At 48.2% G+C, this 72,089-nt stretch overlaps 2 protein-coding genes across 5 annotated transcripts; both read left to right on the top strand.

Moving 5' to 3' along the window:
- Window positions 1-18,596: 18,596 nt before the first annotated feature.
- Window positions 18,597-23,592, top strand: LOC123407806 (homeobox-leucine zipper protein ROC7-like). The gene is made up of 5 exons (XM_045101029.1): window positions 18,597-19,105; window positions 20,266-20,730; window positions 20,851-22,299; window positions 22,396-22,792; window positions 22,885-23,592. The coding sequence occupies exons 1-4, from the start codon at window positions 19,001-19,003 to the stop codon at window positions 22,765-22,767; spliced, it is 2,391 nt and encodes a 796-aa protein (XP_044956964.1). The 5' UTR covers window positions 18,597-19,000; the 3' UTR covers window positions 22,768-22,792; window positions 22,885-23,592.
- Window positions 23,593-62,723: 39,131 nt separating this feature from the next.
- Window positions 62,724-68,866, top strand: LOC123413571. 4 transcript variants are annotated; one of them, XM_045106504.1, is made up of 4 exons: window positions 62,724-64,187; window positions 64,284-64,373; window positions 64,437-64,496; window positions 68,124-68,866. In XM_045106504.1, exons 1-4 carry the CDS (start codon window positions 64,089-64,091, stop codon window positions 68,427-68,429), a joined length of 555 nt encoding a protein of 184 aa, XP_044962439.1. In that variant the 5' UTR covers window positions 62,724-64,088; the 3' UTR covers window positions 68,430-68,866. The 4 variants fall into 4 exon arrangements, with proteins under 4 accessions (XP_044962439.1, XP_044962438.1, XP_044962440.1 ...); XM_045106503.1 differs by having other exon boundaries at window positions 62,724-64,373; XM_045106505.1 differs by having other exon boundaries at window positions 62,724-64,373; window positions 68,448-68,866.
- Window positions 68,867-72,089: the final 3,223 nt, after the last annotated feature.

The following is a 72,089-nucleotide window of genomic DNA, read 5'->3' on the forward strand; positions in this document are numbered from 1 at the left end:
CTATCTCCGCTGCCTTAGTCGCATCAGCACACACCGTCGCCTCCATCGTTTCAGGACACTCAGCCGGAGGAGGCCCCTCAACAGCAGACTCCTCATTGTCCATCTCTATCTTCGCTGCATCAGTCGTCTCTACCGCGTCAGCACACTCCATCGCCTCCGCCACACCAGCAAACTCAGCCAAAGGAGTCCCCTCAGCAGAATCCGTCAGATCAGCTGACTCCGCCTCCTCCGCCGCCTAAGCTTTGATGGAAGCCAGCTAGTAGTACAACAACGAAGAAATTAGAGCAAGTACCGTCAAGAAGTCTCCTACCAAGTTACCATACGAAATGACTATCGAGGAAAACAAAGAAATTATGGATGCCAAGGTGAAACGCCAATTTGCATCGAAGCTTCCAGATCCACAGGAGAAAATAGATCCGGAAAAAATGAACCTGTTTGAGAAATCTTTCAAAACCACCGTCGTGGCTGCTACGAGACTATGACCTCCAAATTGTAAAGTCATATAAAGATCCACAATAGCGGTCGGCGAACAGAAAATCCATTTGTGCCCCCCCCCCCCCGCTCAAGGTCTTCATCGATATGGCTAATGACCCTGGGGTAGCGGCCGCTGGTCCTGGTTTCACTCTTGGTGATTACTTGGGCGATGAGGTACAGTTCGAAATGGCTGAGGTAACCTATAGATTCGAGCACGGGATGCCTCTCATCAAACCTGAGGCGGTTGAGAATATACCAACGAAGATGCGAATATTGTACCAGTGGTACTTGAAAGCCTCAAAGCAAGGGTCCGACTATATCATTGTGGAGGTTAAAGATGAGCATTACTTCAAATTGAGACGAGGAGATTTTCGTTCATTTGAAAGAATTATTTCAGTTATACAATCAAGACACCATCGACAAATCTATCGTTAGTTTCTATTGCTTGTAAGTATCATTTATGCAATTAAGTCTCCAGCTCAGCTCGTTCATTGCATGTATAACTATCCTCATTATATATACTCCCTCCGTTTCCTAAATATAAGGTGTATTATGTTAGGGCATATATCTCCATATGTGGTTTTGGTAATTGATGACAATTCCTATGGACTAATGGTTGCCTTAAGTTATATTTATAGGATTTGTCCATAGGCACTTCTTGAAGTCCATCTGTTGGGTTCAAGGAGTTTATATGATGACCAAGATGGTATTCAAGGTACTATCCAAAGAATGGTCATAGAGACACAAGGTTGATCAAGATCGTCAGACAAAGAGTAAATCAAGATGATCAACACACAAAGTGTACAAGATGTACCGAGAGGGATCAAGTGATCCCATGGTATGGTAAGCATTGTCCAGTACGTATTTGTGTACTAACCCATGGTCTTTGTGAGAGTTCTATGTGGGGGTTAGGTGTGTTTCCATGGGCTTGCGTCTAGAGGAAGATCTCATACAACCCATGAAGGATGACGTCAAGTGGTGATCGTCATCAAGATTGCGGTGTGCAAGTTCAAAAGGATCAGCACGAATATATCGTGCTTGAAGCTTGCCGTCCATTGTGGTGGCAATGGACTTGTGAAGATATGCTGAAGAGTGGCTCACCCATAGTAAGTATGGGGGAGAAATCAACTAGTCTTCATCAAGCCAACGCAATCAAGAAAGGTGGTCCATCTTGAGGAAGCCAAGATCATCATCATCTAGCTCAAGAGGACGAGGTGCAAGGTATAGGTTTTCCCTTGATAGATTTTCTGTTTAGGATAGATTGTTGTACTATCAAGGGGGGATCTCAAGTGAGTAGCTTGATCGTATCGTTCGTTGAGAGCTCAAACCATTTGCATCCTTGCATCATACTTCTTGGTTCTTGTTTGGTGTTTCTCTTTGTGAGTTTTAGAGCTTATGGTCATCTTCGTGACAAGCTCGAGTTCATCGAAAACGGAGTCCATATGCATCTACTATGATGTTTTCGATGTTGGAGTTTTTGCCGGTTCTTCATTCATAGAGGACTCACATCTCTATATCATTGGCATTGTCATATCTGCATGGTCTTAAGATTTCTATGATGTTTTCGATGTTTGGATAGCTCTTGTCGTCCTGAATCCAACAAGCTTGGGTTTGCTCGATTCGGAACTCGTATACGAAAGTTATGGCTGTTTCAGTGGCGAGCGGTAGTACCGCTGGACCTAGCGGTAGTACCGCTAGAGTTGGTGGTAGTACCGCTGGCCCTAGAGGTAGTACCGCTAGAGCTGGTGGTAGTACCGCTGTCCCAACGGTAGTACCGCCCCTGGTCAGCGGTAGTACCGCTCCAAGATTTTAGTACCGTCATCCTTGCGGTTGTACTGTGTCGAACATTTTTGCGAAGACTTTCTTGGCAGTGGTTGGCCCGGTAGTATCTTTGCGCTGCCATAGGCTCAGCGGTAGTACCGCTGCAGCCAGCGGTAGTACCGCCGGAGGGTCAGCAGTAGTACTGCTGCAGCCAGCGGTAGTACCGCTGGGCTTGGGCTGTAAGTGGGGGTAACGGTCTGATTCCTTCCCCCACTATATAAAGGGGGTCTTCTTCCCCCTTGGTCAAATCCATCCATTGAGCTCTTGTTCTACCTCCATTGTTGACATTCTTAGAGCTTGCTTACTCTCAATCCCTCCAATGATTCTTGCTTGTTCTTGAGGGAAAAGAGAGAGGAGATCTAGATCCACATCTCCACCAATCACTTTCTCCTCTATGTGAGGGGAACCCCTTGGATCTAGAACTTGGAGTTCTTTGTGAGCTCCTTGTGCTTCCTCTCATATTTCTCCATAGCTTTCGTTGTTGTGGAGGGATTTGAGTGTGAGGGACTTGACCACTTCGTGTATTCTTGCCATTGCATTGGTTGCATCGGTTTGAGTTCTCCACGGTGATACGTGTAAGTGAAGTTTGAGAAGCTTATTACCTTTGGTACTTAGTACCCTAGATATTGTTCTTCGTGGATGCTTTGGCGTCCTAGAAGCTTGTTGGTGTCTCGGAGCTCAATCATTGTGGTGTGAAGCTCCGGGCAAGCGTCGGGGTCTCCAATTAGGTTGTGGAGATTGCCCCGAGCAATTTGTACGGGTACCGGTAACCGCCCCCAAGGGTTGCCACGTGTACAGGTTCGGTGACCGCCCCCAAGGTTTGCCATTAGTACGGGTTCGGTGACCGCCCTCAAGGGTCCCTTAGTGGAATCACGGCATCTTGCATTGTGCGAGGGCGTGAGGAGATTACGGTGGCCTTAGTGGCATCTTGGGGAGCATTGTGCCTCCACACCGCTCCAACGGAGATTAGCATCCGCAAGGGTGTGAACTTTGGGATACATCATCATCTCCGCGTGCCTCGGTTATCTCTTACCCGAACCCTTTACTTATGCACTTTACTTTCTGATAGCCATATTGTCTCTTGTCATATATCTTGCTATCACTTAGTTGTTTATCTTGCTTAGCATAAGTTGTTAGTGCACATAGGTGAGCCTAGTTGTTTGAGGTTTTGTGCTTGACATATTAAACGTTAGTTTTATTCCGCATTTGTTCAAGCCTAAACCTTAATTATTTTAAAGCGCCTATTCACCCCCCCCCCTCTAGGCGACATCCACGTCCTTTCATATTATTTTTTGAAAAAGTCAAACTTATCAAACTTTGACCAAGTTTATAGAAAAAAAATGTCAATATCTAGAATACAAAATCATTATCACTTGATTCACCTTGAAATATATTTTCATATTATATATATTTGATATTGTAAGTATTTATATATTTCGCTATAATGTTGGTCAAACATAGATAACGTTTGACTTTTTTCAAAACTAATACACCTTATATTTAGGAACGAAGGGAGTATTATGCAAAAAGAACATCCTCGAATGCAAAAGAGGAAAAATTTGGGACATTGGGTTCATTGACCCAAATACTATTCATGAAGCTACGGTAAAATGGAACACCAAGGATACAGAGAAGATCCCGCTAAGGGCGTTAAGTGAACAAAAAACCAAAAGGAAAATACTATTTCCTTACAACTTTGTGTGAGTGTTATACCGTCTTGTACACAACATTCTGTTTCCCTAATTACTCGATGTGAAGTGTAATTGATGAGCTATATAGCGTGCGCAGGTTTCACTTCATTCTACTAGTCATTCAGCTTGACCAAGGAAAAGTACTTGTCGTGAAGTCGTTATGTAAAGACTTGGAGATGTGGGCGGACCTGAGAAAAATGCTACAGAGGTAATTTCAATCATTATCGCACTATATCGACAACTTTCGTTCATCTCCTGATATCAAGTAATTAATAACTCCTTTATTCATTTTTTTGTCGGACAGGCTTTGAAAAGAGTTCACCAAGAAGGTTAGGGGTGAATGGGATGAGGAGCTGCGATTAAAGTGTTCGAGGCAGGGATCCAGGAGTAACTTATATGGATACTACGTTTGCTAGTTCATTCACTAGACATGCTGTGAGAAGGGCAGACTTTTCGAACAACTTGAAGTACGTAAATAATGTTGACACATTTATTTTATTACCATCAATTGTGTTGACTTTCATTCATACATATATATATTGACCCCCTTCTTTAAATCAGATTGAACGGAAACGGGACGCACTCCTACCAGAGGCTCGCATATGAGCAATTCAAGAGAAGTTGGCGGCATTCTTCCTTGAAGACGTCATAGCTGAAACCGGAGAATACCATCAACAATTGGTAGTGATTGTTGGTAATTAGATATTAGGGATCATAAGAGATGTTACATTAATTGTATATACGCATGAACATGTACTGATGGGGTTATAGTCCTAGGGTAGGGTCATAGGCCTGCCCTATAAGTCCTACCCAAGGACTACCCTTCATAGAGGACAAGGCCCTTAGACAGTTCCGACTGAACTAAGGACTCCACCCACCATCCAGTTGGTGACGAATACTCAGAGCGTATTTAACGTACCGACTGGATTCCACTCTGTACATCGTAACCTCCCAGGAGGGCAACGGTCATACGTTTTCCTACACCATTATAAGCATTTAAGGCATACGTTACCTGTAACGTAGGCATTTATCCGCCACTATTCCACCATGTCCACCGGGCCGTTGTGAAGGGCAGCGCACTCTATATAAGCCGCCCTTCCCCACTGGTGCAGGGGTTGGCATTTACTGTAATCCTATATTTCACTCGACACTAAGCTCCCAAGAGCACTGAGACGTAGGGCTTTTACCTCCACCGTAGAGGGGCTTGAACTCATACAACCTCGCCGTAGCTAAGGCCCTGCCCATCCTTTCGTACCCTACACATCTACTGTAAGACTTATACCCACGACAGTTGGCGCCCACCATGGGGCAGGCGTCTAAGCGACTTCCGGCGAGTTTGCAACTTCATCTTTTCATCATGTCGTCCGGCGGAGATTTGTGCATGGGTCATGAGATCCTCTTCGGCGCACTCTCCTTCATCGTCGACGATTCGGCATGGCTTCGGGATGTGCCTCTCGACGTCGAGGCGCTCCCCAGTCGCGGAGCTACGCACTTCCCTACCGGCGCCCGCGGCATCCTTCTTCTCCAGCAATCGGCCCCCGTGTCGATCTTCGCCCCCGTCACGCGCCACAACAAGCGGTCTAGCCGTCCGCGGCTCCAGCGTTGGGTGCGACACGCCCAGGCGCGACAGAACGCGTCCTCTCAAGTGGCGGTCCTCGAGTCGGTTGTGGTCGCGCCGCCGTCGCAGTGCTTGGACTCAGTTCCGACTAAGTTACCTTCCGAGTACTTGGGTCGCGGGCCTGCAGCCGAAGTTCTCATGGCCGATTCCCATGAAAGTCCCCACCGAACTGGGCGGAACGAGCATGACGCTGGTGAATCATCCGGCACTCGTCGTCAACATCACCGTTCTGTCAGTCGACGCACTCGTCAGAGCAACGTCGAGGTGTTCCGCACACCCGTCCTCAACCTGGCTGCCGCTGCCAAGATAGCTGATTCCCTCCAACCAACTGACTCAGAGGCTGGTAGAGGGACCGAGCAGATCCACGCCCTCTTGCATACGGCACAGCAGCAGAATTCGGCGGTCTCCCAGTCGCATAACAGGATCCACAACAGTTCTGTTCACGCGAACACGCATCGGTCGGTTTTCAGCCCCGACTCTCATCAGCGACGCAGAGGGGGCAGCCGTTCCATGAATCTTGAAGATCGTCGCCGTTCATGCACTCCTCCACGGGGTGGGCCTTACGGTCCCGGACATCACGATGATCGACGTTCAGTCGGTGACGCGTATGATCCAAGGCACGACGCAAGAGGGTACATCGCCCAGAGGAAGGTCGACAGGAGTCGAGCCCACCGTGATGGTCACGATAGAGATCGTCCGAGTGGAAGCAGGACCATCGTCTCTGGTCCCGAGTGCTTCAGTCGGGCCATCCGTTCAGCTGACATCCCTCCCAACTTCCGATTGGCGATGGGGATCAGCAAGTTCACAGGAGAATCCAAGCCAGAAACGTGGCTGGATGACTACCGAGTGGCGGTCCTGATCGGTGGCGGAGATGACCAGGTCGCCATGAAACATCTCCCCTAGATGCTCGACGGCTCGGCACGAGCATGGCTGAACCAGTTGGCCCCATCAAGCATCTACAGCTGGGCAGATCTGGCCCGAGTCTTCATCAGGACCTTCGAGGGCACGTGCAAACGCCCTGCTGGTCTCGTGGAGCTCCAGCACTGTGTTCAGAAGCAGAATGAACCCCTGCACGATTTCATGCAGCGCTGGACGACCCTCTACCACACGGTGGAGAATGTCACAGAGCACCAAGCAGTCTGCGCCTTCAAGGCAGGCGTGCGGTACAGAGATCTGTACCTGAAGTACGGTCGGACAGGCGACATCTCCATGAGCAAGATGATGGAGATAGCCGCACGCTATGCAAATGGCGAAGAAGAGGACCGCATACGTACGGCAAGCATAAGGTAGTCGCCGATGGAGATGGGAACAACAATCGGAAGCAGAAGCAGAAAGCTCTGTCCACTCCGCAGGCAGAGGCAGCAGCCGTTACCAATGCCAAGTTCAAGGGCAAGGGGAAAGCTCAGTACACCCCCAAGAAGAAGCAATTCGGAAACTCCATCCTGGATCACCCATGTCCAATCCACACAAAGATGGACGAAGAAGGCAACGCCATATTCCCGAAGCACACCACTCGGCAATGTCGCCTCCTGATCCAAGGGTTCGGCGAAGGGCAGCCGAGTGAAAAGGACAATGAACAGGATGATGAGGACAAGGAGGATCCGTTCCCCCAAGTCCATGCAACATTGATGATTTTTGCTGACGTGGAAAGCAAGAGTCGACTGAAGCTGGTGAACAGAGAGGTGAACATGGCAACCCCAACCAACCCCACGTTCCTCAAATGGTCTCAGACTGCGATCACCTTTGATCACTCGGACCATCCAGCACACGTGCCCACCCCAGGGAGGCAGGCTCTGGTCATCGACCCGATGGTGGAAGGAGTCCGACTGCGCAAAGTCCTCATGGACGGCGGCAGCGACTTGAACATCATGTACGCCGACACTCTCAAGGGGATGGGCATTCCGATGTCCAAACTTAGCGAGAGCAGCATGCAGTTCCACGGAGTCGTCCCTGGACGAAAGGCCAAGTCACTCGGCCAGATCGCATTGGACGTCGTTTTCGGCTCCGACAAGAACTTCCGCAAGGAAAAGCTGACATTCGAGGTGGTGGACTTCCAGAGTGCATACCATGCGATTCTGGGCCGTCTGACGTATGCGCGTTTCATGGCCCGTCCATGTTACGTGTATTTGAAGCTGAAGATGCCGGGTCCCAAAGGTATGATCACGGTCACAGGCAATCGGCAGCGAGCCGAGGAGTGTCTGCAGCAGGGGTCGAGGATTGCCGATCAGCAGATGGCTATCCTCGAGCTGGATGAGTACAAGAAGACAGCCGACCCCGCTGACTTGATGTGTTAGAAGAAGCCAGCTTCGGAGTCCGCATTCCAGTCGGCGGGAGACACGAAGAAAGTCAGCATCCACCCGACAGACGGCGTCGCTGCCCCGACGAACATCTCCACCACCCTTGATCCAAAATAGGAAGCCGAGCTCATCCAATTCCTCCGTGAGAACTGGGACATTTTCGCATGGAAGCCCGCTGACATGCCAGGTGTATCCTGCTGAGCACCGACTGCATGTGGATCATGCTGCTCGGCCCGTCCGAGAACGCCTGCATCGGTCCGCCGCGCACAAAAGGAAGGCAATCGGAGAGGAAGTGGCTAAACTTTTGGCAGCCAACTTCATTCGCAAGGTACACCACTCCGAGTGGCTCGCCAATTGTGTCATGGTGCCCAAGAAGGACAAGTCTCTCCGTATGTGCATCGACTTCAAGCATCTCAATAAGGTCTGCTCGAAAGATCATTTCCCGCTCCCCCGCATTGATCAAATTGTTGATTCGACTGCGGGTTGCGAGCGTTTATCATTCCTTGATGCCTACTCGGGCTATCATCAGATCCGTCTGTATGGTCTGGATGAATTAAAAACAGCCTTCATCACCCCATTCGGGTGCTTCTGCTACATCACTATGCCATTCGGTTTGAAGAATGCAGGAGCAACTTTTATGCGCATGATCCAACAATGCCTCCTTGACCAGATCGGTCGAAATGTGGAGGCATATATGGATGATATCGTAGTCAAGTCACGCAAAGGTTCCGACCTGCTGACTGACTTGGCAGCAACATTCGCCAACCTTCGTAGGTATGATATCAAGCTCAACCCTGCCAAGTGTTCATTCCGTGTTCCCAGTGGAAAGTTACTCAGTTTCTTCATTTCTGAACGACGGATCGATGTCAACCCCGAAAAGATCGGGACCATCGTCCGAATGGAGCGGCCGGTCAGAATACATGATGTTCAAAGGCTCACAGGTTGCCTAGCGGCTTTGAGCAGGTTTATCGCTCGACTCGGCGAGAAGGCGTTCCCTCTGTACCGACTCATGAAGAAATCAGATACTTTCGAGTGGACAGACGAAGCCCAAATTGCATTCGACCACAAAGCCCTGCTTTCCACCCAGCCGGTTCTTACTACCCCGCTTAGTAAAGAACCCCTTCTTATGTACATCGTGGCTACAAATCAAGTCATCAGCACTGTTCTCATAGTCGATTGCGAAGAAGAAGGCAAAGCATACAAGGTTCAGCGGCCAGTATATGATGTCTCTGAAGTCCTGACTCCTTCCAAGCAGAGGTATCCCCATTATCAAAAGCTTATTTGCAGGATCCACATGATTGCAAAGAAGGTGGCTCATTATTTCCAAGACCACTCGGTGTCTGTCATTTCTCATGCTCCGTTGTCGGAAATCCTCCACAATCGAGACGCATCAGGCCGAGTGGTGAAGTGGGCAATGGAGATGTTATACTACGCCATCAAGTTCGAAGCCAAGAAGGCTATAAAGTCTCAAGCTCTGGCTGACTTCATAGCAGAATGGGTAGAACAACAGCAACCGACTCACATCTACTCGGCTCATTGGACCATGTTCTTCGATGGGTCCAAGATGTTGAATGGCTCCGGCGCTGGCGTATTGATCATATCGCCAAAAGGTGATAAACTTAAGTATGTGTTGCAGATACATTTCGATTCTTCCAACAATGAGGCAGGCTACGAAGCTCTCTTTTATGGATTGCGCATGGCCATCACACTCGGCGTCCGTCGCCTGATGGTCTATCGCGATTCAGATCTGGTGGTTAATCAAGTAATGAAGGAGTGGGATGTAAGGAACCCCACCATGACTGCATGCTGCAACGCAGTAAGGAAGCTCGAGAAGAAGTTTGAAGGTATGTAACTTCACCATGTTCCGCGACTGAAAAACCAAGCAGCTGATGAATTGGCAAAACTTGGATCCACTCGGAGACCAGTCCCGAGTGATGTCTGCCTCGAGCACCTACATCTCCCCTCGGTGAAAGAAGATCCTTTTACAGAGGAACTAGTACAACCGAAGAGCTCAACAGATCCGACTGAAGTCGAGGTCCCTGCTGTGGTTGATTTGATCATGGAGATTCTTGCTCTCATCCCCGATTGGACTGTGCCGTTCATTGCGTACATCTTGAGGCAAGAATTACGAGAAGACGAAGTCCAAGCGAGGAAGATCGTCCATAGGTCGAAGTCCTTCACCGTTATTGATGGCAGTTGTACAAGGAAAGTGTTTCAGGCGTCCTTCAGCGGTGCATCTCCCCTGAGGAGGGACAGTTAATCCTGGAAGAAATTCATTCAGAAACTTGCGGCCATCATGCCTCCTCAAGAGCAATCGTCGCCAAAGCATTCAGGGCTGGTTTCTTCTGGTTGCAGGCGAATGAAATGGCAAAAGATATGGTCGGCCGATGCGAAGGCTATCAGTTCTATTCGAACAAGTCCCACAAGCCAACATCTGCGCTGAGGACAATCCCTCTTGTTTGGCAGTTCGCAGTGTGGGGATTAGATACAGTCGGACCATTCAGAACATGCCAAGGGAGATTCACTCATGTGTTGGTAGCAGTCGACAAGTTCACCAAGTGGATTGAAGCCAAGCCCATCAAGAAGCTCGACGCCCTTATGGCCATCAAGTTTGTCAGAGACATCATCGCCAGATTCGGGGTTCCACACAGCATAATCACCGACAATGGCACAAACTTTGACTCGGACAGATTCAAAGGTTTTTGCATGGGCCAAGGTATCCGAGTGGATTTTGCATCTGTGGCGCATCCCCAAACAAACGGGCAAGCATAGCGGGCGAATGGACTTATTCTTCAAGGGTTGAAGCGTCGACTCCTGCGAGAAGTTGGACATGTCACTGGCGCATGGGTCACCGAGCTGCCTTCGGTGTTGTGGGGCCTCCGCACAACTCCGAATAGATCTACAGGGCGATCCCCGTTCTTCCTCGTTTATGGAGTAGAGGCGGTCCTTCCGAGTGACTTGCTTCACAACTCTCCAAACTCTTCTCCGAAGCCGAAGCAGAGCAAGCCAGGCAAGACGGTGTGGATCTACTAGAAGAAGAGCGCGAGATGGCACTGACTCGCTCAACAATTTATCAACAAGATCTGCGGCGACTTCACGCGCGGCACATCAGGAGTCGCACATTCCAAGCAGTTGACCTGGTGCTCCGAGTGGACCAGCAGAGGCCTCACAAGTTGGCTCCCGCCTGGGAAGGACCCTTCATCATCTCTAAGGTGCTGAACAACGGAGCATATCGACTCTACAACCTCGACAGAGAAACGGACGAGCCGCGAGCATGGAACGGAGATCTCCTGAAGCGCTTCTACACGTGACCGCCGACGGGGGCAATGTAAAGAACAAGTATCATTGAAGTAATACAAAGCAGATTGATTTCTTGCAGGTTCAAAGCTGCGACCCAAAGTCGCCTAAGTAAAAACTCTCTCTCCCAGTGTGCACTAAAAGTCGCACTCGGGGACTTAGCTGCGACCCAGAGTCGCCTAAGTAGAAACACTATCTCCGAGTGTGCACTAAAAGTCGCACTCGGGGACTTAGCTGCGACCCAGAGTCGCCTAAGTAAAAACTCGCTCCGAGTGCGCACTAAAAGTCGCACTCGGGGACTTAGCTCCGACCCAGAATCGCCTAAGTAAAAACTCTCTCTCCGAGTGTGCACTAAAAGTCGCACTCGGGGACTTAGCTGCGACCCAGAGTCGCCTAAGTAAAAAACTCGCTCCGAATGCGCATTAAAAGTCGCACTCGGGGACTTAGCTGCGACCCAGAATCGCCTAAGTACAAACTCGCTCCGAGTGCGCACTAAAAGCCGCACTCGGGGACTTAGGTGCGACCCAGAGTCGCCTAAGTAAAAACTTTCTCTCCGAGTGTGCACTAAAAGACGTACTCGGGGACTTAGCTGCGACCCAGAATCGCCTAAGTACAAACTCGCTCCGAGTGCGCACTAAAAGCCGCACTCGGGGACTTAGTTGCGACCCAGAATCGCCTAAGTACAAACTCGCTCCGAGTGCGCACTAAAAGACGCACTCGGGGACTTAGCTGCGACCCAGAATCGCCTAAGTACAAACTCGCTCCGAGTGCGCACTAAAATCCGCACTCGGGGACTTAGCTGCGACCCAGAATCTCCTAAGTACAAACTCGCTCCGAGTGCGAGCTTACAGTCGTGCTCGGGGACTTAGCTGCGATCCAGAATCTCCTAAGTAAAAAAGCTTCCTTCGAGTGTATCCTAGAGATCCACTCGGAGGCTTAGCAGATCCTCATTGAGGCTCATGTGGATGTGAATACAACTGACAACTACATGAGTAACAACTTGCTCCGAGGGCGAGCTTACAGTCGCGCTCGGGGATTTAGCTGCGATCCTGAATCGCCCAAGTAAAAAAGCTTCCTTCGAGCGTATCCTAGAGATCCACTCGAAGGCTTAGCAGACCCTCATTGAGGCTCATGTGGATGTGAAGACAACTGACAACTACATGCTCCGCATGTTTGCCATTGGCTTCACCAAGAAACGCCAAACAAAAACCACGAGCCAAAATCGTGTCAAAAATTATTTTGGCGAAAGAAGAGCAAAATATTCGATTCAATTCAAAGTTGGATCTACGATAGTCAGCTCGGTGTGGATCAAGCTTATCCACACCGAACCACGAATGTGACGGCCAACAGCAGTGGCCAAAGTTTGATGCGGATACCACTCGGCATACCGAGGTAAAGTTTTTCAAGCGTCACCGGGACTGGCACCGGGACTGGCAGGCTCCACAAAGGTGTCAAGGTCGATCCCGTCTGCAATGCGAGTGGCTGTCTCGAGGAAAGTCTACATGAAATCTTCCAATCGAAGCTTCTTGGTGTTGGCGACCTGCAACGCCTTCAGCTTTTGTTCGCGAGCTTCCTTGCAGTGCACTTGGACCAGCGATAGCACCACGTCTGCACCACAACAAGCGGCAGACTTCTTCCATGCCTGCACTTTGTTCGGGGTGTCCTCCAACCGAGTCATCAACCCTTCTATTTCCCGCCGGGAATCGTCTTCGGGCCACAGCTCCTTGTCGATCCGGCCGATGATTTCTCTCAGGCGGCCAATGAAAGGCCCCACTCTGCCAAGGCGAATATGCGCTCGGAGCAAGTCCCGATTGGCTTCGTCGCCGAGTGGAATGTTTGGAACAACCGACCGCTCAATGTCAGCTGCTTCAGCCTCAGCGTCTAGACAAAAATCTGTAAAGAAAAGATGAGCAGAAAGTAAGCGCAGAATGAACTACACAGTCAAGAAGCACTCGGCAAAAAGCTTACCACCGAGCAGTGCAATCATCTTCCTTGCCTAGTCGCTGACGTACTTCTCCTGCGCCATGCACCGATTGTTCATCAACTTCAGCTGAGACATCCGTTCGGTTCTTTGACTCTTCAGTTTTTCAATTTCGGCTACCAATGCCTTGTTGGTCTCCCGGGACTCCTCCAAAGACTTCTCTCGGTCCGCAAGAGCCCCCTTCACACCAGTCAGGTCATTCACAGCCGCCTCCAAGTCCGCAGCAAGCTGAATCTTCTCAGCCTTCAGAGCATTGTACGCGGATCCCATTTCGCAAGTCTTCTGCCAAATAAGCGCAAAGGGAAGATCAGACACATTCAACAAGGAAAACAATAAAAGCTCAAAGTTCTTCAGGCCCCTGCCGACGCAAGCAGTCGACAGCGGTCTCGGGGACTACATCCAGTGGGTTCACTAAGAGTGACCCCACTGGCATAAAGCTCGAACAGGTCGGCCCTATTGAGCTACATGACAAACAGACAAGCCTATGAGACTACTATTACCTGACCTGAGTAACACTACTCTCGGGGACTACACCCAGTGGGTGCACTCGGAGTGCCCCCACTGGTACCATTCGGGCAGATCAACTCTGATCTGATCAGGTCACGGAAAATGCATATAAAGACAAATGTCGGTGCAAGCACTCGACAGAAGTCTCGGGGACTACACCCACTGGGTTCACTCGGAGTGAACCCACTGCAAAATAATCCTACCGTATCCGAGCATATCACTTAAACCCCCAGTGGGTAACAAGAGGAAAGTAAACACTTACTAGCGCACTTACTCGGATATCGTCCCGGAGTTCCAAGCTTCTCTTGTACAAAGACGTGATGGAGTCGTACGCTCCCTTGGCGTCACCCGCCATCAGCTCCACCTGCACCATGGCCTCCTTGGCGGCCCCCACTTGGTCTTCTGGGAGGTGTCGGGCGTCGTACTGGACGGTCGACGGACCCGGCACGACAGAAGACTCCTTGGGCATCCCAAGTTCCGCTTTAGTCGGTTCGCCGCGAGGGGCACCGTCTCAGTCGACGGCATCGTCTCGATCGGCGGCACGACCATGGTGGGAGCAGCAGCAGATGGGACAACCTCAAGGACAGGCGCCAAAGCTGGCCCTGACCCCCTTTGGTCGTCGTCCTCTAGGTGAATCACCTCCGAAGGAAGCCCGACTGAACAACATGAAATTGCAGAAAAAGGGAAGATTAAAGACAGCTGTCACGAAACAATAATACAAACTCTCGGAGTCGGGACAACGTACCTTGCTGGGATGTGGCAGCGTTATCTGTATCCATGGGATCATCGTCCTGACGCGGCAGAGAGATGGCGGAGGTGGTAGCTGTGTTGAGTAAAATCCACTCGATAGATAAGCACGAGTTCAACTAGATACTGAAAGAATATGGGAGAACAAGACACTTACGCTGAGGCGACTGGAACAACGATCCTCATCCGAGGCAAAGCTTTTCGAGGCTTGGGCCCGCTAGATTTGGCCACCTTGGACGGCTCGTCCGTGGGCTCGGCAGCAGCGTCCCTAGTCCTCTTCACGCTCCGAGCACTCAGAGCCACGGGAGAGGCTGGCGGAGCACTCGGAGCCGCTGGAGGAGCCGGCGGAGCCGCGGGTTCGTGACGGCGCTTAGTTCGTGGCTTTGATGGTGGAGGTGGCGAGCTCCGCTCCCCAACCTCCCCCTCCTCCTCTTCAGTCTCCTCCTCTGTCTCCCCACTGTCGGGGACGTACTCGGCGCTATCCACGCTGCCCTCCTGGCTGCCCTCCTCTTCCTCAGCTGGATTCCCGTTCGAGACGGGAGAATGCCAGTTGGTCCACTCCTGCACAAAATACAGTCAACAACGTTAGACGTTAGGCGGCGGTACAAGAAAATCGATAAACCTAAGAAGATTGAAAGCACTCGACAAGAGGTGCTCACCTCATTCGGAAGAGGATTATCGGCGCGGAAGGGCTTCACCCGCCGGGCTCCTCTGGGTTTGTCGCATGCGCCTGTGATGCCGCGGACCCACGCCGTCACAACCTCCCCGCTCACGCATTCTGGATGAGTCCGAGTGGAATCCTGAGGCCCCGCGTAGTGCCACATGGCGTGGTGTCGGGCTTGCAGCGGCTGGATGCGCCGACCCAGAAAAGTCTCCAACAAATCTGTGCCGGTGACTCCCTTGCGGACGACAGTTATCAGCAAGTCGACCAGAGGTTGGATCTGGATCTTTTCCACCTTTGAGAGCGCAAGCTGCCTGGGAGGGGCCGGACGGTCTAGGCTAAAGGGTGGCAACCCAGTTGCAGCATTCGGACAAGCGATGTCCTGGAAGTAGAACCAGGTCGACTACCAGTTCCTAACTGACTCGGACAACTGGAGAGGGGGGTAGCTACTCTTCGTTTTCTTCTGGAAGCCTAAGCCCCCGCAGAGCTGGAGGAGATGGGTTTTATCGTCCGACTGGCTAAGCTTTTTGACAGCCTCGGACCTAGCGGAGAAGATGTACTTAAAGAGCCCCCAATGGGGGGGACATCCGATAAAGCACTTGCAAAGGGTGACGAATGCGGCAAGATGGGCTATAGCGTTTGGAGGAAAATGATGGAGCTGCGCCCCGAAGTGATTCATAATACCTCTGAAGAAGGGGTGGGGAGGCAAAGAGAAGCCCCTAAACACGTGGCTGAGCAGCAGGACGTGCTCCCCCTCCTGCGGCGCCGGCTCCGTCTCGCCCTCCGCCGGCAGCCTCCACGACTTGTTGGCGATCATGTCGTGCTCCAGTAGCTCCAGCAAGTCGTCCGACGTCACCGTGGAGGGGAGGAAATCCCCCTGGATCCAACCCGCCGACAGAGCCCGTTGTCGCCGCTGAGCAGGGGCCGCCCCCTTCTTCTTCTTCTTCTGCGACTCGAGTTTGTTGGTCTGCCCCTTCGTCATGGTGAAGGCAGCAGAACCGGCGAGGAGGAGAGGAAGGAGGAGGCTTGGAGCGCGCAGGGAGCTACGGGAGGAGCGAGGTGAATGCGAGTAACAAGGGGCAGCGCAACAAGAAACCCCCGCCGGAGAGACTTAAATAAGCTTCCGACTGAGTCACTAACAGGTGGCCCCGAAATGTTATCCCCCGACCGGCTGCTGCGATGTTAGTGGAGAAGATAAAGGCGCGGTAATCGAGGCGGCAGAAACTACTCGATGGCGATGTCGTCATCCCCGCTGAGCGCGCGGCAACCGAAATTTGAGGATCCCAGAAAATCCGCTGCTCTCAGTTAACCGGTCACATTGAAAGATACCGCGAAAGCACTCGGTCCCTGACGGTTTGTTTCACTGGTATATTCACTCGGATCACTGGTTGAAAGGATAAAATGGATCGAGGCAAACAATGCCAAAGTCACATCCATACCAGTCGGATCCGTACTCCATGCATCACTTCGTCGTTCCAACCCCGATCCATTCGGGGACTAATGATGGGGTTATAGTCCTAGGGTAGGGTCATAGGCCTGCCCTATAGGTCCTACCCAAGGACTACCCTTCATAGAAGACAAGGCCCTTAGACAGTTCCGACTGAACTAAGGACTCCACCCACCATCCAGTCGGTGACGAACACTCGGAGCGTATTTAACGTACCGACTGGATTCCACTCTGTACATCGTAACCTCCCAGGAGGGCAACGGTCATACGTTTTCCTACACCATTATAAGCATTTAAGGCATACGTTACCTGTAACGTAGGCATTTATTCGCCACTATTCCAACCCTGTCCACCGGGCCGTTGTGAAGGGCAGCGCACTCTATATAAGCCGCCCTTCCCCACTGGTGCAGGGGTTGGCATTTACTGTAATCCTATATTTCACTCGACACTAAGCTCCCAAGAGCACTAAGACGTAGGGCTTTTACCTCCACCGTAGAGGGGCCTGAACTCATACAACCTCGCTGTAGCTAAGGCTCTGCCCATCCTTTCGTACCCTATACATCTACTGTCAGACTTATACCCACGACATGTACTATACGTAATAGCGTCGAATAGATATACGAAAAGTTATTGTTTCGACCAAGCGTGGAGAAACAGAGGTCATTTCTTTTTAGATTCATGACGATTTGTGTAATGGTTCCTTCATTGCTATATGAAACTCCTAAAACCTCCAAAACCACTCGTTTCCAAAAAAAATATCACAGCACTTGGCGGATGCTGACGCGTGGTTGCCTTTTAGTGCCGGTTTGTGTTACCAACCGGGGCTAAAGGTCTTTCTGCCTTGTCGCCCCACAGCGGCAACGTGGAGCTCCTTTAGTCCCGGTTCGTAACGCAACCAATATTAAAAGTTGAGGCCTTTTGTCCCGATTGATTAGTCCGGGTTACAGAACCGGGACTAAAGGTCCTTAAGAGCCGAGACCAAAGCTCTATTTTGTACTAGTGATACTCTCAGTATGATTGCTTGACTCGTTTTATAATTGCTATAGCAATCATGATTTATCTACTAGTTTTGTTAGCAAAATTATATGATAAATCGCTCATATTTCCAACAAAGTTGAGAAGTGGTTGAAACCACACATCACTAACTTACTCACTGCCAATCATTTCGAGTGAGTTGTACGTTCAGAAAAAAAATTGTTTTTTCTTTCGAAGATCAGACGATGGACTGACATCATATGTTTACTGCCGGAAGGAAAAAAAATATTTAGACAAGTTTTATAGCAATGAATATTGCGATGTATATAATGGTAGTGTCATTGCCCATTGCCACGGTTGGTGAGGCATGGTCAACAAGTCATGCATTTCGTTGCAAAAAAAAAAAAAAAACACAAGTCATGCATTCAACCGAATTAACCAAGCGAAAATGATCTATTCAGCAAATAAGAACTTCATTTGTTTTCCCTCCTTGATCTTCACAGCAGGAGTAGTGTATATACCTTCATCGATCAGTCTTCACAGCCCAATTAACCGGCCGGTATACTGCATTTTCCTCAGGCCCATAAAATACTTCATGGTCGATGGTGTGCATGCATGCATGTGCATGTGTAGTTCATGTACGCAATAACTTCTGGACCTAGACCGCCTCGCTCGGCCCAGCGTGTATAGTACTCGCCTTCCCAAGAATTTACGCGTAGAAAGTGGAAACATACGTACGCGCCTCCTGCATCCGAAGTTAATTACAAACTGATTTGGCGCTGTAAAGAAGAAGAAGAAGAAAGCAAAAGCATGATGCCATTTTAACGGAGGTAAAACATGATGGATGGATCGATGGATGCACACAAATCCGAGTACATACGTACTACGTGCGTACGTATACACATGATCTGTACCACCGCATCGCTCCCGCCACAGTCTCCCGCTACAGTCGAGTTTCTCTCTCTAACCCCGCAGGGCCGGGGTAGAGAGGAGAGGAGTGAGAGGCATGCTGCGCAATAACTCCACGCCATGGCCGCAATGAATGCCATTGCACCCTCCTCTCGCTAGCTACTCTCCGCAATAACTCCGCCCCATTCAATACGCGCACCCTCCACCCCTCCCTCTCCGGCCCCTTCCCCTCCGTCTCCATCCATCCTCCTCTTCCCCCCTTCCTCTCTTCCCCTTCCTCCCCGATCCATTCCAGCGCCGCCTCCCGGCCGCCAGAGCTTCGCCGGCCTGCTCGCTCGCTTGCTGTAGTGAATCGATCGACGAAACGCGTAGCTACCTGCTGCTTTGCTCCGTGGCGGCCGCAGAGGTATTACATAGATCTGAGCTCGGGTATCGCTCGACGGATCGACGAAGTGCGTAGCTAGCTAGGTAGCTTCGATCCACTAGCTGCTGCATGCGAGTCGCAGGAGCCGTTGCATGGTGCGGGTGGGTTCCTGCCTAGGGTTTCCGAATCGCTGAAGGAGATCAGAAGTAGCATGCCCGGTGGGATGATGATCCCAGGACGCAACATGATCGGCCGGAGTAACGGCGCCGGCGTCGCCTACGCCTCCTCCTCCTCCTCCGCGCTCTCCCTCGGCCAGGTCACTACATATTCTGCTGCACCTCTCTCTCTCTCTATATATATATCAAGTTCTTTCCATTTTAGATAATATGGAAGAGTTTTATCATTTCCTTTCCTTGTCGCTGCACCGCATCGAGTATCGCCAGGCCGGACGGCCTCTCCGCATTGTTCTTGTGCATGTTCATGCACAATTAAATCTGTACTTAATCACTTCATCGCACTTGCTATAGCTAGTATTTTCGAGGGGTACAAAATAGCTTAGTCAATTAATTCTGTGCATATACATGCATATTACATGCATGCCTGTGTTCATCAAGTGTGATGGGCCGCGCTGGGGAGTGTATCTGCTCTTCAGAAAAGAAGGCATGTGCAAACATTTAAGTTCTCGCAGAATTAAATACCAAAAGCCAAAACGGGATTCATGTCACTCATATCTCAAGGCTTAATTTGTTGCTTTCATATCTAACCGAAGAAATGAAACGAAAGATACATGTATGCACGCCTATGGTTGGTGCCTGCACTTGGATGTGGATACACAAGCATTAACTTGCTCCTTTATTTCTCAAGCTGGGTTGGGTTGTAGGGCTGCTATACCTCCATTCCCAGCCCACTCTATATGTTTTTCAGTAGTTATTGCTTTCCAAAATGTACCAAATTTCCCAACAGTGTTTCCTAGTCAGTACTCACTGGTACTCCATGTGCAATTAATATTTTGTTTCTATCATCTCCTCTAACTCGCTTGTGAACTCTTGCATTTCAAACAAGGTTTCCCCAATTTTATGTACACTTTAAATCAGTGTAGCAATTCCCAAGCCTCTAATTAATTTTTTTTGCGGAATAAGCCTCTAACTTTTCTTGTACCTCCCGAAAATGTTATCTGGGTCAGTGCTCAATGGTGCTCCATGGGCAATTTATACCGTATCTTGAATTTTTTGATTTCCTCATTTCATGTACACTTCAAATCAGAAGCAATTCTCAAGCCTTTATTAATTCAGTACCCAGGTTTCTGTTCAAAAAATACTGTAAAATGGCAGGTCAATATGAAGATGCAATGAATGTAGACTAGCTAGCTGCAGCATTTTAATTTCTCCAATTGCCTGCCACATTTAAATCATTGAATTATTTACTTTTATACACTTCATTTACTTAATAACAAAAAATTGCTTTGATGCAATGTAGAACTTGATGGATGGGATGCACCACCACCAGCTCCCAGCAATGCTGCAGCACCAGATGGTTGATCACCATCTTCTTCTTCCCCAGCATCATCACCATCCTCACCAGCAGGCAGCCACGAGCGACAGCGATGCCCGGGGCCCCCACGGAGGGGGCAACAACAACAGTAGCAACAACAATGAAGAGCTCGAGATGAGCAAGTCGGGTACCGGCAGCGATAACAACCTCGACGGCGAAGGCGGTGGGGGCGGCGGGGAGGACGACGAGCAAGAGGACCCGGCCGGGCAGCATCCCAGGAAGAAGAAGCGTTACCACCGTCACACCCAGCACCAGATCCAGGAGCTTGAGGCCTTCTTCAAGGAGTGCCCCCACCCCGACGACAAGCAGCGCAAGGAGCTTAGCCGCCAGCTCTCCCTCGAGCCCCTCCAGGTCAAGTTCTGGTTCCAGAACAAGCGCACCCAGATCAAGGTAGGTGACCATCCATGGCGATCCTCCATGCATGAATCATGATACATTCCATAGTTCATACTCCATACCATAAGTCAGTGCCTCGTAATTTACTTATGTGCATGCATCCATGTCGTGCAGACGCAGCACGAGAGGCAGGAGAACACGGCACTCAGGACGGAGAACGACAAGCTGAGGGCAGAGAACATGAGGTACAAGGAAGCGCTGGCCAACGCGTCGTGCCCAAACTGCGGCGGGCCCGCGGCCATCGGGGAGATGTCCTTCGATGAGCACCATCTGCGCATAGAGAACGCGCGCCTCCGCGACGAGATTGACAGGATCTCCGCCATCGCCGCCAAGTACGTAGGTGGCAAGCCTGGCTCCGGGGTGGCTGTGGCCTCCGCCGCCTACCCGCCACTGCCACCGCAGTCTTCCGGCCGCTCTGCGCTCGACCACCTAGGCATGCCCGGCATGTTTGGCGGTGCTGAGTTCGATAAGCCGATGGTGATCGAGCTGGCCGTGGCGGCCATGGAGGAGCTGGTCCGAATGGCGCAGCTCGGGGAGCCTCTCTGGGTGCCATCCCTCGACAGTGAGGCGCTCAGCGAGGAGGAGTATGCTCGCGCCTTCCCACGGGGTGCACTCGGCCCCAAGTCGCCGGAGCTCCGGTCCGAGGCGTCGAGGGAGACAGACGTTGTCATCATGAACCACGTCAGCCTCGTTGAGATGCTCATGGACGTGCGTCAGTGGTCGGCGCTCTTCTCGAGCATCGTGTCCCGGGCGGCCACGCTTGACGTTCTGTCCACCGGCGTCGCCGGCAATCACGACGGCGCCCTGCAGCTCATGTCGGCTGAATTTCAGATGCCGTCGCCCCTGGTGCCAACGCGAGACACCCAGTTCCTGCGCTACTGCAAGCAGCATCCTGGCGGTGCATGGGCCGTCGTCGATGTCTCCCTCGACGGTCTCCGTTCCGCTGCACGGGTGGGCGGGCACTTTCGCCGCCGCGCCTCCGGCTGCCTCATCCAGGAGATGCCGAACGGCTACTCTAAGGTGACGTGGGTGGAGCACGTCGAGGCAGGTGACGATGCAATGATGCACGATCTGTACAGACCCCTGGTGAACTCTGGGCTGGCATTCGGCGCGCGGCGGTGGACGTCGACATTGAAGCGTCAGTGCGAGCGTCTGGCGAGCGCCATGGCAACTGTGCCCTCCTCAGGCGGTGACGTGATTACGACGGCGGAGGGACGAAGGAGCATGCTGAAGCTGGCGGAGAGGATGACGGCGAGCTTCTGTGGCGGGGTGACTGCGTCGACGACACACCAGTGGACGACGCTCTCTGGTAGCGGGGCGGAGGACGTGCGTGTGATGACCCGCAAGAGCGTCGACGACCCCGGCCGCCCACCGGGTATCATCCTCAACGCTGCCACCTCCTTCTGGCTCCCCGTCCCTCCCTCCCGCGTCTTCGGCTTCCTGCGCGACGATTCCACCCGCAGCGAATGGGACATCCTCTCCAACGGCGGCGTCGTCCAGGAGATGGCCCACATCGCCAACGGCAGCCACCACGGCAACGCTGTCTCCCTCCTCCGCGTCAACGTGAGTACTTATATGCACATTACTCCATTACTCTACTTCATGTTTCAGGGCCATGGTTGACAACGACATGAACGGTGTTCCATCCATTCCATGCAGAACGCGAACTCGAACCAGAGCAACATGCTGATCCTGCAGGAATGCTGCACGGACGCGACGGGGTCGTATGTGGTGTACGCGCCGGTGGACGTGGTGGCCATGAACGTGGTGCTCAACGGCGGGGACCCGGACTACGTGGCGCTGCTGCCGTCCGGGTTCGCCATCCTTCCTGACGGGCCGGCCGGGTCCCCGGATGCTGGCGGGTCGCTCCTCACCGTCGCCTTCCAGATCCTCGTCGACTCCGTGCCTACAGCCAAGCTCTCGCTGGGATCCGTCGCCACCGTCAACAGTCTCATCGCATGCACCGTCGACCGCATCAAGGCTGCAGTTGTCGTCAGCGCCGGTGACAACGCTGGCGTCGCCGCCCGGTGACCGCCATCCATCATCGTGGGCAATGGTAAGTAGATCAAGAATGCATGCATGGAGTGATCTACTACTATAAAATATTGGAAATAAAGATTGGATTCCATTTTACTTGGCTTTGTGCAGGAGATCAAGAGGGACCAAGAGCGGGTCCGGAGGTTTAGCAATGTGGGAAGTCAAGAACGCACCGCAGACTCTCCTTGCCAAGTGTTGTTTGCATTGCATGCATAATCCCCTTTCTCTCTTCTTCCCATGCATAATCCCCTCTCTTCTTCCCATTCATAATCCATTCACCACCAGCACCACCACCACCACAACACCATCACAGCAAGATGAAGGGACCAACCATGGAGGAACACAACCTAGGTCCTATGATCATGGCTGCAGATAAATGCACGCATTGACATGTCATAGGCTCTGAGTTGTGTTTCTTAGTTAACTAATCCCAGCTCATCTACATATTTACATGTTTGTGTTTGCTTCATAGTAGAAGACAAGCACAAACCCTTTCTTCTTAATTAAATGATCATTTGCATGCCATGACACAAATTCAGAAGCAAGCAAGCAGGCAACACTTTGCAAGGGCGGTTGGTTCGGGTATTGACTTCTCTTTTAGTTTTCTGTCTCTGGGTTGCCAGTCCCTCTCCAGAATGATCATCCAGGATTAATGTGCCATCAGCTAGACTTTTTAGTTTGGTTAATTACATTGCCATGTGTTTTGTTGTGTAGTGCTCCGTCCATTTCTGCATGGAGGAGTCGTCCCTTTAAACTAGACTTTCGTAAGTTTGTGTATTATGTTTGGAACAGTTTAATTTGGAACTACCCTTTTGCATCCATCCATTCCAATCGGCTGAGTTGTTTGATTTTATTTCTCTTGTTCCATTTATATTCAGATGAAATGAAATAAGACCCCAGAGAAACTAGTATTTAATCTCTTTCTTCAGCTAACAAGTATTTAATCTCTGCAATTAACGACATATGCCTTGAGCGATTACATTCCCTTTCGCCAATCATTTTGACCGGTCCAACTCAACCATAATCAGTTTAGTGGTCCAAATTGGCCATTGTGTCGCTAGATGAATTCCTTCTGTGCGTACTTCAAGTTCAGCTTGAAGAGCTTTGTCGCATGTACGCAACTCTCTGCAGGCTGGAAAAAGTAATAACATTTTTTTTTTTGAAAAGGAGGAACCATGTCCCCGGCCTCTGCATCAATCGATGCATGCAGCCATATTATTAAGAAATTCAAAGGAACAACATAGGTCCAGAGAGGTTTGTAAGTGTGAAATAAAATTTGAAGATAATGAAATCTTAAAAAATTGCCACACCCGGCGTAACTAATATCAGACTACGATGCCTATACACCTAGTCTATTACTAGCACGCCATCCAAATCGGTTGAAGATAACCAGTGCGGCCATTTTTCATCGGTTGCACCCAGTATCCATAAGCTCCCTGGAGTCCACATGACTGAGTAATGACCATGTACGGATCCAAGAGGTTGCTCTGTATATGACCTGCAAAAAGTTATGAAATCTCTTGCCATTAAAAATGATGTCATTCCTGGTATTCCATATAGCCCAGAATAAAACAGATATCCCAATTCTAATAAGTTTTGCAATTTTAACGTCCACTCCATTGAGCCACGTTGTAAATATTGAGCCCATACAAGTAGGTGGGATCACATCAAAAGCTATATGAACAGTGCGCCAAAGTAGTTTTGCCAAAGGACATTCCAAGATCAAGTGTCTTATTGTTTCATTTTGATCACAATAACAACAATTAGATCTACCTCTCCAGCTACGTTTAATTAAGTTATCTTTGGTTAATACCACACCTTTGTGTAGAAACCACATAATTTTTTTAATCCATAGAGGTACTTTGATATTCCAGATATGTACTGATCTGGATACTGGTCCTATGTTGATCACATCCATGTACATGGACTTTACTGAGAATACACCAGTGACAGATAAAGTCCAACGAACACTATCTGGTTGATGAGATAATTGAACCTGCATATTTCTTCTAACCAGATGCAACCATGCCTCCCAGCGTACTCCTACTAAAGCTCGCCTGAATTGCATATTAAGAGGTATTGATTGTAAAACTGTGGACACATAGTCCTATTTACGTTGCGTAATATTATAGAGCATGGGATACTGTAATGCTAGCGGTGTGTCCCCCAGCCACGTATCTTCCCAAAATCTTGTTGAGGCACCATCCCCTACTATAAATTTCACCCTCTGGAAAAAAATATTCTTTATCTTCATTAACCCTTTCCAGAATGGTGAGTCATGTGGTCTAGTAGTAGCCTGGGCTAATGTTTGTGAAGTAAGGTATTTATTTTTAAGTATTTGAATCCACATTCCTTCTGTCTCTGTGGATAACCTATATAACCACTTGCTAAGCAAGCATTTGTTCTTTACTTGTAGATTTTCAATTCCCAATCCCCCTTGTCCTTGGGTCTGCATATAATATCCCAACGTGCTAATATGTATTTCTTCTTATCCTCTCTACTTTGCCAAAAAAGCGAGATCTATAAAAATCTAGTCTTTTCCGTACCCCTACCGGTATTTCAAAAAAAGACAATAGGAAAATGGGTAAGCTTGTTAACACAGAGTTTATTAATACAAGCCTCCCTCCATATGACATAAGCTTGCCCTTCCAGCAACTTAGTTTCTTTTCAAATCTCTCTTCAATACATTTCCATTCCTTAATTGTTAGTCTCCTATGATGAATAGGAATCCCAATATAGCTAAAAGGTAGTGATCCCATTTCACATCCAAATAGTTGTCTGTATGCATGTTGCTCCTCTTTTGCCTTCCCAAAGCACAAGAGTTCGCTTTTGTTAAAATTAATTTTCAACCCCGAAAGCTGTTCAAATAAGCATAGTAATAATTTCGTATTCCTCGCTTTAACCATATCATGTTCCATAAAGATAATTGTGTCATGTGCATATTGTAATACGGATACACCCCCATCTACGGGATTTGGTATTAGACCACTTATTTGGCCCTTTTCTTTTGCTCTGTCAATTAGTATTGTCAACATATCTGCTACTATATTGAACAACACTCGCGACATTGAATCCCCCTGTTTTAAACCCTTATGTGTTTGAAAAAAGTGACTAATGTCATCATTAACTTTAACCCCTACACTACCTTTATGAGTAAAAGTGTCCACCTCATCTCTCCATCTTTCATTGAATCCTTTCATACGTAAGGCCTGTTGAAGGAATGACCATTGTCGTGGGTATAAGTCTGACAGTAGATGTGTAGGGTACGAAAGGATGGGCAGAGCCTTAGCTATGGCGAGGTTGTATGAGTTCAGGACCCTCTCCGGTGGAGGTAAAAGCCCTACGTCTGAGTGCTCTTGGGAGCTTGATGTCGAGTGGAATATAGATTACAGTGAAAACCCAACCCCTGCACCAGTGGGGAAGGGTGGCTTATATAGAGTGTGCTGCCCTTCACAACGGTTTGGTGCGCAGGGGTGGAGTAGTGGCGAATAAATGCCTACGTTACAGGTAACGTATGTCTTAAATGCTAATAACGGCACATGAAAACGTATGACCGTTGCCCTCCAGGGGGGGGGGGTGTTACGACATACAGAGTGGAATCCACTCGGTAAGTTTGATACGCTCCGAATGCTCATGTCCGACTGGATGATGGAGGAATCGTCACCGACTGGATGATGGGAAGTCCTTAATTCAGTCGGAACTGACTAAGGGCCTTGTCCCTTATGAAGGGTAGTCCTTGGGTAGGACCTATAGGGCAGGCCTATGACCCTACCCTGGGACTATAACCCCATCATTAGTCCCCGAATGGATCGGGGTTGGAACGACGAAGCGATGCTTGGAGTACGGATCCGACTGGTATGGATGCGACTTTGGCATTGTTTGCCTCGATCCATTTTATCCTCTTAACCAGTGATCCGAGTGGATATATCTGTGAAACGAACCATCGGAGACCGAGTGCTTCCGCGGAATCTTTTGACGTGACCGGTCAACTGACAGCGGCGGATTTTCTGGGATCCTCAAATTTCGGTTGCCGCGCGCTCAGCGGGGATGACGACATCGTCATCGAGTAGTTTATGCCGCCTCGATTACCGCACCTTCATATCCTCCACTAATATCGCAGCAACCGGTCGGGGGATAAGATTTTGGGGCCACCTGCTAGTGACCCAGTCGGAACCTTATTTAAACCTCCCCAGCGAGGGTTTCTCGTTGTGCTCTCCTGATTACCCGCACTCGCCGCGCTTCTCCCGTAGCTCCCTGCGCACTCCACGCCTCCTCCTTCCTCTCCTCCCCTGCGGATCTGTAGCCTCCACCATGACGAAGGGGCAGACGAGCAAGCTCGAGTCGCAGAAGAAGAAGAAGAAGGCGGCGGCTCCTGCTCAGCGGCGACAGCGTGCTCTGCCGGCGGGTTGGATCCAGGGGGATTTCCTCCCCTCCACGGTGAGGAAGGATGACCTGCTGGAGCTGGTGGAGCAAGGTATGATCGAAAACAAGTCGTGGAGGCTGCCGGCGGAGGGCGAGACGGAGTCGGCGCCCCAGGAGGGGGAGCACGTCTTGCTGCTCAGTCACGTGTACCGAGGCTTCTCTGTGCCTCCTCATCCCTTGTTCAGAGGTATCATGAATCACTTCGGGGCGCAGCTCCACCATATTCCCCCCAACGCAATAGCTCATCTCTCTGCGTTCGTAGTGCTTTGCGAGTGCTTTATCGGTTGTCCTCCCCATTGGGGGCTCTTTAAGTACATCTTCTCCGCTAGATCCCAGACTGTCAAAAAGCTTAGCCAGTCGGATGATAAAACCCATCTCCTCCAGCTCTGCGGGGGCTTAGGCTTCCAAAAGAAAACGAAGAGTAGCTACCCCCCTCTCCAGTTGTCCGAGTCAGTTAGGAACTGGCAGTCGACCTAGTTCTACTGCCAGGACATAGCTTGTCCGAATGCTGCGACTGGGTTGCCGCCCTTTAGTCTAGACCGACCGGCTCCGCCCAGGCAGCTTGCGCTCACGAAGATGGAAAAGATCCCGATCCAACCTCTGGTCGAAGCGCTGATAGATGTCGTCCGCAAGGGAGTCACCGACACGGATCTGCTCGAGACTTTTCTGGGTCGGCGCATCCAGCCTCTGCAAGCTCGACACCACGCCATGGGGCACTACGCGGGGCCTGGGGACTCCACTCGGACTCATCCCGAATGCGTGACCGGGGAGGTTGTGACGGCGTGGGTCTACGGCATCACAGGCGCGTGCGATAACCCCAGAGGAGCCCGGTGAGTGAAGCCCTTCCGCGCTGACAACCCTCCTCCGAATGAGGTGAGCATATCTTGCCGAGTGCTTACAATTCCCTTAGATTTGCCGCTTTTTCTTGCATCACCGTCTGACGTCTGATGTTGTCGACTGTATCTCGTGCAAGCCTGGACCAACTGGTATTCTCCCGTCTCGAACGGGAACCCGGCTGAGGAAGAGGAAGGCAGCATGGACAACGTCGAGTACATCTCCGACAGTGGGGAGACAGAGGAGGAGTCCGAAGAGGAGGAGGGGGAAGATGGGGAGCAGAGCTCGCCACCCCCATCACCAGAGCCTCGAACTAAGCGCCGTCACGAACCCGTGACTCCGTCGGCTCCTCCAGCGGCCTCGAGTGCCCCGCCAGCTCCTCCCGTGGTTCCGAGTGCCTTGCCAGCTACTCCCGTGGCTCCGAGTGCTCAGAGCACAAAGAGGACCAGGGACGCTGCCGCTGATCCCGCGGGCCAACCTCCCAAGGTGGCTAAACCGAGTGGATCCAAGCCTCGGAAGGCTTTGCCTTGGATGAGGAACGCCATTCCCGTTGCCTCAGCGTAAGTGTCTTGTTCTCCTATCTTCTTTCAGTATTTGATTGAACTCATGCTTATTGGTCGACTGGATTTTACTCGACAGAGCTGCTACCTCCGCCACTTCTCCGCCACGCCAGGAAGACGATCCCATGGATACGGACAACGTTGCCACATCCCAGCAAGGTACGTCGTGAAGACTCCGAGAGCTTACATTATTGTTTCGTGAATTCTGTCTTTGATCTTGCCCTTTTTTCTATGGTCTCACGTCGTTTAGTCGGGCTTCCTTCAGAGGTGATCCATCTGGAGGAGGACGGCCAGAAGAGGTCCGAGCAAGCTTCGGTGCCTGTCCTTGAGGTTGTTCCATCTGCTACCGCTGCCGACATGGACGCACCGCCAACCGAGACGATGCCGTCGACTGAAATGGTGCTCATCGCGGCTGAACCGACTGGAGCAGGACTTGGGATGCCCAAGGAGTCTCTTGTCGCGCCAGGTCCATCGACCGTCCAGTACGACGCCCAATGTCTCCCGGAAGATCAAGTGGGAGCTGCCAAGGAGGCCATGGTGCAGGTGGAGTTGATGGTGGGTGATGCCAAGAGCGCGTACAACTCCATCGCATCTTTGTACAAGCGAAGCTTGGAACTCCGGGACGATATCCGAGTAAGTGCGCTAGTAAGTATTTGCTTTCCTCTTGTAACCCAGTGGGTGTTTAAGCGATAAACTCGGATACAGTAGGATTATTTTGCAGTGGGTTCACTCTGAGTGGACCCAGTGGGTGTAGTCCCCGAGACTTCTGTCGAGTGCTTGCACCGACAGTTGTCTTTATATACATTTTCTTTAACTTGAACGGATCAAAACTAATCTGTCCGAATGGTACCAGTGGGAGCACTCCGAGTGAACCTTTTGGAAGTAGTCCCCGATAGTAATTTTACTCAGGTCGGGTAGTAGTAGCCTCGTAGGCTTGTTTTTGTTATGTAGCTCAATAGGGCGGACCTGTTCGAGCTTCATGCCAGTGGGGTCACTCTTAGTGAACCAACTGGGTGTAGTCCCCGAGACCGCTGTCGACTGCTTGCGTCGGCAGGGGTTTGAAGAACTTTGAGCTTTTATTGTTTTCCTTGTTGAATGTGTCTGATCTTCTCTTCACGCTGATTTGCAGAAGACTTGCGAGATGGGATCAGCATACAATGGTCTGAAGGCTGAAAAGATTCAGCTTGCTGCGAACTGGAGGCAGTTGTGCATGACTTAGCTGGTGTGAAGGGTGCTCTTGCTGAACGAGAGAAGTCCTTGGAGGAGTCCCGTGAGGCAAACAAGGCATTGGTGGCCGAAATTGAGAAAATGGGGAAGCAAAGAACTGAGCTGATGGGTCAGATGAAGGTGATGAACAGTCGATGCATATCGCAGGAGAAGTACGTCAGTGACTGGGCTAGGAAGATGATTGCGCTGCTCGGTGGTAAGTTTATTCCGAGTGCTTGTTGACTTTGTATTTCATTCTGCGCTTACTTTCTGCTCGTCTTGTCTTTGTAGATTTTTGTATGGACGCTGAGGCTGAAGCAGCTGACGTTGAGCGGTCGGTTATTCCGTACGTTCCACTCGCCGATGAAGCCAATCGAGACATGCTCCGAGCGCACATTCGCCTTGGCAAAGTGGGACCTTTCATCGGTCGCTTGAGAGAGGTCGTCGGCCGAATCGACAAGGAGCTGTGGCCCGAAGACGATTCCCGGCGGGAGATAGAAGGGTTGATGACTCGGCTGGAGGACGTCCCGAACCAAGTGCAGGCGTGGAAGAAGTCTGCTGCTCGCTGTGGTGCGGATGTGGCGCTGTCGCTGGTCCGAGTGCACTGCAAGGAAGCTCGCGAAGAGAAGCTGAAGGCGTTGCAGGTCGCCAACACCAAGAAGCTTTGATTCGAAGATTTCATGGAGACCTTCCTTGAGAGCGCCACTCGCATCGCAGACGGGATCAACCTCGACACTTTCGTGGAGCCTGCCAGTCCCAGTGCCAGTCCTGACGACGCTTGAAAAACTTAACCTCGGTATGCCGAGTGGTATTTGTATCAAACTTTGGCCACTGCTGTTGGCCGTCACATTCGTGGTTCGGTGTGGATAAGCTTGATCTACACCGAACTGACTATCGTTGAACCAACATTGAATCCGAATCGAATATTTTGCTGTTCCTTCGCCAAGTTTATTTTCTGACATGATTTGAGCCCGTGGTTTTTGTTTGGAGTTTCTGACACCAAGAAGCTTTTTACTTAGGAGATTCTGGATCACAGCTAAGTCCCCGAGTGCGGCATCTTGTGTGCACTCGGAGCGAGTTAATACTCATGTAGTTGTCAGTTGTCTTGACATCCACATGAGTCTCGATGAGGGTCTGCTAAGCCTCCGAGTGGATCTCGAGGATACACTCGAAGGAAGCTTTTTTACTTAGGCGATTCTGGATCGCAGCTAAGTCCCCGAGTGCGGCATCTCGTGCGCACTGAGAGTGAGTTGATACTCATGTAGTTGTCAGTTGTCTTGACATCCACATGAGCCTCGATGAGGGTCTGCTAAGCCTCCGAGTGGATCTCGAGGATACACTCGAAGGAAGCTTTTTTACTTAGGCGATTCTAGGTCGCAGCTAAGTCCCCGAGTGCGACTTTTAGTGTACACTTGGAGAGAGTTTGTACTTAGGCGATTCTGGGTCGCAGCTAAGTCCCCGAGTGCGACTTTTAGTGCACACTGGGAGAGAGTTTGTACTTAGGCAATTCTGGATCGCAACTAAGTCCCCGAGTGCGACTTCTAGTGCACACTCGGAGAGAGTTTGTACTTAGGCGATTCTGGATCGCAGCTAAGTCCCTGAGTGTGACGTTTAGTGCACACTCGGAGAAAGTTTGTACTTAGGCGATTCTGGATCACAACTAAGTCCCCGAGTGTGACATTTAGTGCACACTCGGAGAAAGTTTGTACTTAGGCGATTCTGGATCGCAGCTAAGTCCCCGAGTGTGACGTTTAGTGCACACTCGGAGAAAGTTTGTACTTAGGCAATTCTGGATTGCAGCTAAGTCCTCGAGTGTGACGTTTAGTGCACACTCGGAGAAAGTTTGTACTTAGGCGATTCTGGATCGCAGCTAAGTCCCCGAGTGTGACGTTTAGTGCACACTCGGAGAAAGTTTGTACTTAGGTGATTCTGGATCGCAGCTAAGTCCCCGTGTGTGATGTTTAGTGCACACTCGGAGAAAGTTTGTACTTAGGCGATTCTGGATCGCAGCTAAGTCCCCGGGTGTGACGTTTAGTGCACACTCGGAGAAAGTTTGTACTTAGGCGATTCTGGATCGCAGCTAAGTCCCCGCGTGTGACGTTTAGTGCACACTCGGATAGAGTTTGTACTTAGGCAATTCTGGATCGCAGCTAAGGCCCCGAGTGTGACGTTTAGTGCACACTCGGAGAGAGTTTGTACTTAGGCGATTATGGATCGCAGCTAAGTCCCCGAGTGTGACGTTTAGTGCACACTCGGAGAAAGTTTGTACTTAGGCGATTCTGGATCGCAGCTAAGTCCCCGAGTGTGATGTTTAGTGCACACTCGGAGAAAGTTTGTACTTAGGCGATTCTGGATCGCAGCTAAGTCCCCGAGTGTGATGTTTAGTGCACACTTGGAGAGAGTTTGTACTTAGGCGATTCTGTATCGCAGCTAAGTCCCCGAGTGTGACGTTTAGTGCATACTCGAAGAGACTTTGTATTTAGGCGATTCTGGATCGCAGCTAAATCCCCGAGTGCGACGTTTAGTGCACACTCGGAGAAAGTTTGTACTTAGGCGATTCTGGACCGCAGCTAAGTCCCCGAGTGTGACGTTTAGTGCACACTCGGAGAAAGTTTGTACTTAGGCGATTCTGGATCGCAACTAAGTCCCCGAGTGTGACGTTTAGTGCACACTCGGAGAAAGTTTGTACTTAGGCGATTCTGGATCGCAGCTAAGTCCTCGAATGTGACGTTTAGTGCACACTCGGAGAATGTTTGTACTTAGGCGACTCTGGATAGCAGCTAAGTTTTTTTTAGACCGGAGTCTGCCAACGCGGAAGAATCTTGAATCTGCAAGAAATCAATCTGCTTTGTATTACTTCAATGATACTTGTTCTTTACATTGCCCCATTCGGCGGTCACATGTAGAAGCGCTTCAAGAGATCTGCATTCCATGCTCGCGGCTCATCCGTTTCCCTGTCGAGGTTGTAGAGTCGATATGCTCCGTTGTTCAGCACCTTGGAGATGATGAAGGGTCCTTCCCAAGCGGGAGCCAACTTGTGAGGTCTCTGCTGATCCACTCGGAGCACCAGGTCGCCTGCTTGGAATGTACGACTCCTGACGTGCTGCGCGTGAAATCGCCGCAGATCTTGTTGATAAATGGTTGAGCAATTCAGTGCCATCTCGCGCTCCTCTTCTAGAAGATCCACTCCGTCTTGCCGGGCTTGCTCTGCTTCGGCTTCGGAGAAGAGTTCGACTCGTGGAGCGTTGTGAAGCAACTCACTCGGAAGGACTGCCTCTGCTCCATAAACGAGGAAGAACGAGGATCGTCCTGTAGATCTATTTGGAGTTGTGCGGAGGCCCCACAATACCGAAGGCAGCTCGGTGACCCATGCGCCGGCACCATGTCCAACTTCCCGTAGGAGTCGAGGCTTCAACCCTTGAAGAATAAGTCCATTCGCCCGCTCTGCTTGCCTGTTTGTTTAGGGATGCGCCACAGATGCAAAATCCACTCGGATACCTTGGCCTGTACAGAAACCTTTGAATCTGTCTGAGTCAAAGTTTGTGCCATTTTCAGTGATTATGTTGTGCGGTACCCCAAATTTGGAGATGATGTCCCTGACAAACTTGATGGCCGTAAGGGCGTCGAGCTTCTTGATGGGCTTGGCTTCAATCCACTTTGTGAACTTGTCGACGGCCACCAACAGATGTCTGAATCCCCCTTGGCCTGTCCTGAATGGACCGACAGTATCCAATCCCCATACTGCAAACGGCCAGACAAGAGGGATTGTCTTCAGCGCGGATGTTGGCTTGTGAGACTTGTTCGAGTAGAATTGACAGCCTTCGCATCGGTCGACCATTTCCTTCGCCATTTCATTCGCCTGCAACCAGAAGAAACCAGCTCTGAATGCTTTGGCGACGATTGCTCTTGAGGAGGCATGATGACCACAGGTTCCGGAGTGAATTTCTTCCAGGATTAACTGTCCCTCCTCAGGGGAGATGCATCGTTGAAGGACGCCTGAAACACTTTCTTTGTACAACTAGCCATCAATGACGGTGAACGACTTCGACCTACGGACGATCTGCTTGGCTGGGACCTCATCTTCTGGTAATTCTTGCCTTAGGATGTACGCAATGAGTGGCACAGTCCACTCGGGGATGACATCGAGAATCTCCATGATCAGATCAACCACAGCGGGGACGTCGACTTCAGTCGGATCTGTCGAGCTCTTTGGTTGTACTGGTTCTTCTGTGAAGGGATCTTCTTTAACTGAGGGAAGGTGTAGGTGCTCGAGGCAGACATCACTCGGGACTGGTCTCCGAGTGGATCCAAGTTTCACTAATTCATCAGCTGCTTGGTTTTTCATTCGCGAAACATGGTTGAGTTCCAGACCTTCAAACTTTTTCTCGAGCTTCCTCACCGCGTTGCAGTATGTAGTCATGGTGGGGTTCCTTACGTCCTACTCCTTCATCACTTGATTAACCACCAAATCTGAATCACCATAGACCATCAGGCGACGGACGCCGAGTGCGATGGCCATGCGCAATCCATAAAGGAGAGCTTCATACTCTGCCTCGTAGTTGGAGGAATCGAAATGTATCTGCAACACATACTTGAGATTGTCACCCTTTGGCGATATGATCACAACGCCAGCGCCGGAGCCATTCAACATCTTGGACCCATCGAAGAACATTGTCCAATGAGCCGAGTAGATGTGAGTTGGTTGCTGTTGTTCTACCCATTCTGCTATGAAGTCAGCCAGAGCTTGAGACTTTATAGCTTTCTTGGCCTCGAACTTGATGTCGCAATATAACATCTCCATTGCCCACTTCGCCACTCGGCCTGATGCGTTCCGATTGTGGAGGATTTCCGACAACGGAGCATCAGAAACGACAGACACCGAGTGGTCTTGGAAATAATGAGCCACCTTCTTCGCAGTCATGTAAATCCCATAAATAAGTTTTTGATAGTGGGGATACATTTGCTTGGAAGGAGTCAGGACTTCGGAGACATAATACACCGGCCGCCGAACCTTGTATGCTTTGCGTTCTTCTTCGCGTTCGACTGTGAGAACAGTGCTGACGACTTGATTTACAGAAGAAGGGGTTCTTTACTGAGCGGAGCAGTAAGATCCGGCTGGGTGGAAAGTAGGACTTTGAGGTCGTCGAATGCGATTTGGGCTTCGTCTGTCCACTCGAAAGTATCTGATTTCTTCATGAGTCGGTACAGAGGTAGTGCCTTCTCGCCAAGTCGACTGATAAACCTGCTCAAAGCCGCTAGGCAACCTGTGAGCCTTTCAACATCGTGTATCCTGACCGGCTGCTCCATTCGGACTTGATCTTTTTGGGGTTGACATCGATCCCTCGTTCGGAAACGAAGAAACCGAGTAACTTTCCGCTGGGAACACCGAATGAACACTTGGCTGGGTTGAGCTTGATATCGTACCTACGAAGGTTGGCGAATGTTTCTGCCAAGTCAGTCAGCAGGTCGGAACCTTTGCGTGACTTGACTACGATATCATCCATATACGCCTCCACATTTGGACCTATCTGGTCAAGGAGGCATTTTTGGATCATGCGCATAAAAGTTGCTCCTACATTCTTCAAACCGAATGGCATAGTGATGTAGCAGAAGCACCCGAATGTGGTGATGAAGGCTGTTTTTAATTCATCGGGGCCATATAGACGGATCTGATGATAGCCCGAGTAGGCATCAAGAAATGACAAACGCTCGCAACCCGTAGTCGAATCTACAATTTGATCAATGCGGGGAAGCGGGAAATGGTCTTTCGGGCAGACCTTATTGAGATGCTTGAAGTCGATGCACATACGGAGAGACTTGTCCTTCTTGGGCACCATGACAACATTGGCGAGCCACTCGGAGTGGTGTACCTCGCGAATGAAGCTGGCTGCCAAAAGCTTAGCCACCTCTTCTCCGATTGCCTTCCTCTTGTGCGCGGCGGACCGACGCAGGTGTTCTCGGATAGGCCGGGCAGCAGGATCCACATGCAGTCGGTGCTCAGCCAACTCCCTGGGTACACCTCGCATGTCAGCGGGCTTCCATGCGAAAATGTCCCAGTTATCACGGAGGAATTGGATGAGCTCGGCTTCCTATTTTGGATCGAGGGTGGTGGAGATGTTCGTCGGGGCAGCGGTGTCGTCCGTCGGGTGGATGCTGACCTTCTTCGTTTCTCCCGCCGACTGGAATGCGGACTCCGAAGCTGGCTTCTTCGAACACATCAAGTCAGCGGGGTCGGCTGTCTTCTTGTACTCGTCGGGCTCGAGGACAACCATCTGCTGATCGGCGATCCTCGAACCCTGCTGCAGACACTCTTCGGCCCGCTGCCGATTGCCTGTGACAGTGATCACGCCTTTGGGACCTAGCATCTTCAGCTTCAGGTATATGTAACATGGACGGGCCATGAAACGTGCATACGCCGGACGGCCGAGAATCGCGTGGTATGCGCTCTGGAAGTCCACCACCTCGAATGTCAGCTTTTCCTTGCGGAAGTTCTTGTCGGAGCCGAAGATGACGTCCAACACGATTTGGCCGAGTGACTTGGCCTTTCGTCCAGGTGCGACTCCGTGGAACTGCATGCTGCTCTCGCTAAGTTTGGACATCGGAACGCCCATCCCCTTGAGAGTGTCGGCGTACATGATGTTCAAGCCGCTGCCGCCGTCCATGAGGATTTTGCGCAGTCAGACTCCTTCCACCACCGGGTCGACGACCAGAGCCTGCCTCCCTGGGGTGGGCACATGTGCTGGATGATATGACTGGTCAAAGGTGATCGCAGTCTGAGACCATTTGAGGAATGTGGGGTTGGTTGGGGTGGCCATGTTCACCTCCCTGTTCACCAGCTTCAGTCGACTCTTGCTTTCCACGTCAGCAAAAATCATCAATGTTGCATGGACTTGGGGGAATGAATCCCCCTTGTCCTCCTCATCCTGCTCATTGTCCTTTTCACTCGGCTGCCCTTCGCCAAACCCTTGGATCAGGAGGCGACATTGCCGAGTGGTATGCTTTGGAAATATGGCGTTGCCTTCTTCATCCATCTTCGTGTGGATTGGACATGGCTGATCCAGGATGTGGTTTCCGAACTGCTTCTTCTTGGGGGTGAACTGAGCCTTCCCCTTGCCCTTGAACTTGGCATTGGTAACGGCTGCGGCCTCTGCCTGCGGAGTGGACGGTGCTTTCTGCTTCTGCTTCCGAGTGCTGTTCCCATCTCCATCGGCGACTGCTTTGTGCTTGCCGCTACGAATGCGATCCTCTTCTTCGCCATTGGCATAGCGTGCTGCTATCTCCATCATCTTGCTCATGGAGATGTCGCCTGTCCGACCGAACTTCAGGTACAGATCCCTGTACCGCACGCCTGCCTTGAAAGCGCAGACTGCTTGGTGCTCTGTGACGTTCTCCACCGTGTGGTAGAGGGTTGTCCAACGCTGGATAAAGTCACGCAGGGGCTCATTCTGCTTCTGGACACAGTGCTGGAGCTCCACGAGACCAGCAGGGCATTTGCACGTCCCTTCGAAGATCCTGATGAAGACTCTGGCCAGATCTGCCCAACTGTAGATGCTTGAAGGGGCTAACTGGTTCAGCCACGCCCGTGCCGAGCCGTCGAGCATCAAGGGGAGATGTTTCATGGCGACCTGGTCATCTCCGCCACCGATCTGGACTGCCACTCGGTAGTCGTCCATCCACGTTTCTAGCTTGGATTCTCGTGTAAACTTGCTGATCCCCGTCGTCAATCGGAAGTTGGGAGGGATGTCAGCCGAACGGATGGCCCGACTGAAACACTCGGGACCACAGACGATGGTCCTGCTTCCACTCGGACGGTCTCTATCGTGACCATCACGGTGGGCTCGGCTCCTGCGGACCTTCCTCTTGCATCGGGCCTTGGATCATAATTGTCACCGACCGAACGCCGATCATCATGATGTCGGGGTCCATAGGGCCCACCCCGCGGAGGGGTGCATGAACGGCGACGATCTTCGGGATTCATGGAACGGCTGCCTCCTCTGTGTCGCTGATGAGAATCGGGGCTGAAAACTGACCGATGTGTGTTCGCGTGAACATAACCGTTGTGGATCCTGTTGTGCGACTGGGAGACCACCGAATTCTGCTGTTGCGCCGTGTGCAACAGGGCACGGATCTGCTCGATCCCTTTGCCAGCCTCTGAATCAGTCGGCTGGAGGGAATCGGCTATCTTGGCTGCGGCAGCCAGGTTGAGGAGGGGTGTGCGGAACACCTCCACGTTGCTGTGACGAGTGCGTTGACTGGCAGAACGGCGGGGCTGATGGCGAGTGCCGGATGACTCGCCGACCTTGTGCTCGTTCTGACCAGTTTGGCGGGGACTTTCATGGGAATTGGCCATGTGAACTTCGGCTGCAGGCCCGCGACCCAAGTACTCGAAAGGCAACTCAGTCGGAGCTGAGTCCGAGCGCTGGGACGGCGGCGCAACCACAACCGACTCGAGGACCATCACTTGAGAGGACGCGTTCTGGCGCGCCTGGGCGTGTCGCACCCAACGCTGGAGCCGCGGACGGCGAGACCGCTTGTTGCGACGCGTGACGAGGGCGAAGATCGACACCGGAGCCGACTGCTCGAGAAGAAGGATGCCGCGGGCGCCTGCACGGAAGTGCGTAGCCCCGCGCCTGGGGAGCGCCTCGACGTCGAGAGGGGCATCCCGAAGCCATGCCGAATCATCGACGATGAAGGAGAGTGCGCCGAAGAGGATCTCATGACCCAAGCACAAATCTCCACGGGATGACATGATGAAAAAGATGTAGTTGCAAATTCGCCGGAAGTCGCTTAGACGCCTGCCCCAAGGTGGGCACCAACTGTCGTGGGTATAAGTGTGACAGTAGATGTGTAGGGTACGAAAGGATGGGCAGAGCCTTAGCTACGGCGAGGTTGTATGAGTTCAGGCCCCTCTACGGTGGAGGTAAAAGCCCTACGTCTCAGTGCTCTTGGGAGCTTGATGTCGAGTGGAATATAGATTACACTGAAAACCCAACCCCTGCACCAGTGGGGAAGGGCGGCTTATATAGAGTGCGCTGCCCTTCACAATGGTATGGTGCGCAGGGGTGGAGTAGTGGCGAATAAATGCCTACGTTACAGGTAACGTATGTCTTAAATGCTAATAACGGCACATGAAAATGTATGACCGTTGCCTTCCAGGGGGGGGTTACGACATACAGAGTGGTCCAGTCGGTAAGTTTGATACGCTCCGAATGCTCATGTCCGACTAGATGATGGAGGAATCGTCACCAACTGGATGATGGGAAGTCCTTAATTCAGTCGGGACTGACTAAGGGCCTTGACCCTTATGAAGGGTAGTCCTTGGGTAGGAGCTATAGGGCAGGCCTATGACCCAACCCTGGGACTATAACCCCATCAACTATTTGACTTTATCATAAGCTTTTTCGAAATCCACTTTAAAGATAACCCCATCTAGTTTCTTTGTATGCATTTCGTGTAACGTTTCATGCAGGACAACCACACCCTCCAAGATATGTCTCCCAGGCATAAACACTGACTGCGTGGGCTGCACTACAGAATCAGTTATCTTCGTTAATCTATTAGTGGCAACCTTTGTAAAAAAATTTAAAGCTAACATTAAGTAGACAGATTGGTCTAAACTGCGGAATGCGCATAGCGTCCGCCTTTTTTGGCAACAACGTAATTGTTCCAAAGTTAAGGTGGAATAACTGTAACCGACCATTAAATAAATCTTGGAGCATAGGCATGAGATCTCCCTTGATGACATGCCAACATTTTTTATAGAATTATGCAGGAAACCCATCTGGTCCCGGTGCTTTATTCTGTTTCATTTGTGTTATTGAGTCATACACCTCTTTCTCTGTAAATTGTGCTGATAAAACCCCATTCTCCTGTGTCATCCCGAAGAATCATCCCTGCTCCAACACTACCATCCACCTCTAGGTAGGATCCATCGGAGCTTCATCCTTCCACAATGCGCCGGGTACCACCTCAGGTCTCAACACGATTAGACATCATATGTGAGGTGCTTGGCGCAGCTGAAGCCATGGGAGCCGTAATGACCATCTTCTCCTTCTCCTTGTCGTCGTGTGGGTGTTGTTGGATACAAAGGATAGAGGATATGTAGATGTCGAGGTAGCGCCGCTATGCTAAGGTGCCTTCTTCGCATGGGTCGCTTCGTTTTGAACGTGAACAACGTTCACAAGGTCATTAGTGTTGAGTAAATAGGCAATTTTCCGAGTATATTAATCCACGAGATAATAACTAGCATGGCATTGACTAGACTAATGACGTAGTGATCTTGAACTAACCTAGCACATACTACGCATATAGTTGATACATCTATGCATGCAAGTAGTACTGCTAGGATAAATACAAACATGAGGATAAACGAATCATACACTCCAATGGGCCAGTTGGCCGTAGCACCAGCGTTGGCGTTGGACGCGGCCGTAGCAGCAACAGCATCCTCTGCCCTCTTCTTCTCAGCTTCAAGGGCAAGCCGATCGGCCTCGGATGGTGAAGACATGGCGATGACGAGGGCGACGCGGACGTAGACAAAGCAGACGGACGGAGGCGAGCAGTCGCGTGATCACTCCCCAAAAACCTAATCGCCCCTCTCCCGTACAGGAACCGGAGAGGCGGGGTTTCGGAGGCCTGCTCTCCCGTCGACCGTGTACGCGGTAAACGGGACAGATTCGCCGGCGGAAGCAGCAGCAAAGGGAACGAACGCGTGAGGTAGATGTGATCTGATTCTCGTGACGGCTAGGGTAGGCGTTAGCCAGCTTATAAAGGCGGCTGGGCGGAGAAACGTGGGCCGAACCCACGTCCGAGTCGGTAATAGCCCACGATCCGATGTCTCGGATCGTGCCGTGTCCGTTACGTATTCTCCGTTCCTCACCGGCAAAAATAAGCGCGTAGGTATGAGCTTGGCTCGGCTCATTCCCGCAACCCGCAGCGCGTCGTGACGAGGCGTGGCGTGGCGAGGCTTGCGGCGGAGGAGGAGTGCGCAAGGGTACCTTCTCTTCTCACTCTCCAATAGCATGTGGAAGAGAGACCCTTATGAAGGGGTCCAACTTCTCCTCCACTAGCGGGGTGGGACTAAACTTCCCACCACCTTGTCATGCCACCACCTACATGGGCCCTTGGAGATTTTTCTGAAATTCTCTAATGGGCCTAAAGCCCACTACTAATTGCAACAATCCCCCACCAGATCTCAAGGGCACATTGTGTTCCCTCGTTCCAATTCACTATTTTAATATACCAGCATTTCAGTGAAGACCTGTTAAGGTTGAGCTTCACCTAGAGCAAGTAGCTACACTCCTTTACAACTGAACAATGGACTATTCCTTGAATTGTCAGTTTGGCGTAAAGGATCTTCACCACAAGTCTTACTAGTACTAGACTGCCGAAGGTGACCCCTCGGGTGGAGCATATTAGTCACACTCCTGGCCTATTCATGAGTTTACTAGAGATCACCCAAATCTCATAGACTGTGACCAGCAGTCAAGCTCATATAGGTGTGTTCCTCCAAAGATTGCTCTGTAGGACAGCATCTTGTTTACACATAAGCTTTAGAACACATTAAGACAGTAGTCATCCTACCATACAATATCCGAGAGTTTTGCATCTCCAACGGAGTGGGTTAGTAAAGTTACTCTCCTCAATTCACCACTGGCTTGTTTTCCCAAGTCCTACTTCACGGGATCTCCGATCATATAGGTTGGGTTACTACCATGGAAACTCATGTGGGTCTCATACCCATCTCCCTCGATGCACTATCTATCACAACACGTGATAGCCCTTTAGTAAAGGGATCTGCCAGATTCTTAGCTGTTCGGATGTAATCCAACGCTATCACTCCGGAGTTTCTCAAACGTCTGACAGACTTCAATCTCATTCTTATATGTTTGTTGGACTTCATATTGTCCTTTGAACTCTTCACTTTAACAATAACTGTTTGATTACCGCAATTCATAAGGATAGCCGGAACCGGCTTCTCAACCATAGGTAACTCCATCAAAAGATCTCGAAGAAATTCTGCTTCGACACCAGATGTGTCTAATGCTGTTAATTCTGCTTCCATTGTTGATCTCGTTAAGATCGTTTGCTTGCAAGACTTCCAGGAGAGAGCACCACCCCAAGAGTAAACATATACCCAGTAGTCGCCTTCATCTCATCAGCATCAGAGATCCAATTCGCATCACTATACCCTTCAAGTGCCGATGGGTATCCCGTATAGTGAAGTCCGTGGTTGACAGTACCTTTCAAGTAGCGCATAATTCTTTCAATAGCACGCCAATGAACATCGCCCGGGTTTGCAACAAACCGACTAAGTTTGCTCACAGCAAATGCGATGTCAGGCCTTGTTGTGCTAGCTAGGTACATAAGCAAACCAATAATTTGAGAGAATCTCAATTGATCTATAGATGTGCCTTTAAACTTTCGAATAAGCACACTAGGATCATATGGTGTTTGAGAAATTTTGCACTCTGAATATCCAAAGCGACTCAAAATCTTCTCAACATAGTGAGATTGCAGAAGTGTAATCCCACCCTCATCATCTCTCAAAATCTTGACGTTCAAGATAACATCAGCCACCCCAAGGTCCTTCATCTCAAAGTTTTGAGACAAAAAAGACTTAACCTCCTCAATTACTTTGAGGTTGGTTCCAAATATCAGTATGTCATCAACATACAAGCACAATATAACTCCTTCGCCCCCACCATGGCGATAGTATACACATTGTCAGCTTCATTAACAACGAAGCCAACAGATGTCAGAGTTGTATTAAACTTCTCATGCCATTGCTTAGGTGCTTGTCTCAGACCATATAAAGGTTTCAGCAACTTACACACCTTTCCTTCCTGACCTTCTATCACAAAGCCATCTGGCTGTTGCATATAGATTTCCTCATTTAGCTCTCCATTCAGGAAAGCCGTCTTAATGTCCATTTGATGAACGAGAAGACCATGAGAGGCCGCCAATGAGAGTAGTACTCGAATGGTGGTCAATCTAGCCACAGGTGAGTAAGTATCAAAGAAATCTTCTTCTTCTTTCTGGGCATAGCCCTTGGCCACAAGCCTAGCCTTGTACTTTTCAATCGTACCATCGGCCTAAGCTTCTTTTTGAACACCCACTTGCATCCCAATGGTTTGCAACCATAGGGACGATCAGTGATTTCCCATGTCCCGTTAGCCATGATGGAATCCATCTCGCTACAGACCGCAACTTTCCAGTAATCAGCATCTGGTGAAGCATACGCTTCTGAAATAGAAGTGGGATTATCATCCACGAGGTATACGAAGAAATCATCACCAAAGGTCTTTGCAGTCCTTTGCCTCTTGCCCCTACCAAGGGTTTCCTCGTCATCCTCCTCGGGATTATCATCATGTGTTTCTTCATAATATTCCATAAGAATGGCAGGCTCAGGAGTTATCTCAGATTCCTGTCTAGAAGTGCTTTGCATATCTCTCATGGGAAATATATCCTCAAAGAATGTAGCATCCCTCGACTCCATTATTGTACCGACCTTCACGTTAGGTACCTCAGATTTCACTACTAGAAATCTATAGCCTACGCTATTCTTAGCGTATCCCAAATTAACGCAGTCCACAGTCTTTGGTCCAAGCTTACTCTTCTTGGGGATCGGTACATTGACTTTCGCCAAGCAACCCCAAGTACGTAAGTACGAGAGCTCGTCCTTCTCTTCGACCACTCCTCGTAGGAAGTGACCTCATTATCTTTTGTAGGAACTTTATTCAGGACATGACACGCGGTCAATATAGCCTCCCCCCACCGTGCCTTGGATAAACCCGATGTATCTAACACGGCGTTAACCAATTCAGTTAGAGTACGATTTTTCCGCTCGGCAACCCCGTTTGACTGGGGTGAATAGGGAGGCGTCCTCTCATGAATAATGCTGTGTTCCGCACAAAATGAATCAAATTCGTTTGAGAAGTACTATCCACCACGATCAGACCGGACTCGTTTTATTTTCTTTTCAAGTTGATTCTCAACTTCTGCCTTATAGATTTTAAAGTAGTGTAGAGCCTCATCTTTAGTATTTAACAGATACACATAGCAAAATCTAGTGGAATCATCTATCAATGTCATGAAGTATTTCTTTCCACCTTTAGTCAACACACCATTCATCTCACAAAGATCAGAATGTATGAGTTCTAATGGTGCCAAATGTCTCTCCTCTGCAGCCTTGTGAGGCTTGCGAGGTTGCTTTGCTTGCACACACGAATGGCACTTAGAACCTTTGGCTAAAGTGAACGTCGGGATTAAATTCAGTTTTGCTAGCCGCGACATCACATCGAAACTTATGTGAGAAAGACGTGAATGGCAAACTTCAGATTCATTAACACTCGAATGAATATTGTTCACGACTTTATTACAAAAATCTGCAAAAGAAAGGTGGAACAGACCTCCGCATTCATAACCTTTTCCAACGAAAAGTCCATATTTCGTAACAACTACTTTATTAGACTCGAATACCAACTTAAACCCTTCTCTACACAGAAGGGAGCCACTAACGAGATTCTTCTTGATGGCGGGGATATGCTGCACGTTCTTCAACTGCACGATCCTTCCCGAAGTAAACTTCAGATCGACCGTGCCAACACCAAGAATAGAAGCACTCGCGCCATTCCCCATCAATACGGACCCGCGACCGGTGGCCTGATAAGAAGAGAACAATGATAAGTCAGCACACACATGAATATTTGCACCCGTGTCCACCCACCAATCGGTGGACTGACGAACTGAAAATACATTAAGTAAATTACCATACCTAGATGCACCACTTTCATTGTTTCCCACAATCATATTGGCAGACTTAGAGTCCTGCGCCGGCTTCTTGTACTTGTTTGGGCATTTGTTCGCCCAATGTTCCTCTGAACCACAAGTATGGCAACCATCTCCCTTCTTATTCTTCTTGAAGGGCTTCTTTCCCTTCTTCTTGAAGTCAGTATTCTGTTGGACAGAATTCTTTCCCTTGGGCTTGTGGGAATTGAAGTTCCTCTGATGTACCATATTGGCAGCACAAGAGCTTTCCACCGCTTTTCCATTGTAGTCCTTTGCTCTCGAGTTCTGCTCAACACTCAGATGGCCGATGATGTCCTCTACTGAGAACTCATGCCTCTGATGTTTCAAAGTGGTAGCAAAGTTTCTCCAGGAATTAGGGAGCTTAGCAATTATACAGCCCGAGACAAACTTGCCCGGAAAATTGCACTTAAGAAGCTCAAGTTCTTTAGCTATGCATATTATCTCATGAGCCTGTTCCAATACAGAACGGTTGTCAACCATCTTGTAATCGTGGAAATGCTCCATAACATACATCTCACTCCCAGCATCGGTGGCCCTGAATTTAGATTCGAGCGCCTCCCACAAGTCTTTGGCAACATGCATATGTAAGTATGCATCAACCAGCTTATCTCCGATCACGCTTATGACTGCTCCAAGGAATAGGACGGTGGCCTCCGCGAACAACTTCTCCTGTTCAGGAGAGATCGTTCCTGTTGGAGTGACACCGGCTACCCAGAACACGTTCATCGCTGTGAGCCATAAGCTGGTTCTCGTTTGCCAACGCTTCAAATAAGTACCGGTAAACTTGTCCGGTTTCAGTGCAGCAGCAAAACCATTACTCGAAAAATTCCTACACATATTAGGTTTTTGGATTGTTGAGTAAATAGGCAATTTTCCGAGTATATTAATCCACGAGATAATAACTAGCATGGCATTGACTAGACTAATGACGTACTGATCTTGAACTAACCTAGCACATACTACGCATATAGTTGATACATCTATGCATGCAAGTAGTACTGCTAGGATAAATACGAACATGAGGATAAACGAATCACACCCTCCAATGGGCCAGTTGGCCGTAGCACCAGCGTTGGCGTTGGACGCGGGCGTAGCAGCAGCAACATCCTCTGCCCTCTTCTTCTAAGCTTCAAGGGCGAGACGACCGGCCTCGGATGGTGAAGACATGGCGATGACGAGGGCGACGCGGACGTAGACGAAGCAGACGGACGGAGGCGAGCAGTCGCGTGATCGCTCCCCAAAAACCTAATCTTCCCTCTCCCGTACAGGAACCGGAGAGGCGGGGCTTCGGAGGCCTGCTCTCCAGTCGACCGTGTACGGGTAAACGGGACGGAGTCGCCGGTGGCAGCAGCAGCAAAGGGAACGAACGCGTGAGGCAGATGTGATCTGATTCTCGTGACAGCTAGGGTAGGCGTTAGCCAGCTTACAAAGGCGGCTGTGCGGAGAAACATGGGCCGAACCCATGTCCGAGTCGGTAACAGCCCACGATCCGACGTCTCGGATCGTGCCGTGTCCGTTACGTATTCTCCGTTCCTGACGGACAAAAATAAGCGCGTAGGTATGAGCTCGGCTCGGCTCATTCCCGCAACCCGCGGCGCGGCGCGGCGCGTCGTGACAAGGCGTGGCGAGGCGGGTGGCAGAGGAGGAGTGCGCGAGGGCACCTTCTCTTCTCACTCTCCAATAGCATGTGGAAGAGAGACCCTTATAAAGGGGTCCAACTTCTCCTCCACTAGCGGGGTGGGACTAAACTTCCCACCACATTGTCATGCCACCACCTACATGGGCCCTTGGAGATTTTTCTGAAATTCTCTAATGGGCCTAAAGCCCACTACTAATTTCAACAATTAGAGCATCTCCAACACTGTCCCGTACCCTAAAAACAATTTGGCACGTTGAAATAGTAATTTTTGACGCGTCAGAGTGTGCTCGCTTCAACTGCCGCCCTATAAAAAATAGTGCGCGCGAGCCATTTTAGCAAGCGCTGGAAAAAATCTAGCGCGTGAGCAAATAGAACACATACGAACGATATTTGAAACACCATATATATATATAGTTCAACCAAACACCACAAACTAGTCCGATACAAATTAAAATAGATAAAACTACGATGAAAATAACCTAGAAACTACTTCGAATCATCCTCCTCCTGCTTGGTGGTGTCGTCCGACATTGATAGAAACATGTGCTCCCATCGAGGATCATCTTCGTCGAAGAACAACGCCTGTCCCAGTTCGCACTGCGATATCGCCAGTGCCTTTCGTCTGTGCATGTCCACCCGTTCTGCACGTCGTGTTGCCCTCCTCTTCGCCCAGAAGGTGTTCTCGTTGACGACGTCCTGCAGGAAGCGTTGGCGCCACAACGCCATGGCCTCCTCGTCCATCTCGGCGATGCCGAGACGGTGTTCCCGCCTTCCATTATCGCGACGGTCCTCCTTGGTGATAAGTCGCGGGGGATGTACGACTCCTGCGCCCGCTCCCGCGTCAGCACATTGGGGAAGTTCATCTCCCTACGAGGCCACCGGAGGCACCACGCCGCCGCGTCGTACATGCGGGCGGCCTCGTGGGCGGTATCGAACGTGCCGAGGCCGAGGCGCATATCACCAGACCAGATCTCGGTGGAGAAGGAATGGAAGGGGCGTGCGCGGACGCTACGGTAGCCCGAAGCTCCCCGACGGCACGATGACATGGTGGTGTGGAGAATAGAGGCACAGAGAGAGCGACAGAGGGAACATGGCGAGGCAAGGGGCGCGTGGAGGACGTGTTGGATTTATAGTGCGTGGAAAAAGTTTGCGTGCAGTTTTTACACCCACTGTTGGAGATGCTCTTAGGACAACCATTCTGACCACATCACAGAGCAGGTGAGGGGGGAGGTCCAGTATGGAAAATGACATCCACATCCGGGAGAGTCTTGATCCATTGTGGGCCAAAGGATGCTCACCCGGGGGTCCATACAAAATATATAGAAAGTGTGCTCACATTTCATACCACAAACGGTGCAAAAATTGCAAGAGTCCACACGCAAGAGAATTTATTTTTCCATGTCGCCAGAGTTTTAGAGTAAGTTTTCAAAAAAAGACATGTGTCTTAGAGCATCTCCAGGCGCGCCCCAGGATGCCTTCCAGAACATCTTTTTAGGCTCGGGGACACTTTTTGGCCGAAAAACAGCCCACCCACGCTTCCAGGCCCCCCAGGACGCCAAAATAGTGCCGGCATTCCGAGGCGAAACACGGTGCGCTGGGGGGCTCTTGCGGACGTCGATGGAAGTTTCGATGATTCATGTCTTCTCACGTGTCATTTTCTAGCCCATTTCATCATTTCCCTCACGAACTTTTGATTGGGATGGGGTGTGGCTCGAAAGATACATCCACATTATCACCGGTTGAAGCATGTGATCCCCCAAGACACGAACTTTTTTGATTCGGTGGTGCTTTTGTGGGCTTCAACGGCTGGAGATGCTCTTAGAGGGGGTAGTGCACCCCCATATGGTCTGCTAGATGGCGCATCGACCATCCAGTTCTCTGCTCGTAGACACTGTCAATGGACGCTTGCGCTCACCTATGGAGAATCGTTAGGTTGATTTCACCATAAACTTATCGGATTTCTCCGGTGCCTTGTGGACACGCGGATGCTCATGATGGCATCCAAGTCTGCCGGAAGGAATTACTACCGAAGAAGATTCATGCGCTGGGTGCCCCGATCGTGAACAAGTTCGGCCAGCCGCCTAAGCCTACATGTGCCTTGCTGCATAACCATCATGACAGAGTTCATCGAGGGCAGCCAACGGTCGCACTATATCTGAATATGCTCCTCGGTACCGACGCGCCGCACAATGCCCTTCTTCAAGAGACCAAGGCCATGCTGGATAGTGTGTGAGAAAGATGATGCGTTCATGGTGAAGAATGTGTCCTTGAGACGACCATCCGGGTAGCATCGCACTTTTAGGACCTCTGCACACGAGCTATCCAGATTAGTTAGTAGGCTCCATGATGAGAGAGAAGGGTGATGACACATAAATATATGAGATCAATCTTAGTCCTTGTTATAAGTAAAAGTGTCGAACCCAATGAAGAGCAGAAGAAATGGATAGGAGATTTTCAACAAGGTATTCTGTGCAAGTGATGTAAGATAGTTCTGATAGATAGTTTGATAGCAAGATAATTTCTAACAAGTAACAAAGGTAGAAAGATGCACCAAGTGGTCCAATCCTTAATTATGCTAAGGACAAGCCATTGATACTTCTTATAGTGATTAAAACGCTCTTGAGGGCACACATGAATATCGTGGAGTTACTTTCACCACTATTCATCAAATTCCTGTCCATTGCCTTGATAAGGGTTATGTGGGTGGACCGGAGCCAAGGTACTGCTATTACTTTAACAAACACCTACTTATAATTATACCATTCATGCAAGCATCCGCAAAAACAAGAGTAAGTAATTAGGATAAATATAACCATAGCATTAAACATGTGGATCCAAACAGTCCCTCAGAGTACAATTCATAAACTGGGGATTATGCTTCTATGAGTCCCGCAACCCATTATCTACAAACTAACTCCATGATGCCTTCCCCTCGGCCGAAAGATGATGAAGTGTCATGTAGTAGACTTTCACACACCACTAAAGAAAGAACAACACAACATAATATCAAAACATTAGAGGGTAATGAACTTCACATGACTATTAATAACAAAACTTCTCCCATGTCCTCAAGAACTAATAGAACTACTCACAACTCATCATATTGAATTTTTTCAGTGGTTATAAATACACAATTAAAAAATTGAACATAATGATCTTCCAAATATAATCAACACTACTAGCACGCCCATGTACCAATCTAAGGTTTGATACAAAGATTGTACACAATAGATGAACTAGGGTCTTGAGATGATATCGGGTATGTGAAGATGTTAATGAAATGATGATTCCCACGACGATGACAATGTTGGTGACGACGATGAGTGTGTTGATTTCCCCCTCCCACAGGGAAGTTTCCCAACAGAATTGTTTCATCGAAGAGCAAAAATTGTCGTCCTCTGTTTCCACCTCAAGACGGTGGTGGAAAGTCTTGAAACTCTTCTCTTTATTTTTTTCTAAGTAAAATAGGAATTTATGGCCAAAGGACATCGGGAGAGAAGCTAACATGGCCCCAAATGTCCAAGTGGCACGGGCGGGCAACTAAGGGGTGGCCACGCTGCCGGCCCATGTGGCTAGGTGGTGGGCCCCCTCTGGCATATTTTTGTTCGAGTGTTTTTAATATATTTGAAAATAAATATCCAAATAATTCACTTCATTTTAAGCTCCGGAGAATTGGTATCTTTGCTAAAGCTTTTTCAGGTCAGAATTGTAGTTGTAAGTAATCTCCCTCCTTTGATATATCTTGCATTTTAAGAGAGAAAAGGCATTAGAATTGCATCATATAATAAAATATAATATAGAAATAATATATACGAGGTAGCTACACACCCTTTGGTATAAGTGTGTTTTTGATATACGAGGTGTCGGGTTTCAATGGAATTAGCTGTCACGCCCAAGATGCGACCCTATCCTCAATTTGACACGAAGGCCTCGTCAGGGATAGAAGCGCATCTCGTCGTGTCGCAAGAATGGATATCGCTACAAGTACATGTATTGAAAAGAAGAGATATATAATAGAATTGGCTTACACTCGCCACAAGCTACATCAGAGTCACATCAGTACATTACATATTCATCAAGAGTAAGAGCAGGGTCCGACTACGGACGAAGACAAACGACAAAAGAAGAACGACGTCCATCCTTGCTATCCCAGGCTGCCGGCCTGGAACCCATCCTAGATCGATGATGAAGAAGAAGAAGAAGCAACTCCAAATGAACAATCAAGGCGCTCGCGTCAAGTAACCTGTACATGTACCTGCAACTGGTGTTGTAGTAATCTGTGAGCCACAAGCGACTCAGCACTGTCATTTCCAAAGGTATCAAGACTAGCAAAGCTTAATGGGTGAGGCATGGTTAAGTGGTGAGGTTGGAGCAGCGGCTAGGCATATATTTGGTGGCAAAACTTACGAGTACCAGACATAAGAGGGGGAAGATCTACGCATAACGGACGTGAACTACTCATGATCAAATGAGTGATCCTGAACACCTACCTACACCAGACATAACCCCACCATGTCCTCGATCGAAGAAGGAGCTCACGAAAGAGAGAGTCACATTTACGCACACAGTTGGCAAGTTTTCATTAAGTTAACTTCATGTTATTTAGAACCAGCGTTAAACAAAGTTTCCACGTTGCCACATAACCGCGGGCACGGCTTTTCGAAAATATTTAACCCTGCAGGGGTGCTCCAACTAGTCCATCACAAATTACCACAAGCCGCATAGAAATCCTCAATCACGAAGCTCGCGATCTCGTGGGATTCCCTAGTGGAAAACCTCAACTCTGAGATTACCCAAAGCATCACCGGAATCCCGATGCACACGATATCTCGTCAAAGGTACAACTAATCCAGCAAGGCCGCCAGACGTGTCGACGATCCCGATAGGAGTTGCGTACCTCGTTCTCAGGACACGACGGAGGAGCGATGGTTACCACGCCAAACGCCGAGTTGCCCCGGGTAGCGTTAATAAGCTGCTCTATTTTGGACCAACACTGATGAGGAGCACTGGCCCGGGGGTTGACTAAATTATCCTCGGGGTCCGGAAAGTCCCTATGCAATTTTATTAGGTGATTAGGCAAATGTAGTACCAATGTTGGGCCTTGCCAGACCAGCTTTAATCTAAAACGAATTATCAAGGGGGTCCTCATAACAACCCCGATCGTGTTAGAAGCGCTCAATTATGGAACATAACACCGATAGCCGAAACTAAGGGGGCAAAGGTGGAACAAAACACCAGGCTAGAAAGGCCGAGCTTTCCACCTTTTACCAAGTGTATAGGTGCATTAAATTAAATAGCATTTAATATGGTGATATAACAAGGAACCCATGTTATCACATAGAAGCAACTGCACCTGCAACTAGCAACGCTAACACAGGGTTAAGCAAGCAGTAACGTAGCCAATCAGTGGTTTGCTAGGTTGAACAGGTTGAAGGTTTTCATGGCATTGTTGAGAGGCTAATATTGAACAGGTGGTAGGCAACGAGACATAATCGATAGCATCGAAATAACTAGCATGGCAATGATAGTAATGGTATCTGGGGAAATGGTCATCTTGCCTGAGATCCCGCTTGGAAGAAGAAAGACTCCGTGAAGCAGACGAACCGACGTAGTCGAACGGGTCCTCACAATCCAGCACGCTACGGAACTCTAGCGAGATGACGGAAACCGGAAACAAGAATCAACACACGTAATCCACCACACGATGCACAACACAAATGATGCATGAGCAGCTGAATACATGCAAGTCACGGCATGACAATTCACACAAACAACACTACACAATGAGTGAAGTTCAATATGCAACGAATTGCATATTGACGAAACTCCACGTCTAATTATTTAGTTCTATCCCGATTAGGTACACGACAATATTAAATGTGGTTAAACATGGAAAGAGGTGAAGCGTAATTAAACTACCTTTCTAGGCATTTTAAATGAGGTCGGAAATGACATATAGCACCTCCGAGACGACCTCACATGTTAATTTACAATTCTGTCCAGATCTGAACTAACACAATTAATTGGTTGTTAAACAGAAAAACAAATAGGTTCACGTGATTCTACGCTTCATTTCAAAAGATACAAGCACCGCAAGATATGATGGCATGAATGCAATTATGTGTGCAACGGCGGTCACGAGCACTTCAAAACATACAACCAGCAAGAGAAAATGAAACTACACGATATTCTAAGCAAGTTTGATATAGGACACGATCAAATCGGAGCTACAGTTCAACAACTACGAGCAAAACAAGAAATCACTACAATCTGTCATAATCAGCCACATAGCATTTTCTACGCCCCACAACTACAGGCTACACAACTCCGATAAACTCAAGCAGGGCATGACACGAAAGAGGGAAAGAAACACTACTACAAACAACTAAGAACAACTAGCATGGCATCACGGATCACTAGGGAAAGAAGAAACAAAATGGCATCTCACACACTATTTCAGACTTGGTGAAAATTACACCTCATGAAAGTGTAGTTTTCGATCTGAAGCCATATTGACAGCAGAAAAACCTTAACCTACAGGTCTCCAAAAGGCATGCAAATTCACAACATGCTAGAAAAACACAAGGGCTACAACTAACTCCATTGCACCAACCTCAAAAGAGCTACAGATCAAAAGATAGAAGCAAGACAAGACAACAACAAAATATAACAGATTCCAGACTTACAAATATTTCAACACCTCCAAATCAGCACTATTTCTAGCAACTTGAGAGCAAGCAAACCACACCTAAACATGCATTTCTATTGCAACTAAAAATACCAGGGGCTGGACTAAACATCCAAGAACAACTCCCTAGTTGACAACTTAATCAAACGAAGCACGGAATAAATCGTACGAAATAAACAAGAGGGCAACATGGCAAAATATCGCCCGAACTAACTTGCTCAAAATCTAAAACTAATTGCACAGAAAAATCCCATGGATTTTTCTACCCCGGAAATATATAAAATATGTGGGGTTGCATAACAAAAATAATACCACACGTAAATGCGAGATATTGTCCTAAGCACGGAAAATAATCTAGCGGTAATTCCCTACACGCAAAAATACCAATGACTACTCTAAAATACATGGAAAAGGTGTTCCTAAAATGTGAACTTTTCTACCACGACATTCGGACAACCCGGACACGCACGAGAAAATAACACGGGACCAAGACAATATAAACAGCACACATATCTAGGTATTCGGCACGCAAAACTACATCAAACAAATATGCAAGTTGTGAAATCGTGATCTACGCGCAAAACTACCTCAAAACCATATACTACACGTCTCGATCCGACTAACGGATAAAAAGATACGGGCATCTAAATATTTACCTATTTTCTGAAAATAATATTTTCTCAGAAAAACAACCCTAATCTAAATGGGCCTAACAGTGGCGCAGTTTAGCATATCCCTGCCTGGGCGTGGAATAGGGAACAGGGGCAAGGGACGCTCACCTTGGGCCAAAGTACTCTTGGGCTGGCTCGAACTGGGCCGTTGGGGCGGCGGAGGAAGCCTCGAGGAGGAGGCCCAGCGGGGCAGCCTAGCTGGGCCAGATCCGCCAGCCTGGCTGCGGGGTCGAGGCAGGAGGAGGAGCTCCCGTTGCTTGGCTCGATCCCGAGGCATCAGGCGGCGGCGCAGCTCGCCTGACAGCACGCGACGACGGGGCTGGTCTCCAGCGATGGAAACGCGGGGGCGCGCCGGGTTTGGATGGGAGGCCAAGGGCGGCGGGACCGGGGACTGGCGCAAGACGGCGACCCGATCTGGCGGCGCAGAAGGTGCTGGCGCAGGCGGCGGCCGACAGGAAGGAGCACTGGCTCCGGCGGGATGCGGCGGCTCCGGCTGCTGGATGCGGCACGTGCGGCTCTGGGGCGCAGGCGGCCCATTCCGGTGGGGCTGGCCGGCGGCATGGGGCGCGGGGCTGCTTGAGCAGGGGGCTCGGGCAGCGAGGGAGGTGCGGCGGCGTGGATCTGGGCTCGGCCGGGCCCGATCTGGGCTCGGCGGGCTCTGGCGGCGGCTGGTGGGTGGTGGGAGGAGAAAATGGCTCGGTTAGGGTTTCGGGAATGCCCGCTTTTCGAGGCAGAGGAGAGGGGCAGCTAAAAAAATACATGCGGGTCTATTTATAGGCAAAGGGGGGCTAGGTTAACCAGAATCGCGTTCCGGATCCAACCGTGCGGTCGGAATCGGACGATTCCACAAGCGGTAACGAGTGAGTGGCTGTGAAGAGTGGTATACCGGAGACGAGAGGGAAAACGTGCGGCGCGGCAACGAGTTTTAAAACACCGACAAACGTCCGATGGTAGACCAAATACGGTGCCGCTACGGTCGACCGTTCGGTTACCAGACGGACTCCGATCGCGACGAAATTCGACAGGCGGCCTAGCTATACCTAATCACGAATGCATGCCAAGTTTCACCTTGATCAGAGAAAGTTTTCAACACACTTTTAAAACAGGGTTTTGACGATGCTGCGGGCGCGTGCGTGTGCGGTCAGACTCAGAACGGACAACGACGTGAACCGACAACTACAACGGATGCAACTTTTGAAAACTGGCGGCAACGGAGATGCGATGCAGTGCAGATGATGCGCATGATGCGATGATGATGCGACAAATGAAAATACCCACACGACGAAAACGGAAAGAAAGGGGAATCTTCTGGAACGTCGGCATCGGGCTGTCACAACTCTCCTACACTACAAGAGGATCTCGCCCCGAGATCCAAGAATGAAAGGGGGAGAGGATGAGAAAGAAAGAGGTAAAAACTTAGTCGCTTCTTGACAAACGAGTGAAACAAACAATCCTTGAAGGTTGCAAAGCGATGAGGAATGACATGAGAAATAAGCAAGAATTCACGGAAAATTTCAACAGCACTTCGGTAGGAAAATAGGACAAAAAATTTGATAAGAAGGAAGAATTAGACAATATTCATAACAAACAACTAAATAGAACAAGGGAACACCATGATCTTGACAGAACAAGAAGCTAGACCCAAAAGAGCAACATCACAAAGCCTCCGGAACAATAGAATAGGAACTAGCTCATACGGAAGAAGAGAATGAAGAGAGAATGACAACTACTAACTCCAATGAACTTGACAAGCACCCTTGCGAGAAGAATTGAACGGAGTTTTTGGAAAAACAACAACGAAAAGAACAAGACAGTTGTGGACTTATGGAAATCCTTTTCAAACTAATGAAGTGACAACCAGCCACTAACAGAAACAAGGATTGATTGGGAGAAACAAGATATGAACAATTCCTTACACCAAGAGGATACATTGAAAACTTGGATTAATGACAAGCACCATGATAGCAACAATCCATAGGAAAAGCTTTAGGTGAAATCCAAACCAAGATAGCTCAATGAAGAAATCACGGGTTGCAAATATCTCATGATCATAGAATTGGTGGGTCTAATTATCTCATTCTTGAAAGGAAAACTCTTCGAGGCTCCTACACTAACAAGAATGCTATAATACCACCTCAAAGGCTAAAGGAAGAACAAATGCACTTGGAAATGCAAGATAGGCTCGTAAGAATTTAACATAGGGAAGAATTACAAGGATGAAAAGGATGTGATGAATCACGGACAACTTAATTAAAGTCACCAAAAAAGATGACAAGAATGAATAAAGATGAACATGAAGCTCGTGAGAATGTTCACCATGAACCACCGGTTACGAAAGGAAGAAGAGATAGCAGAAGCATCACTGAAATGAAATGCAGTTGGATGAAATCCAATCATTGAAGAAACAGGGCGGGAGGGCGGGGAAAAACAAAGACAACTTGGGACAGATGACATGAACTCCGGAATAAATGAGAGAACGATCTTGCAAAATTCGGAAATGATAGAATTCACTTGGAGAGAAACACACCAGTTGAAAAGAATTAACATGACGACTCCGTTTGTCAAGAATTGATATGACAATTTGAATGAACAAAAGAATTTGCATTCTCACAAAAATATGAGAACACCGCTTAGAGAAGATCTGAAATCACCACTTGACATCGAATCAACTTGAATTACCATATTTAGCAAAAAGAAGGGATGAGGCTTATGAAACAAGCCAGAACAAACTCATGAGAAAGATTTCGTACGATATTTTTGTGGACAGGAATCCACTAGATGTCGAACAACAACCTAACATCATGCATTTGTTGGAAGATTGTCTTATAAGCAACTGCTTGAATTCCCACCTATGAATTCCCGAAATATCTGGTCATGCAATCTGGTACACGGATACAAGGAGTAATATCACAGAACTCCTATACTAACCCGTCACCTGTATCACATCCGTCAACACACAACCAGAATCTCGGACCTTCATCTACAACAGACCCTCGTGATCATAACGATACAAAGTATGGCAGTACTCCCGAACATTCTGCACCGGTACTGGGGACATCGGGGTTATCTCGCCACTACTAGTATTGAAGCAATTACGAAAATCCTAAGTTCCGAGATACTAATAAATCTGAATGATAACGATGTGCTCAAGAATCCCCTGGAGCTCAACTCCCCTGAAACTCAAAGCAGATAGGAGGCACCAAGACAGAACTCCGTCACATCGGCGTCATATAGATTCCAAGAATATCGCATGATCCTAAACAAATTTTGAGTGAGAAGAGGAGTAGAATTAAATTATTATGTCAAGATTCCTCACCAGAGCATAGAAGAGGAGAAAAAGAATCCTACTCTCCCATATATAACTAGACTCAAATAGTTTTTCACTAGACTCGACTCGGCCAAGTTCGATCAATCAAGGGGGCTCCTAGGTCGGTACTGCTCTGATACCAAACTTGTTACGCCCAAGATGCGACCCTATCCTCAATTTGACACAAAGGCCTCGTCAGGGATAGAAGCGCATCTCACCGTTTTGCAAGAATGGATATCGTTACAAGTACATGTACTGAAAAGAAGAGATATATAATAGAATTGACTTACACTCGCCACAAGCTACATCAGAGTCACATCAGTACATTACATATTCATCAAGAGTAAGAGCAGGGTCCGACTACGGACGAAGACAAATGACAAAAGAAGAACGACGTCCATCCTTGCTATCCCAGGCTGCCGGCTTGGAACCCATCCTAGATCGATGAAGAAGAAAAAGAAGAAGCAACTCCAAATGAACAATCAACGCGCTCGCGTCAAGTAACCTTTACATGTACCTGCAACTGGTGTTGTAGTAATCTGTGAGCCACAGGGCACTCAACAATCTCATTTCCAAAGGTATCAAGACTAGCAAAGCTTAATGGGTGAGGCATGGTTAAGTGGTGAGGTTGCAGCAGCGGCTAGGCATATATTCGGTGGGTAAACTTACGAGTACCAGACATAAGAGGGGGAAGATCTACGCATAACAGAAGCGAACTACTCATGATCAAATGAGTGATCCTGAACACCTACCTACGTCAGACATAACCCCACCGTGTCCTCGATCGGAGAAGGAGCTCACGAAAGAGACATTCACGGTTACGCACACAGTTGGCAAGTTTTAATTAAGTTAACTTCAAGTGATCTAGAACCAGTGTTAAACAAAGTTTCCACGTTGCCACATAACCGCGGGCACGGCTTTCTGAAAAGATTTAACCCTGTAGGGGTGCTCCAACTAGTCCATCACAAATTACCACAAGCCGCATAGAAATCCTCAATCACGAAGTTCGCGATCTCGTCGGATTCCCTAGTGGAAAACCTCAACTCTGAGATTACCCAAAGCATCACCGGAATCCCGATGCACAAGATATCTCATCAAAGGTAAAACTAATCCAGCAAGGCCGCCCGACGTGTCAACGATCCCGATAGGAGTCGCGTACCTCGTTCTCAAGACACGACGGATGAGCGATGGTTACCACGCCAAATGCCGAGTTGCCCCGGGTTGCGTTAATAAGCTGCTCTATTTTGGACAAACACTCATGAGGAGCACTGGCCCGGGGGTTGATTAAATTATCCTCGGGGTTCGGAAAGTGCCTATGCAATTTTATTAGATGATTAGGCAAATGTAGTACAAATGTTGGGCCTTGCCAGACCAGCTTTATTCTAAAACGAATTATAGAGGGGGTCCTCATAACAACCCCGATCGTGTTAGAAGCGCTCAATTATGGAACATAACACCGGTAGCCGAAACTAAGGGGGCAAAGGTGGAACAAAACACCAGGCTAGAAAGGCCGAGCCTTCCACCTTTTACCAAGTATATAGGTGCATTAAATTAAATAGCATTTAATATGGTGATATAACAAAGAACCCATGTTATCACATGGAAGCAACTGCACCTGCAACTAGCAACGCTAACACAGGGTTAAGCAAGCAGTAACATAGCCAATTAGTGGTTCGGTAGGTTGAACAGGTTGAAGGTTTTCATGGCATTGTTGAGAGGCTAATATTGAACAGGTGGTAGGCAACGAGACATAATCGATAGCATCGAAATAACTAGCATGGCAATGATAGTAATAGTATCTGGGGAAATGGTCATCTTGCCTGAGATCCCGCTTGGAAGAAGAATGACTCCGTGAAGCAGACGAACCGACATAGTCGAACGGGTCCTCACAATCCGGCACGCTGCCGAACTCTAGCGAGACGAAGAAAACCGGAAACAAGAATCAACACACGGAATTCACCACACGATGCACAACACAAATGATGCATGAGCAGCTGAATACATGCAAGTCACGGCATGACAATTCACACAAACAACACTACACATTAAGTGAAGTTCAATATGCAACAAATTGCATATTGACGAAACTCCACGTCTAATTATTAGTTCTATCCCGATTAGGTACACGACAATATTAAATGTGGTTAAACATGGCAAGAGGTGAAGCGTAATTAAACTACCTTTCTAGGCATTCTAAATGAGGTCGGAAATGACATATAGCACCTCCGAGACGACCTCACATGTTAATTTACAATTCTGTCCAGATCTGAATTAACACATTTAATTGGTTGTTAAACAGCAAAACAAATAGGTTCAAGTGATTCTACGCGTCATTTCAAGCAATCTAGGCATAGAGAACATCTCCAACGGAGCTAACGTTCAAAAGATACAAGCACCGCAAGATATGATGGCATGAATGCAATTATGTGTGCAACGGCGGTCACGAGCACTTCAAAACATACAACCAGCAAGAGAAAATGAAACTACACGAGATTCTAAGCAAGTTTCATATAGGACACTATCAAATCGGAGCTGCGGTTCAACAACTACGAGCAAAACAAGAAATCACTACAATCTGCCAAAATCAGCCACATAGCATTTTCTACTCCCCACAACTACGGGCTACACAACTCCGATAAACTCAAGCAAGTCATGACACGAAAGAGGGCAAGAAACACTACTACAAACAACTAACAACAACTAGCATGGCATCATGGATCACTAGGGAAAGAAGACACAAAATGGCATCTCACACACTATTTCAGACTTAGAAATATTTTAACAGAGCTACAGATCAAAAGATAGAAGCAAGACAAGACAGCAACAGAATATAACAGATTCCAGACTTAGAAATATTTCAGCTCCTCCAAATCAGCACTATTTCTTGTAACTTGAGAGCAAGCAAACCACATCTAAACATGCATTTCTATTGCAACTAAAAATACCAGGGGCTAGACTAAACATCCAAGAACAACTCCCTAGTTGACAACTTAATCAAACGAAGCATGGAATAAATCCTACGAAATAAACAAGAGGGCAACATGGCAAAATATCGCACCAACTAACTTGCTCAAAAGCTAAAACTAATTGCACAGAAAAATCCCATGGATTTTTCTACCCCGGAAACATATAAAATATGTGGGGTTGCACAACAAAAATAATACCACACGTAAATGCGAGATATTGTCCTAAGCACGGAAAATAATCTAGCGGCAATTCCCTACATGCAAAAATACCAATGACTACTCTAAAATACATGGAAAAGGTGTTCCTAAAATGTGAATTTTTCTACCACGACATTTTGACAACCCGGACACGCACGAGAAAATAACACGGGACTAAGACAATATAAACAACACGCATATCTAGGCATTCGACATGCAAAACTACATCAAACAAATATGCAAGTTGTGAAATCGTGATCTACGCGCAAAACTACCTCAAAACCATATATTCCACGTCTCGATCCGACTAACGGATAAAAAGATACGGGCATCTAAATATTTACCTATTTTGTGAAAATAGTATTTTCTCAGAAAAACAACCCTAATCTATATGGGCCTAACAGTGGCGCAGTTTAGCATATCCCTGCCTGGGCGTGGAATAGGGAACAGGAGCAAGGGAGGCTCACCTTGGGCCAAAAGCCTCTTGGGCTGGCTCGAACTGGGCCGCTGGGGCGACGGAGGAAGCCTGGAGGAGGAGGCCCAGCGGGGCAGCCTAGCTGGGCTGGATCGGCCAGACTGGCTTCAGGGCCCAGGTAGGAGGAGGAGCTCCCATAGCTTGGCTCGATCCCGAGCCATTAGGCGGCGGCGCAGCTCGCCTGACAGCACGCGACGACGGGGCTCGTCTCCAGCGATGGAAACGAGGGGGCCCGCCGGATTTGGACGGGAGGCCGAGGGCGGCGGGACCGGGTACTAGCGCAAGACGGCGACCCGATCTGGCGGCGTAGAAGGTGCTTGCGTAGGCGGCGACCGGCAGGAAGGAGCACCATCTCCGGCGGGATGCGGCGGCTCCGGTTGCCGGATGCGGCACGGGCGGCTCCGAGGCGCAGGCGGCCCGTTCCGGTGGGGCTGGCCGGCGGCATGGAGCGCGGGGCTGCTCAGGCAGGGGAGGCTCGGACAGCGAGGGAGGTGTGGCGGCATGGATCTGGGCTCGGCCGGGTCTGATTTGGGCTCGGTGGGCCCTGGTGGCGGCTGGTGGGTGGTGGGAGGAGAAAATGGCTCGGTTAGGGTTTCGGGAATGCCCGCTTTTCGAGGCAGAGGAGAGGGGCAGCTAAAAAAATACATGCGGCTCTATTTATAGGCAAAGGGGGGGGGGGGCTAGGTTAACCGGAATTGCGTTCCGGATCCAACCGTGCGGTCGGAATCGGACGATTCCGCACGGGGAACGGGTGAGTGGCTGTGAAGAGTGGTATACCGGAGACGAGAGGGAAAACGGGTGGCGCGGCAACGAATTTTAAAACACCGACAAACGTCCGATGGTAGACCGAATACGGTGCCGCTACGGTCGACCGTTCGGGTACCAGACGGACTCCGATCGCTACGAAATTCGACAGGCGGCCTAGCTATACCTAATCACGACTGCATGCCAAGTTTCACCTCGATCAAAGAAAGTTTACAACACCCTTTTAAAACAGGGGTTTGACGATGCCGCGGGCGCGTGCGTGTGCGGTCGTACTCAGAACGGACAACGACGTGAACCGGCAACTACAACGGATGCAAATTTTGAAATCTGGCGGCAACGGAGATGCGATGCAATGCAGATGATGCGCATGATGCGATGATGATGCGACAAATGAAAATACCCACACGATGAAAACGGAAAGAAAGGGGAATGTTCTGGAACGTCGGCATCGGGTTGTCACATTAGCACAAGTGCATTTTTGTTGTATATGAATGACCTTTTCTCACTTTTATTTTTCCTTTTTGTTACCTTTATGACACAAGTGTCTTGCGTTTCTCACTTCTCTCGGTCTTTTTTCCCTTGCCTTTTAGCATAATTGCATGTTTGCTTGCCCGGCTCATCCAAAACCACGATATTTTTGCTATAGAGTTATTTTTTATATTTCAAAATAATTTATTAAATTAATTAGAGATAAAAATTGGAGCCATGGGTAGCAAATTATTTCTGATAAGATAAATAATAGTAGGTAATGATGATGCAAAAGGGGCATATCAACTTCCCCTATCTTAGACTCTACTTGTCCTCAAGTGAATACTGAACTCGGTAAAAAACATGGACATAGCAACATCATATTTATTATCATTAGCATTCCAAGAACAACGACTATAAATTTCAAAATTGTAATAGGTCAGGAGATAGAAAGGATGACCGCATACGACTCTGGCAATTCGGGCGACACGCGACGGCGAGTATCCCTCCCGGACGATATCGGGGCGCGACGGCTAAGGTTCGTCGACGGCGTGCTGCTCCTGTGCCGTGACGCTCTCCAGTTGGTTCTGTTGGACGAGCAGGGGCGGCGATCGATGCCCACTGTCTCCGTGCCGCGGAAACCCTAGACATCGGTGATATTGTGGCTTTCCCCTGTCATTTCGCGAGGATTGAAGATCGGTTGCCGGTGGTGAGCTTTGCTTCGGCGAGCTTGGATGATGATGTTGGTGGGGTAGAGACGAGCGAGGTGCGAGGTGGTGATCGAGGTGCCCCATGGTGTACCGAGGTGGGACCCACCACCGCACGCGCGGCAATGACGGATGGACGACACGTGGGGGTGAATCCGAGCCTTCATTCCCTTCGCAGCTCTCGTATAAGACCCTCATCCCCTCCCGAGAGACTTGACCTGGAGGAGGCTTTCTCCCACTTCCGGATGGAAGAAAAACAAAACCCTAGATCTCGTATCCCTGAGTCCTTTGGCTGGTGGAGAGGGAAAGTTGGTGGCAACCAGAGATCCTTCACGGTGGTGACAACCTCTCCTCCTACGATGGGGGACGGATGGAGCGGCTTCCGGGGAGAGCGACGGGAGGAACCTGAACGTGGTGCTCGCGGTCCTGGCCGTGTGCTAGGGCGAGGCGGCGACCACGGAGGAGATCGGAGCAAGCTCTCCTGGAAGAGGGACGACGACCACAACAACTCGTTCGCGCCCAATGTTGCCTCTGGATGTGACGACACCTCTCGATGGGATGCGAGTGCGATGGGGAAGCAGGCCACGGAGGGAGGGGTCTGGATTCCTAAGAGCCAAGGCTCTTCTGAGTCTGCTGGCGATGGAATCGGCAGCCAGATCTCCCCTCCTCCTCGACGCACCCTGGGGAAGCAGAATAATCAGGTGAACCCTACCAATAAACTCGAGCCCTGCCTTATCTGCAAATCTCATGAGCATGCTCCTACCTGTTGCCCACAAGCATATCGTGATAGATGTAGTAAATTGGGTCATCTTGCCTCTGTTTGCCGTGAATTTCTTCCGCGGGAGTGTGTTGCAACTATGTGTGCTTTTCAGTCTAAGAGGCAGGGTTTCTATTTTATCCATGACTCATGTACTGCTAATCAAATTAAGGAAAGATCTAACAACATCGTGGTTACCATTGTGGAGGGGGAGACATCCACATGGCAGATGGAACTGGAACTGAATGATTACCGGGCGACAGGTTGGCGGTGCTCGGCACATGCTATTGGTCCTGGGTGTTTGTGGCGAGGTTTCCTAATCCTCGTGTTGTTGCACCGATTTTCTATGTGCGGAGAATCATCCTTAAAACCAGTGGGGATGTGATTAGTGTATCTAAATGGTCTTCGGCTGTTGGATCCAAGAGGGTGATGGAGGTTGCTTGGATAAAAATTAGCAATCTCCCCCTTGATAAAAGAAGTGAAAGGAACCTGGCCTATGTTGCTTCCTTGGTTGGAGTTCCTTTGGAAATTGAGCTACCCCACATCGCAGAGCTTCTGGTAGGGTGAAGATTGGATGTAGAAATATAGATGATAATCCTTCAGGTGCCGAATCTGTTTTGGGTGGGCACTTCTATGACTTCTACTATGAGGTGGATCAGGTGCTGGTGAGGAATCATAATAGAGAAGAGTACAATAATAATAATAATGTGATGAGCAAAGATAAGAAAAAGATTCATGAAAATGATAATGATATGAGCAAGAAACCTAAGCTAGATGGAGCATCTAGTGGGCTTGGGGAGAAATTTCCTTCTACCACTTAGACTGGGGGAAGCAAGATCACATGCAAGAATCCCAAGAGAGCATGGAATCAGATGTTTCCTTACATACTTCTCTGTTGATTGATTCCATGGCTCTGGATTACATGGAAGAGGAAAAACAAGTAAGTCTTGAAAAGTTGAATAATAAGATTGATAAGAGCATGTCCCCTGGTAGTAACAAAAAATCTTTTGTTGATGTGGTGAGAACATCTCCTCAGGGTGTGATGATTGGTGCTTCTCGGGGGGAGGCTGAAACTAGAACTACTATTTACAGAGTGGAATCCTTTGATTCATCTTTGGGCACTGAGGTGATTCCTACTCCTCCCTTGGCTACTGAAGAAAACCTGTGATCCAACCTTCGTAATGTGCAGAGCAAGATGGAGAATATTCAGGAGAAAGCTGTAGCTGCTGCTAAAAAAGAGACACTGAAGGTACTACCCACATCCCCAATTCTTTGGATGCTTTATCTAATCCTGAGATGATATTAGTTGCGGTTAAAATGGGGGTTCACATACCTGATGCTGATTTTGCTAATATTGATGTGATTAGGGAGTTAGAGAAATTTAGGAACAATAACTCCAAAGATGAAAAAGTTGATATAGTCGATGATGAGGGGGGTATGGGTAACATGATTCTGATAAATGCTAATGGAGAGCCGACTCCTTTGGATTTAAATTGGAGTGAAGAAAATAATGTTCAAGAGGAGGAATTTACGGTGCTTAAATCTAGAAATTAGAACAAAGGGAAAAATTCTATGGTGATAGCTCGACCAGTGACCCGGAGTAAAAAAAATGAGGTCTCCTTGAAAAAAGGTGAGGGTACCCATACTGTGCTTCCTAGTAGGGTTGCCAAGGAAAAGAAAAAACCCCAAGTTATAAAATGAATGGGGTCTGCTGGAATTGTAGGGGAGCGGGTAGAAGGGGAAACTAAAAAGATCATTCCCTTGATCTCATAGGCATTCAGGAAACTAAAAAGAAAGAGTTTACTCCAAAACTCTTGAACAAAGTGGACCCCTTTGATAACTTCACTTGGAATCATTTACCTTCTATGGGTAGATCTGGTGGTATACTATGTGGTATTAGAAAAGGGAGTCTTGAGATGGTTTCTTGGGTGATAGGGAATTTCCTTATTCAAGCCACAATATTTGATGTGAAAAAGAAGTGTGTGTGGGCTCTGATTGTGGTTTACGGAGCAGCTCATGATGATCTGAAGGATGAGTTCCTAGATGAGATGCTTAGTACCTGTAGCAGTCTTGTTATTCCTTACATCATAGGGATGACTTTAATATCATTCGGGGGATGGATGAAAAAAATAGGATTCCTGGTAACTCGAAGTTGACGGACAAGTTCAATATGGTCATTAACTCCTTGAGTCTTAGGGAGATTCACATGGGAGGTGGTAAATATACATGGACTAATAAGCATAATCATCCTACTCTAGAGAAGCTGGACAAGGTGCTTATGAGTTTCAATTGGGAGAACTTATATCCTTTGGTATCAGTTCGTAAGCTTGTTAGGGATGTATCTGATCATAATCCTTTAATTTTATCCTCGGATCCTATTAAGCGGGGGTCTCCTAGGGCTCGTAAATTTAGGTTTGAGCTCTCCTGGTTAAAGAATGATGAGTTTTATCCTAAAGCTAAGAGTATTTGGGAACAACCTACTGGGGCGGATGATCCTATTGATAACCTTAATATCTAGCTGAAACGTATTAAGAAATATTTTAAAGGATGGGGGTCTAATGTGTTTGATCATGATAGAAAAAGGAAAGCTGACATTAAGAGGGAGTTAGAGGAGATTGAGAGTATGGAAGAAGCTGGCCCTTTAGACCCTGAGATTTATGAAAAAAGAACTTTGCTGTATGCTGAGTTCAGTGAGATCCTAGCCAAAGAAGAATTGTTCTCGCTCCAACAATCTAACGAATGTTGGTTGCTTAAAGGAGACCAGAACACTGCTTTTTTTCCATAGGGCTGCTAATGGGAGAAAAAGGAAGAATATTATTCACTCATTCACTAACGGGGATGTCTTGATTGAGGGAACCTCAAACCTTATGGCACATGCTAATGAATACTACAAAGAACTGTTCGGCCCAGCTAGGGGGGACATGTTTCACCTATCCTCTGACACTTGGTCTACAGAGGAAAAGCTTAGTGTTGAGGATAATAATCTTCTCACTAGTAAATTCACTGAGGAGGAAGTGAAGAAACCCTTGTTCTCTATGGATAGTGATAGAGCACATGGCCCTGATAATATACCAGCTGAGTTTTATAAACATTGCTGGGACTTTGTCAAGAATGACATGATCAAGTTGTTTGAAGCTTTTCACAATAACTCTTTGGATGTGGCACGACTGAACTATGGGGTTATCACTTTGCTTCCTAAGCTGAATGGACCAAAAAAGATACAACAATATAGACCCATTTTTTTGTTGTGGTTCCCTTATAAGCTGATAACTAAGGTTCTGAATGACAGAGTCGCTATATACTCTGATATCCTGACTAGTAGACATCAAAATGCATATACTAAACGTAGGAACATGATGGATGGCATTCTTACTCTACCTGAAGTTCTCCACCACACGCAACGTAGAAAGAAAGTTGGTATAGTTTTAAAGCTGGACTTTGAAAAAGCTTATGATAAAATCAACTAGGATTTCCTTTTGGAAGTCATCGAAACCGAGGTTTTGGTGATACTTGTTGTGGTTGGGTGAAGAAGATTCTCTATAATGGCATGATGAGTATCAAACTTAATAATGAAAAAGACCCATACTTTCAGAGTCACAAAGGGGTGCGCCAGGGAGACCCCTTCTCTCCGTTTTTGTTTAATCTTGTGGTTGAATCACTCTCTAGGATGGTTTTAAATGCTCAAAAGGAATGTCTCCTAACTGGCCTTGCTCCTGACGTGATTGAGGGGGGGTGCAGCGATCCTTCATTATGCAGATGACAATGTCATTTTCTTTGAGCATGATTATGATGCGGCTATTAATATGAAACTCCTCCTTTATATGTTTGAGCCAATCTCTGGACTCAAGATAAATTTTGATAAGAGCGAAATCCTATGTGTGGGGGGTGAGGATGACATCTTGAAAAGATATGATGACTTCTTTAGCTGCCAGATTGGACATTTTCCTATGAAATATCTGGGGGTGCTGGTCAGCTATACCAATCTCAGAAATCTGGATTGGTCCTTTGTGGATGAGAAGTTTCTAAAATGTTGTGAGACTTGGATAGGAAATGCGGCATCCTCGGGGGGGGGGGGAGGTTAACCTTGATGAATTCCTCCCTTACCACTATTGTATATTATTACATGTCGATGTTCTTGCTTCCTAAGATGGTAATATATAAATTGGATAAGCACCGGAAAAAAATTCTTCTAGCGCGAGTATGAGGGGAATAAAAGGTATCGTTTGGTGAAAGGGAACGTATCTGCAAATCTAAGAGAAAGGGGGGGGGGTCTGGGAGTGAAAGATCTCCACAAACAAAATATTAGTCTTCTTACTAAATGGTGGTGGAAACTAGAAACCCAGAATGGGTTATGGCAACACGTGATTAAAGCTAAGTACCTTAAAAAGGATGATGTGGCTTCGGTGATGAGAAAATTTGCGGATTCTCTGATCTCGAAGGCCATTATGAAGGTGAAACCTTACTACATGGCTAGCAGAGAAGTTGTGTTAAGTTCTGGCAACATTGCGAGACTTTGGTATAACCCCATTTGCGGTAACCCGCCGCTGAAAAACACTTATGCTAATCTATTTTACATTTGTAACCACCAGAATATAACTGTGGGGAGATTCAAACTGGGGTGGAGAATGATTTCTTCACGAGGCAGATGAACCATTCCCTGTTTTGTCAATGGGAAGATCTTAAGAAAATTGTTGAAAGTTGGACCACTTTTGAGGCTCCAGACTAGATTATCTGGATGCTCGGGAGTGGGAAAAAGTTCTCTACTAAATCTGTTTATGATTACCTAGAAAGAAACATTGCTGGCTCTGATTATAGATGGATCTCAAGAGCTAAAATCCCTCTTAAGATCCATATTTTTATTTGGCAATTGTTTCAGGATGCTATTCTCACTCGTGATGTGACGAAAAGGAAGAAATGGGGAGGTAATCCTAGTTGCTCGTTCTGTAAAGAGAGGGAAACTTCACAACACTTATGCTTTACTTGCCGAGTTGCTAGAGTGGTCTGGAGAACTATTGGTTGCACGCTTGGCTCTAGCCTGGGCCCTAACAATATATGGCAATTCTTTTTGTGGTGCTTTATGTTTCTTCCTAATGGAGCTAGGTTCTTTACCTTTGGTCTAGCTGCAGTGTGCTGGGCGTTGTGGAATTGTCGTAACCGTGCTACCTTTGAGAATAAAAACTGAGATCACCCTTCGATGTAGTTTATACTGCTTGTGGTTTCCTTACATGCTGGGAAGGAGTGCTAACGGGGGAGGATCAGGAAGCAATGGAGCGAGGTGCTAACATGCTGAAGAACAATGCAATGAGCATGATGCGGATTTGTGCTGCTCCAGAAGGTGCCCAGTGATGGTGGTGATACTGCAGGTTTTAGCCTTTGCTGTCACGTGTTTTTAGAACTCCCGTGCATGGGCGATTAGTCGATTCCTGAGTGAATCTGACTGTATCCTAGCTTTCTTTTCAGACTTGTGTCCTGTCGTTTGAACTTTGGCTCTAGATCGTCGGTTGCGTTTCTACGGTGTTTTTGGGTTTTCACCCTGCGGTAGGCTGCTCGATGACGAGTGCATGTGGTGGGTTTCCCAAAAATGCTTTGAACTCACACCCCTTTCTGTTTTTTTTCCTTTTGCTGAACTCTGTATTTGCGTTATGTTGGTAATGGAAAGGGGCTTGTCCGGTTCAGAAAGAACAACGACTATTATTCATAAAACTCTTCATAATCAAGTAACAAAATATTCACATGTTAAAGTATAGATCGTGAACATTCTTGAAACCCAACATACCATGTTCTTAGTCATCAAGCAATTGCATTTCACCTTATTTTCCAGAAGTCTATGTAAGAGCTTTTATTTTGCAAACTTCACATACTCAACCATCATATTGTTTTCTAATGATTGCTGGTACCAAAATCATATTTTTAGAGCAAACCATTTCAATTAGATACGGAGAAATATGGGGGCTTAATGTTTTTCGCCTCCCAACTTATTTATCTCACGGGTAATTGTCAACAATAATAACTCATGATCATATATCTTCAACTCGATATATGTGCATGGATATTTCCCCGCCACATAGTATTTTCCATTTGAGGTTTGAATAAAGGAAAATATTTTGAATCATGCATAGATAAGTCAATAATTTAATAGAAAAGATAAAATATATGTCCTTCTAAGAAAGAAGCAGATGTTGTCAACTGATTTTGAATTGGATGGGCAAACTCTTAATGAAAATGAATATCACTTTGTATTGCCCCTTAGGATAGTGGCCTTTATTGAGTAGTCTATCGCTACTATTACTCTACCATCATATAACTTCATACAAGCATAGTTCCATTCCAATAAAAAGATCATATATATATTTAGTGCAATTTTAATTACATGCATGAAAGACAACTTATTTGAAGAATGGCATCCTCCTCTGAAGAATTCAAGCGTCTTGACTTGGCGCATGTTAAAGGTATGTAATATATTTCAATCCAATATAGCCTCTATCATATTTATGTTCAGGGTGTTCATACCCTAATGATGCTCGCGCTCAATGTTAATTATTCTCAACGCATTACTATGACAGTTGTCACTCTCTAGTTGCTCGCTTCTCAACCTATTTGCTAGCCTTTGCCTATACTAAGCAAGAATACTGCTTGTGCATCCAAATCCTTAAAACAAAGTTGTTCCGAAAGAGTCCACCATATCCACCTATATATGATATTACATTGTCGTTCCAAGTAAATTTGCACGAGCCAACTCTTAAACATTCAAATAAACATTTGTTTTGTGTGCTCTTATCGCCCATGGAGCGAACAGGGTGGTCAATATCTTCCATGCTAAGTGTGTTTAACTCACGACAAGAATTTATTCGATCGTCAACTTTGAGGCACGCTAGTAAAAAGAATGGCTAGTCCCGCATAATACAAAAATTAACAACAACAACCCCTAGAAAATTGATTGTTTGGAGGGCACCCGTGAATTCAACTAGCCATTAAAGTGTTTGTATGATGGAAAGGGGAGTAAAATTTTAATTCCTACTTGGGAACCCCCATTAATGTGTTTAGTATGGAAGATATTGAAATCCCTTGTCGTGACATTGACAAGAAAGGATCACCACCCAAATATATTCATCTTTGTTTTAAACCTTGAGCTCTAGCACCTTTAATTTGCTAATCCCTCCTTCCCTCTATGAAGGGTCATTCCTTTACTTTTATTGTTGAGTCACCACCTTCTCATTCAAGCAGTAATTTTGAGAGCGCTATTGTAATTTTTATGTGTCGGGTCTAGTTAATGTTGGATGTGCCCATGATTGGGTCTCTTCTACCCTGAATTGCAATGTTTAGTCGTTGATTGCACTTTGGAGGTGCCCTGCATGTATGTTTTGTGGTCCCAGAGGCTAGCAAGATGCCATTCTATCATATTATATCACAATTGTTTTCACGAAGTGTTGGTATTTGAGATATAGTATTATTGCTCGCTAGTTGATTAAGCTAATGATATCAGTAAATGTGAGTTTTGTGTGTTATAATTGATGTGTTGACTTCATGATCTTTGTTGAAAACATGGTTACTAGTTAAGCTTATATACGACAACATAAACGAAAGAGTTTGTAGAAGTTTTTTCTTTATCACTTTGAGTTTACAACTGAATTGCTTGAGGAAAAGCAATGAGTTAATCTTGGGGGAATTCATACATCTCAAACGTATCTACTTTTCCAATCACTCTTCCTCTTTTTTTGGAATATAATTTGCATGATTTAAATGAAACCAACCCGGACTAACGATGTTTTCAGTGGAACTATCATTGTGTTGTTTCGTGCATAAATAAAAGTTCTTGAATTTCGACAAAACATGGAAAGGTTTTTTTATTGAATAAATAAAAAATACACGAACAAAGATCTGTTTGAGGGAGACAAGAGGTCGTCCACAAGCGGACAGGGCATGCCCCTGCCCTTATGGGCACCTCACAGATTTGTTTGACGTGATTCCAACTCCATAAGTACCATCATCCGGAGAAAATTCAAAAAGAAGTTTTAGTGCAATTTAATCTATAGAGCCACCGCGACCTCCCGTTCTTCATCGAGAGGCCAGATTTGGAGCCTGTTTTGGGCTCCAGGGAGGGACAATCGTCGTTGTCATCATCATCAATCCTTTTCCATCGATAACCTCATGATGCTCACCACCAGGAGTGACAAATTTCATTGTAGCCATACAGGAGATAGATGAATATTGATGATGTAATTTAGTCAATTTGTTAGGGCTTGATCGTAGTATCCTCTATGTTTTGAGATTGATGTTGCTATGACTTTGCTATGCTTAATGCTTGTCAGTAAGGCCTGAGTGTCATGATTTCATATCTGAACCTATTATGTTTCCATGAATATAAGAGTGTTTTGGATCTTATATTGCAATTTTTATTCACCTATTACGTGTTATCATCCGTAGACCCCAAGGTGATAATAATTGGGACCCCCTCCGATGATGACTGTAGCATGAGGAGTTTATGTATTCACTATGAGCTAATGCTTTGTTTCGGTTCTCTATTGAAAGGAGAACATAATTACCATTAGACTTCCATTAGGACCCGCTACCATGGGAGGGTTGGATAAAAGATGGTATGCAAGCTCTTATTATAAGAATGTATAACTATTTACGGAACACATGCCTACTTATGATTGATGAATTGGTGCTAGTCTGTGTCGCTCTAGGTTGGTACTATTATATGATAGATTTCATTCAAATATCCATCGATACTCCATGCCTATGCTTTTCTCATATTGTGTTTGCTAAGTTACTACTGCTCCTACTATTTTTCCGACAACTACAAAACTTCTATTGCTACTTTTATTGTTACCGTTTCTAC

Source organism: Hordeum vulgare, chromosome 7H (genome assembly GCF_904849725.1).
Source record: "Hordeum vulgare subsp. vulgare chromosome 7H, MorexV3_pseudomolecules_assembly, whole genome shotgun sequence".
In the NCBI taxonomy this organism is placed as follows: Eukaryota; Viridiplantae; Streptophyta; class Magnoliopsida; order Poales; family Poaceae; genus Hordeum; species Hordeum vulgare.

Excerpts from the sequence above, each read along its gene's own strand:
- LOC123407806 (XM_045101029.1), top strand. The coding sequence starts at position 19,001 with ATGCCCGGTGGGATGATGATCCCAGGACGCAACATGATCGGCCGGAGT. Across the intron at positions 19,106-20,265 it reads CCGCGCTCTCCCTCGGCCAG|AACTTGATGGATGGGATGCA; the intron begins GTCACTACATAT and ends GATGCAATGTAG. Across the intron at positions 22,300-22,395 it reads TCTCCCTCCTCCGCGTCAAC|AACGCGAACTCGAACCAGAG; the intron begins GTGAGTACTTAT and ends CATTCCATGCAG.
- LOC123413571 (XM_045106503.1), top strand. The coding sequence starts at position 64,089 with ATGCAAGAATCCCAAGAGAGCATGGAATCAGATGTTTCCTTACATACT. Across the intron at positions 64,374-64,436 it reads ATTCATCTTTGGGCACTGAG|AGCAAGATGGAGAATATTCA; the intron begins GTGATTCCTACT and ends CGTAATGTGCAG. Across the intron at positions 64,497-68,123 it reads CTAAAAAAGAGACACTGAAG|GATGCTATTCTCACTCGTGA; the intron begins GTACTACCCACA and ends CAATTGTTTCAG.